Raw genomic sequence first — 72,089 nt, forward strand, 5'->3', positions numbered from 1 at the left:
AGACTTGTTTTCTATCATGCCTCGTTATTTCTGTGTTTCTTTCTCCACTTGTATGACTACTTGAGCTATTAAGCGTGCTAGGGATCATGACTAGGCTATGTGCTTACCTGTTGAGACATGTTAGGACCATTGTTGTCATGTTGAACTGTCGCCTTGATTGTAATCACATTCCTAGTCATAATTTTTCATCTTCATGTTATATCTCAATCTCTGTACATTATTTGTATGTCATATCACATGTTGTTGATGCCTTCTATATGTGAAACTATTTGGGGTGAGTCCTCTGCGACTTGAGCCGCTGAGACTCGAGCACTTGATGACTGATGTGGGCCTTAGAGATGTATTGTGATTTATATTTGGATCGGGTTGCATGCCGTAACAGATTGATATTTGGATTGGGTTGAACGCCGCAACGGATTGATATTTGGATCAGGTTGCATGCTGCAACGGCTTGATATTTGGGTCGTATTGCACGCCGCAATGGGTATATTGATTGTTGGCTTATATTCGATCGGTGCTTGGGCAAGGATCCTCCCCTCCGGAGAATGGTATTCATAGTGAGCGCAAGCACAGGGTCATATATGTACTTTGGTGAGGGGCATTTATGCCAGCCATCCGTACAGTGCTGAGGTGGTTGTGTGTGTGATGGTGAGGGGCACTTGTGCCAAGCACCGTGAGCGTGTTGAGTGTGAGTATACTTGATGGCTTCACTGTGATGTTATTGTCTTGACATGTATGTTTTACATGTAAGCAAGAGATGTATTTCTCTCATGTTAGATGATAAATAAAATTTCTTACCTACTGTTAAAAGTTTGAAAACCACAGTTTCCTTGATAAACTCATGTTTTTGTGATTTTGGTAGTAACATTGGGCTTTGATGATTATACTTGGAAAGCATGTCTAATTTTTCGTATTTGTGAACGAGTTGAACACAATATCTCTTGAGTTGTTTACTTTACAATCATCATATATCATATGTTGTTATTGATTATTGGTGTTGGACACTGACCGTCTTCCGAGATCGTCACTACTTTCAATCTGAGGTTAGGTTTGTTACTTTTGTGGATGACGGGAGCTGGCATTAAACATGTATCTTTTTTCCGAATATAACTACCACTTGTCCTTGGTAGTTTCGGACTCGTACTCTGTTTATGTACATTCAAAGTGATATTTTATTTATTTTGTACCAGCTTTGTTAATTTAAATCTTATTGGCTTGTGATTTATACTACCAATCCATGGAATATTATAGGGAAATTTAGTTATATCACTTATTGATTAATTATTATTTTCATTAGAATTATGTAATTGTTATTTGATTTACCTAGAGGGTTGGGGTTAGGTGTCATCACGACTAGGTGAATTTTGGGTCGTGACATGATCTCAGTCATCAATCCTCTCAGATCTCAATATTCCAACATCTCATAGTACCAAAATCAATATACTGCACAAATTATGCCAACGTGCCACAAATCCACTCAAAGGCATGTCACACAAGTAAGGACGTGAACAACATGTGAGATAACATGTAAGAAGTATGCAGGGATGGTGATATAACACGCGGATATAATATCAAGACTGAAGAGTATGACTACAGCTAAGGCAAACATCTCAACATAGCAAAAATAGCCCTATCATGTCTCAAACAGATAAGAACATAGCCTAGACATGATTTGTAGCATGAGTAATATCTCATGTAGTCATACAAGTGGAGAAAACACGATATTAAATAAGCATGATAGCAAAATAAGGCATGTAATGGCTGAAGAAGTACCCGGATAATTAATAACCACAGTTCATGCATATACACTCGTCACCTGCCATATACGTCACCCCCAACACAAAACAAATATCACAGCCAACGGGGAAACTACCCTCAAACAAAGCTTAGGCAAGATACTTACCTTATTCGGACTAGTCTTCAGTCTCGAATCGCGTCAAAACCTCGATCTTGCTCTCTAGTCGCATAAAAATAAGCCAAACATCATCAAGGGAAGTCAATAATGCCATAGGAAGTGATCCCAATCCAAAAGGCCTCGCTCTTTAAAGAAATCCCCAAAAGGCAACAAAAGTCAACCTAGACCCACGCGATCAAAATCCGAAACCAATACCAAAATCCGATGACACATAGCCTGCCGAGACCAAATATGTAATTAGTTTCTAAAATCGAGTACAAATCGGTACTCAAATCCCCAAAATACACTATCTTAAAGTGTAGATAAAAACCTCAAATTTTCTCCCTTAGATCCACCAATCAAATACGAAAATTGAAGATAGAATCATGAATAATAATCAAATCCGAGATAAAAAATATTTACCCAATCTACGTGGGTGAAAATCGCCTCAAAAATCGCGCCCATTCGAGCTCCCAATCTCAAAATATGGTAAAATGCAACAAAACAACGAATATAATATGTTGTCAGGCATTCTCACTTCTACGGACCACGGCAGCTCGCTTTTTTGACTCCTCTGCTCTCTTCTACGAGTTCCAGTAATATAGGCCTTGATCGCATCTATGGCCACAATCTCGCATATGCACACTGCAGGTGCTACTCCACAAGCGCAGAACCACAACTCCTCAATCCAGCCTAGCTCCGCAGATGCGCACATGCATCCGCAAGTGCGGCTCTGCACCTGCAACCATATTTCTGCAGAAGCGACCAACCCCAAGCCTCACCACTTTGTATCTGCGAACTCCATATGCGTAGGTGCGAATTCGCATCTGCGAGCAATCTTCCACAGATGCGGCGCACCAGAACCAGCAACCCATGCAAACTCTGAAATGATCTGAAATCCATTTGAAACATACTCGGGCTCCACAGGACCCCGTCCAATCATGCCAATAAGTCAAAATACATTATCCAAACTTATCCAAAGGCTCAAAAAGCCACATATAACATCAAAACAAATAATTTGAAGATCAAAAATCGTTCTCTTAACTTCAAGAAATTCTCACTTGCAATCAAGCATCTGATTCACGCCTAACCAATCCGGATTCCAATCAAACTTTGCACACAATTCCCAAATGACAAAATGAACCTATTCTCACTTTTGAAATAATATTTTGAACCTGATACCATCAAAATCAATTCCTGGTCAAACTTGTGAACTCTCATATTCTTCAAATTGCCAACATTTGCCAAATAGAGCCAAAACTTTCTAGGAACATCCAAATTCAAATACGTACATAAGCCCAAGTCCAAAATAACCATACGGACCTATTGAAACCATCAAATCTCGATTCTGATGTCGTTTACTCAAAAGTCAAACCTTAGTCATCTCTTCCAACTTAAAGCCTCCGAATTGAGAATTAGTCCTCCAAATCAACTCCGAACCCTTTGAAAGTCAAAACCAACCATACACGCGAGTCATAATGCATAATAAAAAGTTTCTCATAGTCTCAAACCCCTTAATAGAAGTTCTAAAGCTCAAAATAACATGTCGTATCATTACTTGTTCAAACCCAAGTGCGTAAGTTTTACAATTCAAGAGTTGGCATAAGTTTCAAAATATTTGATAACAAATGATTCCTAAAAAAACTAAAATTTCAGCAATTGGGAATATCATCTTAAGTATGGTCTAGATCGTTACTGTTTTCGTCTTCCTTTTCACCATTTTCTCCACCTACGTAAAAGGGTATAAAAGTCAGTACCCTCAAGCTCTAGTTGACAACTCAAGGAAGAATGAAAGGAAAGAAAGCAATTTAATTAAACTTCGTGTTAAATAAAAAATTTCTAGTGGCCTTTCATTCTCCATGATAATTGAGAGGAGTAGAAACAAATTCACAGTAGAGTATTTTCTCAAAAAAGTGACAGTAAGTTGAGAGGGGGAAGTAGAGAACTAGAGCAAGAAAATAGCAGAACAAGTAAAGAAGCTGGACTGACGATTAAAAAGGAAAATTCCTACATGAGAATGCTTGGAATTATCTCATACTTGTGGGATTCTCAAGAATTTTCAAGGCCTCAAATAGGCTGTGTAGTAATCTGCACATTACTGGTACTATTGTCTTATTTTGTGGATCAATTCACTGCTAATTTCCTTTAGTTTCGTGCTACTCCAAGTTAAGTGGGAAAATAGCATAGAAAAAGAAGTAGAATCTATCAACGTGTAGTTTAAAATCCCCTTACAACTTTACAACTTTGAGATGGATTGATGATGTTTAGTAAGGGCCAGATTTCTGCATTTAGAAGTTTTGTTAGCTACTAACAAAACATAATTATGCAACTAAGGTTGCTTCAAGATACAAATAAGCAGAGGGTATCGATATCTCATTGAACTTTAGGCTCCTTCAAGTGACCGAAGAAACCATTTTTGTGGAGACAAATCTGGAATCATGTACCATATATAATAACATGGAAACTACAACAGAATTAACCTCACTAGATAAAACAGAATGTTGTATAATCCTTTTTTCTCTAATCAAGAATGTCGCATCATCAATTCTTGAAAATCCATGTGATGCCAATGACTGCAGAACAACCTACGCTTTAGCCTTGACACAGTGGTAAAGGTGCTCCAGTGGATAGTTTGCATGACATAAATGTCTTTAAATTATTTTGGTTTTAAAGATAGTAAAACTAGGTGAGGACATAATTTGAAGCTTCGCATGACAAATAGAAAGAGCAGTTAACGTGGATCTCTAAACCAAGAGTTACAAATCAATAGTGCATCATGATTATAACAACCAAATAAAACTGTCTAGTTATCTAACTACCAGTAAGGATGGCCTGAAGCATAAAACAACCTCACTCTTGTGCGCGGGTAAAAGGTTTACATTTGACCATTCCCAAACTACACGGCGCAGAGTCTCATGTTGCCATCATTTAAATCCTGACAATCCCCTACTCTTCCTTTCCAAAATTATAATATCCTAGAAGGACAATGTTGAGGAAGCATAGCCTCGAACCAAATGTGAAAATCATTAGCATGTTAAACACTGCTAGATATAGAAAATTAATCTAACAAAAAAAATGTGTGATCTACTTATACGAATAAACCAACATTCCACATGGGCCAGCTTACCATTTCTATTGACTCTAGCTAGATAAAGACTCTATAGTTTTCAACTGAGAAGATATACATATACCCAAAATCGACAGGGAGAAATAGAGAGAGAGGACGGGAGGGAGAGGATGCACCTTCAAGGATAGGTCCAGTTGGAAAAAGTCCCCCAAAAAGAGTTTAGTTAAATGATTCACCAATTAACCAACAACAAACCAGAACCCAGATCGAAACCAAAACTATGATAAACCCAAAACCTGGACGTTGATAGCAGTGTTTCTTAAATAATATGAAAGAAATTAAAAACTAATAGCAGCAAGAACACGAAAAAATTTATACCACAATAACATAACATGCGGTCTAACCAAAGAACTATCCAGTAACAAAGAGCCGACAAGGCAATAGGAAAAGAATTACTAAACCAGTAAAAAAGAACATGATGAGAAATCCACACAACCAGTAGAAGGTCAAATAATATTTCTAGATTAATCAGACTTTGCCAGCATACTAATTTGCCTCTAAGAAAAATTGTCAAACATGTTGCATGCATGAAGCAAGATCACTCAGTTGCACGAGAGAGAAGAAAAAATTGTGAACAGAGAAAGTGAGTTTGGTAGAAGAAGCAAAATAAGGAGTAGAAGAACAAAGAGAATAAGGGGTGTAACATTTGGAGTAACTACTAACCTTGATTATTACTACCAGTAGATAGATAATTGATTAGTTGAATAGCATTTTGTTGTGCAGATGAAGCGTCTCCAGGTGAACGAGCACTAAAATTTATCATGTTAGGATCAAATCGTAATTCGAATTCAGACGTTGAAGTTGTGCAATGACGTTAAGTGTAATTTCTTGCTCCATAGCATCTTTTTGGGCATTGAATTTTTCCAGCATTCTTTGTTGCATCCTCTCTTCAATTTCCTCCATTTTTTGTTGCATCCTCTCATCAGAAGCATTTAAAGAGGATCCAAAATCTCTTATTTTCCTTTTTAAGATGGTCTTGGTAACCACGCGTCCATAAAATCTTATGCGCCTTGATGCTCAAATCCCATTACTAATGCAAATGTGTCAACAGACTGACTACCATCTTCACTTTCTGTCATGAACCCAATTTTCTTCTGTAGGATATCGTGACGGCACCTAGTCTCTAAGACTAGGTAAGCCTAACAACATGGGAAATATAACTAAAATAACAATTAAAGTCTCAAAATCCAACAACTAGTATAAAGTGTCATGCCCCAACCTCGGGTAGCGTGACCGGCGCTCAACAAAGTTACCTCGGTTGAGCAAGCCTGCACAGTGCCGTCTATCCAACTCACCCACAAATAAAGGGAAGAATACATTTCATTAATAAGTCAATAAGAAGTCATGTGAACAACACCGGTTAATTTTCATTAGTTACGTCATTAACAAGTCTTCAAAATAATATGTTGTACAATCATAGTTAAAGTGGAACAGATGATACCATTAAGACACTTTTAGTTAACTTTCCCAAAAACAGATACAACACACACTATGTCTACGGAGCCTCTAACACGAACAGAAGATTGTTATGAACGTGCCGGCAACAAGGCCCCGGCTATACCTCAAAATGCTATGTACAAAGAATAGAAGATATAGGACCCCGAAATGAAGTGGGGCTCACCAAATCAGTTGAGGAGAGGGTGTGCTGCTATCACTGATCAATACCACCTGCATCCATTAAAGATACAGTGCCCCCGGCAAAAGAGACGTTAGTACATATGGAATAATACTCATATGTAAAACTAAATACCCTCTCAATAGAACAAGCAACAGTAAACATAGAATAAAACATGATATCAATAAGGGACTCAAACAGTATCAAAGTGCCACATTAGGGGAAACGTAAATTTCAAGTAGGTTTCCATAATTTAAGTTGGAAGATCTTTAGCACCGATATACCACTGTGTTTTAGCACGGAGTCCGATCTCAGCCCGACCGGCTAAGCCATCTCACCCCGAGACATACACTCACAATACCACCATGTGCACGGCATGGTGTCCGATCTCAGCCTGATCGACTAAGCCGTCTCACCACAATACCATGTGGGTCGACATTGCATCACATCTAACTAGCAATAATCTCATCCCATTTAAGGGGAAATTATCTCAACACACCAATCTCATCCCATATAAGGGGAAACAATCTCATCACATTAACACAGGAATTTACCCCCCAATCATTCCTACACCGGCATGTGTAGTTTCGGGGTTAAGTTGTTCCGACCTACCCTTCCTCGGTGGCTAATCGATACTCCCAAAGTATTTACCTCTCAATTCATATTCTTTTACATGTCATTCATTTTATCGACATCATTGGCCATAACGCAATATCATTCTTGGCACATTGGTCGTACTTCATAATTCAGCTCACTATTCTATTTTAATTCATTATCAAGAATAATCAACAACAGGGCGTTTCAAATTAAGACTCCAATCACATACATGAGCAAATTAGGGTCTTAGGCTCATATGACTTCTTACACAATTGACATGGTAGCTTTCATAAGAATTCATGCTTTCAAATCATAACATAGTAACACACAACCCATACTTAAACCACATCCTCAAACATTAACTTAATATAGCAAGAATCTTTGGAATGCATATTGAACACATAATTATTTCGACACAAGGCTTATTTGACAACAATTCAATTTATAAAGAGCATCACGAGACTTACAAGGACATTGCGGGGTTCAATTCTAAGAGAAGGGTTTAGCCAACATACCTTGCCTTGAGCCTTTTTAAATTACTACAATGTTCCGGAATTCATAGCTTCTTCGATCTATTTGGAAATATTGCAAAATTGAACACAAATTAGGAGAGATTTTATGGTTCTAGCTCATTTGAGCATTTTATCAAACACTAGGTGGGTATTATGATTTCAAGGTCCTCCCATGGTGGATTCTTTCACCCCACTACCCAAAATCTACCCTATTTAGCTCAACATTCTTCCCCCAACCCTTGATAGTACATGCATGTAAAAATAAACAACTCCCATACCCAAGATTTGCCTTACTAATTACCTATTATTAATTAGAATCACGAAATTGAGGGCTTGGAGTAGAAACTTACCTCTAGGATGAAAACCTAGTGATTTCTTCTTACAATTGTTTTAACTTTGAGCAAGAATTGATGGATGATGGGCTTAGTAACTCCCCCCCCCCCCACTCCTTGGCACTCCCTCTCTCTAGAATGTATGTTTTTGCTTCAGAAGTGGTCTATTACTCTAATATATCGAAATAGGGTCGTGTAAAAAAAATTAGAAAAAAGGAGCCCCGTCACAGATCTGTGGTCGCATATATGACCGCATAATGATTCTGCGGTCCGCGAAATGGCCCCCGGAACTCAGCACTCCTTCCCCACTCTGTGACCATTATGCGGTCCGCAGACCTGTTCTGCGGTCGCATAATATGTCGCAGAACCTCCCTCCAAAACAATCTTCATGTTGGTTCCACGGTTGATGTGCGGCCCGCGAAATGGTTTTGCGATCGCATAATTGACCGCACAATTCCATCCAAACTTGCCCAGTTTCCTGCTTCACTCTGCGGCCATTCTGCAGGCCGCAGAGTGATTCTGCGTCCGCATAGTGGGCCGCAGAAGTGTCTTCTTCTGCCAAAATTCTTCCTTTATTCCCTAGCGCAATTTTCAACCCAAAAAGTCCGTACCGCGGTGAGCAAGCTCGCCGCGAAGAATCTCTACAATCGTCAACACAAAAGCCTACTTTGGCACCACGAAACCCCGGGGTTTTAGGAAAAATTTATGGGGCCTTACATCCTCCGCCACTTAGGATCATTCGTCTTCGAATGAGGGTCAAAATTCACCATTAGCGCACAATGTGACTCAGCTTCTACAACACACACCAGTAGTTCAAATTTTTTACTAACTCCCTAAATTTCCAAAAGTTTTGCTAGAGTCTCCCCTATAATTGGGCCTATCCACATGCCAAAGAATCCCAAAAGTAGTCCTAACAACATATACTGGAACCAACGACACAATATAACATTAAAACAAAGTCAAATGTGGCCTCACGAGCAGTATACCACCAAAAAGGAACACTTTTAACATCAACGCTACAAATGATACATAATTCATAGAAGGTAACTCTTAGTATTTTCATAGAACACAACTTTATAAATACATGGCTATTTAAACAAATAAGGATACTTCTTCTTCATTTCTTCCTCGGCCTCCCAAGTGGCCTCTTCAACCTGCTGGTTTTGCCATAACACTTTCACGGAGGCAATCTCTTTGTTCCTCAATTTTAGGACTTGCCTATCAAGGATGGCAACTCGAATTTCTTCATAAGTCAATTCTTCATTAACCTTAATGGTCTCTACTGGAAAAATAACGGGCGGATCTCCAACTACCTTCTTCAACATAGACACAAGGAATATCGGGTGCACTAATGACATCTCAGGTGGTAGCTCAAGCTTGTATGCCACCTGACCAATCCTCTGAACGATTATGTACGGCCCGACATACCTCGGACTCAATTTCCCTTTCTTACCAAATCGCATTATACCCTTCATGAGGGGAACCTTCAAGAATACCCAATCATCTTTTTTGAACTCCAAATCCTTGCAACGCACATCCGAATAGGACTTTTGACGACTATGAGCAGTTTCCAAGCACTCCTTAATGATCTTAACTTTTTCCATAGCCTGATGCACGAGGTCTAGCCCTATCAACTCCGCTTCCCCAATCTCGAATCACCCAATGGGATATCTACATCTCCTACTATATAGATCCTCGAACGGTACCATCTGAATGGTGGCATGATAATTGTTGTTGTAGGCAAACTCTATTAGCGGCAAATGATCATCCCAGCTACCTTTGAAGTCAAGAACACAAACGCGCAACATATCCTTAAGCGTTTAAATAGTTCGCTCGGACTGCCCGTTGGTCTGTGGATGTAAGGTTGTACTAAGATTCACCTGAGTACCCAAACCTTGCTGAAATTTCTTCCAAAAATTAGTCGTGAGTTGTGCCCCTTGATCTGAGATAATAGAAACTGGGGTGCCATGCAACCTGACTATTTTCTTGATGTACAACTAAACATATTGTTCTGCTTTGTCGGTAGTCTTAACATGTAAGAAGTGTGCTGATTTCGTGAGTCGATCCACAATCATCCAAATCGAGTCAAATTTACGAGGAGTGCGAGGTAGACCTACTACAAAGTCCATGTTAATTATTTCCCACTTCCACATTGGAATTTCTATGTTCTATGCCAACCCACTGGGCCTTTGGTGTTCGACCTTCACTTGCTGACAATTTGGACATCTTGCCACAAAGTCCTCTATGTTCCTCTTCATATCGTTCTATCAATAGACTTCCCTAAAATCATAATACATCTTTGTAGAGCCCGGGTGCACGGAATACCTAGAAGTGTGAGCCTCGGTCATGATTCTTTCCCGGAGATCATCCATATTTGGAACACATAGTCGCCCTTGGTACCTTAGTGTACCATCATTAACGCCAAGAGAAAAGGCCATGGTCTTATGTTTTTCAATCCCCTCCTTCAATTGTACCAACAATGGATCGTTGAATTGCTTCCCCTTGACTTCCACCACAAGCAACAATTCAGCCCTATTTTGCACAATCACCCTTCCTTCACTAGAGTCCGCAAGACAAACTCCCAAACTAGCCAACCGATAAACATCCTTGGCCAACAGCCTTTGATATGCCTCCAAGTGAGCCAAACTGCCCATAGATTTCCGGCTAAGAGCATCCGCTACAACACTAGCCTTCCCCGGATGATACAGGATGTCGATGTCATAATCCTTAAGTAACTCAAGCCATCTTCTCTGCCTCAAATTCAATTCTTTCTATTTGAAAATATATTGAAGGCTCTTATGGTCTGTGAATACATCCACATGGACCCCATACAAATAATGACATCATATATTCAACGCAAAGACCAACACTGTAAGCTCTAAGTCAGTTCTTTTCATAATTCTTGAGTTGCCTAGAAGCATACGCTATCACCTTGCCATGTTGCATTAATACACACCCAAGTCCGATCCTTGAAGTATAGCAATATACCACAAATCCATATGTACCCTCTGGTAGAGTCATCAATGGTGCCGTAGTTAATCTTGATTTCAACTCTTGGAAGCTCCTTTCACAATCATCTGACCATTGGAATTTAACCGCCTTTTGCGTCAATTTAGTCAACGGAGAGGCAAGAGTAGAGAAACCCTCCACATATTTTCTGTAATATCCAGCTAATCCTAAGAAACTACGAATCTCTGTTGGAGTAGTAGGTCTAGGCCAATTCTTCACGGCTGAAATTTTCTGGGGGTCAACCTCAATTCCTTTTCTAGAGACAACATGACCCAAGAACGTAACAGATTTAAGCCAAAATTCACATTTCGAAAACTTTGCATATAACTGGTGCTAATACAAGACCTGCAAAATTACTCTGAGATGATCGGCATGGTCCTCCTGACTCCGCAAATAAACAAGAATATCGTCGATGAACACTATCACGAAGGAGTCGAGGAATGGTTTGAAGACCTGATTCATAAGATCCATGAAAGTTGTGGGGGCATTTGTTAGCCCGAAAGACATTACCAGAAATTCAAAGTGCCCATACGGGGTTCTGAAAGCTGTTTTCGGAATATTCTGCTCCTTGATCTTCAGTTGGTGATACCCGGACCTTAAATCGATCTTGGAGAAGTACTTAACACCCTGCAATTGATCAAACAAGTCATTTATCCTTGGTAGTGGGTACTTATTTTTTATTGTAACCTTGTTGAGCTGTCGATAGTCAATACACATTCTTAGCGACCCATCCTTCTTTCTTACAAATAGAATTGGTGTGCCCCAAGGCGACACACTCGGCCGGATGAAACCCTTCTATAACAAATCTTTCAATTGTTCCTTTAGCTCTTTCAATTTTGCTGGTGCCATTATGTAGGGTGAATTAGATATAGGATGCATGCCTGGCATCACATCAATCCCAAACTCAATCTCCCTGTCTGGCGGGATCCCAGGGAGCTCATCCGGAAAGACCTCTAGAAATTCATTCACAACAGGCACAGACTCAAGTATAGGTGCCTCAGCATCGGTGTCCGTAACCGGGACCAAATGGTAGATACACCCTTTGTTAATCATCTTTGTGGCCTTAAGGTAAGAAATAAACCTTCCCTTTGGCACCACATTATCCCCCTTCCATTCAATCACTGACTCAGTTGGAAATTCAAACCTAACGGTTCTGGTTCGATAGTCAAGATTAATGGAACATGAGTAAAGCCAATCCATCCCCATCATTACATCAAAATCAACCATCCCCAATTCAATGAGATCAACCATGGTGTCTCGACCACGCACCGTGACAACACAATCCTTATAAACCCGTGTGACCACAATAGACTCACGAACCAGAGTAGATACAAAGAACAGCTCATGGAACTGTTCCGGTTCTATCCCAAATTCCATAGCAACATAGGGAGTAACATAGGACAAAGTGGAACCGGGATCAATAAGAACATACACATCATGAGATTGGACAGTCAATATACCTGTGACAACATCTGGAGAACCTCTGAACTCTGGCGACCCATCATAGCATAAAAACGGTTGGGTCCTCCCGAACTCTGTGCGCCACCCCTAGCTACACCATGCCCTGCGGGTGCTGGGGTGCCTCAAGCTGGAGGAGGTGATGCGGATGTAGTAGCTGCAGAACTAGATGGCTGCGCTGTACCTCTGCCCATGATCTGGTGAGATGAACGGCAATCCCTCTGAATGTGACCCCTCATACCACACCCGTAGCATATGGGCTGGTCCATGTAGCATGTCCCAAAGTGCATCTTCCCATAACTAGGGCATGGGGGCCTCCGCTGCTGCTGAAATTTCCCACCAGACCGACCCTGCTAGTAGGATCCCATGTTGCCCTGGCTGGGCCTAAAATAGTTCCCCTATTGCTGACTGGGCCCCGATGGCGGTGCACTGACTGAAGAATGAGAAAAAAACTGGGATGGCCCTGATGATCCTCCCCTGAAAGTTGTCCTACCACCACCACCACCAGAAGTACCACTGAAGTTACCTACTGACTGGGCCCTGTTGCTACTCTCTCGTTCTATTATATTCTTTAGTTTGTGGGTCTCTGTGGCTTGATCAAATTCCACCCTCTTACCATAGTTCATATCATAGTTTAAGGCAGTTGTAGCGGCCTCATTAATAACTAAGGGGCTAAGGCCCTGCAGAAATCGCGCACTCTAGCCTCCATAGTAGGCAACATGTAGATGGCATATTTGGACAGGCATGCAGATCTCATATGATACTCCCACACACTCATGCTCCCCTGTTTCAGGTTCTCAAACTCGGTGGCATGGGTTGCCTTAGTCTCGGCAGGCAAGAAATGATAAATGAAAGCATCTGCAAATTCACTCCACCGTGTCGGAGGGCTTCAATCCTCACGGAAGTCCTCCCATATCTCAAACCAAGAATAGGCCACCCCTTTCAGGTGGTAGGAGGCCAACTCTGCTCCCTCCATCTCAATAACACGTATACCTCAGAGGGTCTTGTGCATCTGGTCAATAAAATCCTGGGGGTCCTCCTCAGGATCAATACTTGTGAACACTGGAGGGTCCAACTAGAGAAATCTGTTCACCCTGGAACTAGTGGAATCCCCTGGCTGACTAGCCGAAGTGGGTGCAATATCTGATCTCTGGGCCTAGGAAGCTACTATTTGGGCCAACATTTGTATGGCTCCCATAAGATCCCCATCAGATACACCGGGACCAGAAGCTGGGGCTGGAGGTGGAACTGGAATATCAGTTGTAGGGATCGTTGCACCCTCAATAGGTGCAGGAACTGGTGCGGTCTGACCAGGTGTATTGGAATCAGGCAGTGTAGTAGTCGGGGGAATATTCTCACCCCTCGAGTGCTCACCCGTATCATCAAGTAAAGGATCAAGTGCCACTCTTGGGGTGGCATTGGCTCCTTGTCCAGTTCTTGCTTTCTTCCTAGGCGCCATATACTGAAAATTAGAGCAGTGCATGAGTTAAAGGAGGAACAATCTTACAATCAGCTTTATCGCACGATCTAGAATATCAAAGAAGGGTATCATTCCTAAATGCGCAAGTAGCCTCTTAATTATAGATGTGGTTGACAACATACCGATAAGATGGATTCTACTAGACACGGCTCTGACATCCTAGGATACTTTAAAACCTTAGGCTTCGATACCAAGTTTGTCATGCCCCGACCTCGGGGAGCACGATCGACGCTCAATAGAGTTACCTCAGTTGAGCAAGCCTGAATAGTGCCGTCAACCCAATTAACCCACAAATAAATAGAAGAATACATTTCATTAATAAGTCAATAAGAATTCATGTGAACAACACCGGTTCATTTCCATTAGTTACATCATTAACAAGTCTTCAAAACAGTACGTTGTACAATCATAGTTAAAGAGGAACAAATGATACCATTACAACATTTTTAGTTAACTTTCCCAAAAACATATACAATCCACACTATGTCTACGGAGCCTCTAACAGGAACAGAAGAGTGTTATGACAGTGTTGGCAACAAGGCCCTGGCTATACCTCAAAATGCTATGTACAAAGGATAGAAGATACAAGACCTCAAAATGAAGTGGGGCTCACCAAATCAGCTGAGGAGAGGGTGTGCTGCTATGACTGATCAATACCACCTGCTATGGAACCACTTGCATCTATTAAAGATGCAGCGCCCCCGGCAAAAGGGACGTTAGTACAAATGGAATAGTACTAGTATGTAAAACTAAACACCCTCTCAATAGAACGAGCAACAGTAAACGGAGAATAAAACATGATATCAATAAGGGACTCAAACGGTATCAAAGTGACACATTAGGGGAAACGTAAATTTCAAGTAGATTTCGGTAATTTAAGTTAGGATAACTTTAGCACCGATATACCACCATGTTTTAGCACAGAGTCTGATATCAGCCCGACCGGCTAAGCCGTCTCACCCTGAGACATACACTCATAATACCACCATATGCGCGGCATGGCGTCCGATCTCAGCCCGATCGGCTAAGCCGTCTCACCACAATGCCGTGTGGGTCGACATTACATCATATCTAGCTAGCAATAATATCATCCCAATTAAGGGTAAAACATCTCAACACACCAATTTCATCCCACATAAGGAAAAACAGTCTCATCATATTAACACGGGGATTTACCCCTCAATCACTCCTACACCGGCACGTGTAGTTTCGGGGTTAGGTTGTTCCGACCTACTCTTCCTCGGTGGCTAATCGATACTCCAAAATCATTTGTTATTAAAAGTATTTACCTCTCAATTCATATTCGTTTACATGTCATTCATTTTATTGACATCATTGTCCATAACGCAATATCATTCTTGGTCGTACTTCATAATTCAGCTCACTATTTCATTTACAATCATTATCATGAATAATCGACAACAAGGCCTTTCAAATTAAGACTTTAATCACATACTTGAGCAAATTAGGGTCTTAGGCACATATGACTTCTTACACAATTGACATGGTAGCTTTTATAAGAATTCACGCTTTCAAATCATAACATAGTAACACACAGCCCATACTTAAACCACTTCCTCAAACATTAACTTATTATAGCAAGAATCTTTGGAATGCATATTGAACACATAATTATTTCGACACAAGGCTTATTTGACAAAAATTTAATTTATGAAGGGCATCACAAGACTTACAAGGACATTGCGGGGTTCAATTCTAAGAGAAGGATTTAGCCAACATACCTTGCCTCGAGCCTTTTTAAATTACTACAATGTTCTGGAATTCTTAGCTTCTTCGATCTATTTGGAAATATAGAACAATTGAACACAAATTTGGAGAGAGTTTATGGTTTCAGCTCATTTGAGCATTTTATCAAACACTAGGTGGGTATTATAATTTCAAGGTCCTCCCATGGTGGATTCTTTCACCCACACTACCCAAAGTCTACCCAATTTAGCTCAATATTCTTCCCCCAACCCTTGATAGTACATGCATGTGAAAATAAACAACTCTCATACCCAAGAATTGTCTTACTAATTGCCTATTATCAATTAGAATCACAAAATTGAGGGCTATGGAGTAGAAACTTACCTCTAGGATCAAGACCTAGTGATTTCGTATTACAATTTCTTCAACTTTGAGCAATAATTGATGGATGATGGGCTTAGGAACTCCCCCCCCCCCACTCCTTGGCACTCCCTCTCTCTAGAATGTATGTTTTTGCTTTAGAAGTGGTCTATTACTCTAATATATCGAAATAGGGTCGGGAAAAAAAATTAGAAAAAGGAGCCCCGTCACATATCTGCTATCGCATATGCGACCGCATAATGCTTCTGCGGTCCGTGAAATGGGCCGCAAAATGGACCCCGGAACTGCACACTCTTGTCCCACTTTGCGGCCATTATGTAGTCTGCAGACCTGTTCTACGGTCGCATAATGCGCCGTAGAACCTCCCTCTGGAAAAATCTTCATGCTGGTTCTGCGGTCGATGTGCGGCCCGCGAAATGTTTTTGCGACCGCATAATTGACCGCACAATGCCATCCAAACTTACCCAGTTTCCTGCTTCACTCTGCGGCCATTCTGCGGCCCGTAGAGTGATTTTGCGGCCGCATAGTGAGCCGCAGAAATGTCTTCTTCTGCCAAAACTCTTCCTTTAATCCCCCAGTGCACTGTTCAACCTAAAGAGTCCGTACCGCGCTCGTCACAAAGAATCTCTACAATCATCAACACAAAAGCCTACTTTGGCACCACGAAACCCCAGGTTTTTAGGCAAAATATATGGGGCCTTACATAAAGGAAATCTCCATAACTCAGTATATACATAGTTGCCCAAAACCTAGCGAAATATAAGTCACAAGTTCTAAGTAATAGTACTGGATAATACTATACATCAATGTCTATAAAAGGGTAATCAAATAAGGAAATCAAGGCAGAAGGGGAAGTCGAGGCCTACGGATGATGGAAGGTATACCTTGAAGTCTCCATGCTCGTACTCAAATCACTAATGCCTGGACTGGTAGGAGGTACCTGGATCTGCACAAAAAAGATGTATAGAAGTATAGCATGAGTAAACCATAATGGTACCCACTAAGTGCCAAGCCTAACCTCGGTAGAGTAGTGATGAGATCAGGTCAAGGACCTACTGGAATAAATAAAAGACTGAACAAGTGTAAGGCAGAGTAATAATGACAATAACGAAATTGAAACAACAATTAGCATATCAAGGTTAGCTACACGGAACCAAAACAATTAGTGAAACATGGAGAAAGACAATTAATAATATGCTAAGGAAACAACAATCAAAGACAAGTGCAAAAATGGAGAAATGCCAACAAGAGTCACTACCGAGGTACTGCATCGTAACCTCAAATCACAATAATAAATTACAATCTTTTCTTATATCACCGCGGGAGCCTTTACATTTAGTTTTGAAAATTATTTTCATGAAATAGCATCCCGCATTTTAGCTCACCTTATCACACCGCATGACTTCTAGTAGTTCCCCTACTAGCCACGCATATCAAGTCCACGTTATCTCACCGTATGTGTTTCAACCCCAAAATCTTATACCACCGCATGCATATCAATATCACAATATATCACAATTCGCACCTCAAGTGTCCAATATCACAACTTGCAAGAGAAACCAAACAAATATAGTAGTTTCGCAGTAAAGAGCCCATGGCTTAACCACAATGTACACAAGAGTCTCAACAATAACAACCGGAATGAACAACTCAATAGAATGGTATTTCACAACTTAACACTTTGCCTCAATGTGAATCATGGCCTTTATATCTCAATACCAATTTCAACAACAAGATATTCCACGATTTAACAACTTCAAGTAAAGAGTTCAACGATCAAATATTGAATACGGAATAAAGGAAACAAGAACTTCAATTAAACATGTAGGGCAATTAGCATATAAGAGAATAAGACAAGTAGACATGTGAAAATAGACTAGAAATGATGACTATAACATGTTAAGGTAACTCAATTACGGTATGAAAGGAATATACATAGCTAAAACTAGTAATTTCCATATTTAGCCCATGTACACACTCGTCACCTTGCGTACACGGCTTTCACATATCACAATTATCACAACCAACACAAATTCTAAAAGGTAATTCCCCCACACAAGGTCAGGCAAGTCACTTACCTCAAATCACGCTAAATCAATCCACTAGTAGGCCTTTCCCTCGATTATCCAACATCGAACAGCTAGAATCTAGCCAAAACAACTTCATACCATAAATATAAAATATAGAAAACTAATTCGAACAATAAAATTACGATCTTTGCTAAGAAATAAAAAGTTAACTCAAAAAGTCAATCTGGGCTCGCATCTCGGAACCCAACAAAAATTATAAAATCCGAACACCCATTGGATAACGAGTTCAACCATACAAGAATTACTCAAATCCGACCTCAAATCGCCTTTCAAATCCCCAAATTTTAGTCGAAGGAGTTTCTACTATTTTTCCCCAAATTTCCAACACAAATCCCTAATTAGATGATAAAAATGACAATAGATTCGTGTAATTTAACCAAAACCGAGTTAGAAATTCTTACCCTATTAATCTCTCTGAAAATCTCCCGAAAATTCGCCTCACAATGAGCTCTCTAAGTCCAAATTATGAAATAAGAGATAGAACCCTCGTTTTGAAATTTAAGCTCTGCTGTCAGTGATTCCTTCTTCGCGAACGCGGAAAATGCCTCGAGTTCGCGAAGCAAAAAAATGTTGCTGCCCCAAATAACACTCCACGAACGTGGAAGACCAAACGCGAATGTGACACACTACTTCATCAAGCTACGTGATCGCGGAACACACCACGCGACCGCGATGAACAAAAATGCGTGGACCTGCAGCCCCCTATTCCTTCTACGCGGACACAACCTCCTTCGCGCGTTCGCGATTCACTGAAAGCCAGTTATCCGTGATCGCGGACCTCTTCTCGCGATCGCATAGAGTAAATTTCCCGCAGTGCCAAACTACTCTTTGCGATCGCGTTAATCCACTCATGATCGCGTATAAGGAAACCAGAAGCACCAGATTCAGCAATCTTCAATGTTTCGAAAAGCGCCGAACATGGTTTGAATTACACCTGAGGCCCCTGGGACCTCAATCAAACATACCTACATGTCCTATTACACCATACGAACATGCTCGAAGTGTCAAATTATATCAAACAACATTAGAATCATGAATCGTACATCGATTCAAGCTTAAGGAACTTATGAACTTCCGAATTCCCAAATTAATGTCGATTCATACCAAAACAACTCTGATTGGCCTCAAATTTTGCACACAAGTCATAATTGACATGAAGGACCTATTCCAACTTCCGGAATCTAAATACGGCCCTGGTATCAATAAAGTCAACTACCGGTCAAATTTTCCAACCTTTCAAACCTTCAACTTTCCAACTTTTGCCAATTCACGCCGAAACGACCTACGGACCTCCAAATCAACATCCGGACATGCTACTAAGTCTAAAATCACCATACGGAGCTATTGGAACCGTCAAAACTCCATTTTGGAGTCGTCTACACAAAAGTCAAATTACGGTCAACTCTTTCAACTTAAAACTCCAACTTAGGGACTATGTGTCTCATTTCACTCCGGAACTCACCCGAAACCAAAACACCCCGGCAAGTCACATAATCACAATATATCATAGAGGAGGCAATAAATAGGGGATCGGGGCTAAAACACTCAAAATAATCTGCCGGGTCGTTACATCCTCCCCCTCTTAAAACAAACGTTCGTCCTCGAACGAGTATAGAGACATACTTGTAGTGGTGAAAAGATGAGGATAACGGCTACGCATATCATGCTCGATCTCCCAACTCGCCTCCTCGACTGGTTGACCCCTTCACTGAAGCAATGTTCTTCGACCTCAACTTTCGAACCTACATGTCCAAAATGGCCGTCGGCTCCTCAACATAAGACAAATCCTTTTCCAACTGGACTAGCTGAACTCCAACACATGAGACGGATCACCGTGATACTTCCGAATCATAAAAACATGGAATGCGGGATGAACTGCAGCTAGACTTGGTGGTAGTGCAAGCTTGCAGGCCACCTCTCCAATCCTCTTAAGAATCTCAAAAGGTCTGATATACCTAGGGCTCGGCTTGCCCTTCTTCCTGAACCTCATAACACCCTTCATGGGAGAATTCCGGAGCAAGACCCGCTTCCCAACCATAAATGCAACGTCACGAACCTTCCGATCCGCATAACTCTTCTGTCTAGATTGGGTTTTACGAAGTCGATCTTGAATCAATTTAGCCTTTTCTGAAGCATCCTAAACCAAGTCTGTACCCAATAGCCTAGCCTCGCCCGGCTCAAACCAACCCACCAGAGACCGACACCACTTACCATACAAAGCCTCATACGGAGCCATCTGAATGCTTGACTGTTATTTATTGTTGTAGACAAACTCCGCAAGCGGCAAGAGCTGATCCCAAGAACCCCCAAACTCCATCACACACGCACGGAGCATATCCTCCAATATCTGAATAGTGCATTCGGACTCTCTGTCCGTCTGAGGGTGAAATGTTGTACTCAAATCCACTCGCGTGCCTAGCTCACGTTGTACGGCCCTCTAGAACCGCGATATAAACTGCATACCCCGGTTAGAGATGATGGATATCGGCACGCCATGAAGTTTGACAATCTATCCACAATCACCACCGGAATGAAATGAGCCGACTTGGTCAACCTATCCACAATCACCCATACTGCATCGAACTTCCTCTGAGTCTGTGGGAGCCCAACAACAAAATCCATAGTAACCCGCTCCCATTTCCACTCTAGAATCTCTAACCTCTGAAGCAATCCACCTGGCCGATGATGCTCACACTTCACCTGTTGACAGTTTAGGTACCGAGCTACATATTCCACTATGTCCTTCTTCATTCTCCTTCACCAATAGTGTTACCTCAAGTCCTGATACATCTTGGCGGCACCCGGATGAATGGAGTACCGCAAACTATAGGCCTCCTGAAGAATCAGCTCATGCAAACCATCTACATTGGGCACACATAGCATGCCCTGCATCCGTAAGACACCGTCATCCCCAATAGTGACCTCCTTGGCATCACAAATGAGGGTCATCATACTGACGCTCTCTGATACGATCGTAAAGAGAAGACCAAGAAACCACACAAGCCAAAACTCGACTCGGCTCCGAAACAACCAATCTAACAAACTAGTTGGCCAAGGCCTGAACATCCAATGCTAATGGCCTCTCCGCTGCCGGTAGATATGCTAAACTGACCAAGCTCTCTGCCTTGTGACTCAAGGCATCAGCCACCACTGGCCTTTCCGGGATAATATAGAATGGTGATATCATAGTCCTTAAGCAACTCTACCCATCCCCGTTGTAGCAAGTTAAGATCCTTTTGTTTGAACATATGCTGCAGACTCCGGTGGTCGGTATAGACCTCACAAGAGACACCGTACAAATAGTGCCGCCAAATCCTTAAGGCATGAACAATAGCTGCAAACTCAAGGTCGTGGACAGGATAGTTCTTCTCATGTACCTTTAGTTATCTAGACATGTAGGCAATCACCCTAGCATCCTATATCAACACCACGCCGAGACCAATACGCGACGCATCACAGTACATAATATAAGACCCCGAACCCGTAGGCAATACCAACACTGGGGCTGTACTCAAATCTGTCTTGAGCTTTTGTAATCTCTCCTCACACTCCTTGGTCCACCTGAACGGAGTAACCTTCTAGGTCAATCTGGTCATAGGTGCAGCAATAGATGAGAAACCCTCTACGAATCGACGGTAATACCCTGCCAAACCAAGAAAACTCTGGATCTCCGTAGCTGAAGACTGTCTGGGCCAACTCTGCATTGCTTTAATCCTCTTCGGATCTACCTTAATCCCCTTACTGGACACTACATGACCCAAAAATGCCACCAAATCAAGCTAGAATTCAGACTTTGAAAATTTTGCATACAACTTCTTTTCTCTCAATGTCTGGAGCACGGTTCTCAGGTGCTGCTCATGATCCTCCCAGTTCCGGGAGTACACCAAGATATCGTCAATAAACACAATGACGAATGAGTCAAGATAGGGCTGGAATACACTGTTCATCAAGTGCATGAATGCTGCTGGGGCGTTGGTCAACCCAAATGACATCACAAGGAACTCGTAATGACCATACCGAGTCCTAAAGGTAGTCTTCGGGATATCTGGCTCCCGAATCTTCAACTGATGATAGCTTGAATGCGAGTCAATCTTTGAGAACGCTCTAACACCCTTTAGCTGATCAAATATGTCATCAATGCATTGCAATGGATACCTTTTCTTCACTGTAACCTTGTTCAACTGGCGATAATCAATACACATATACATAGAACCTTCCTTCTTCTTTACAAACAAGACTGGAGCACCCCAATGTGATACACTGGGCTGAATGAAACCCTTATAAAGCAACTCCTGCAATTGCTCCTTTTACTCCTTCAACTCTGCTGGAGCCATATGATATGGTGGAATAAAAACGGGCTGAGTGCCCGGTAACAAATCAATACCAAAATCGATATTCTTGTCGGGCGGTATGCCCGAAAGATTCGCCTGAAATACATCTGGATAATCCCTCACTACCGGAACTGACTCAATGGTAGGAGTATCAACATTGACATCCCTCACATATGCTAGATATGCATCACATCCCTTTCCAACCATCCGATGTGCCTTAAGGAAATACACCATCTAGCTAGGAACATAATATAAAGTACCTCTCCACTCTAGCATAGCCAACGTCGCCGTCTTGGTGTGACAATCAAGGCTAGCATGATAGGGCGACAACCAGTCCATGCCCAAAATAACTTCAAAATCTATCATATTGAGCAACAATAGATTGGCTCTGGTCTCAAAACCACCAAGAACAACTAAACATGACCGATACACACGGTCAACAATAATGGAATCCCCCACATGCATGGACACATAGACAAGGGAACTCAAAGAATCACGGGACATACCCAAATACGGTGCAAAATAAGATGATACATAGGAATAAGTGGAGCCTGGATCAAATAAGACTGATGCATCTCTATGACAAACCGGAACAATACCTGTGATAACTAAGTCGGATGCAACCGCCTCTGTCCTAGCAGGAAGAGCATAATATCTGGCATGGCCTCCCCCTCTAAGGTGACATCTACCTGCCCGACCTCCACTCCTGGCTGTTTGTTGTATAGCCCCATAAATTTTGGATGTTTATTCGGGCCAATTATAACTTTAGTGATATTTTTTGGTGTACCCTGACTCACACGAGAGTTGTGTCAACATGAAAATATGTAAATATATTTATGGTATTGATTAGACATGATTTGAAATAGTTAAATGGACAAATGAATCAAAACGTGAGAGTTGGAGTAAATACTGCTTCAATTGTGCAGTCTTATTTAGTCATTGTATTATAAAATACATTCCAGCATAAATGTTGCCAACTCACTGTGAAGCCCCTAAAATAGATTGAAGTCTTGAACTTTACACGTGGGAATTTATGGTCAAGCCCACTAAGGTGCCCACATAATTGATATTTAAGAAATTGGCATATTTAATCTGTTTAGTGTGAACACTAAGCCTCACTTAGCTATCAAGATAATAACATGTAACACATAATCTGAAAAGGGAAATCAGATCCAAAAGGATGGTGGAATAGAGCACTGCAAGTGAGCTCTTAAGCTCAAAACTATACCCACTGGACGACGGACGCAGACCATTCAATTTTGTAAAGTGGAGTCAAGATTCTTCTTTGGGCCATTCTTGTTTAGAGAAGAAAGAGCAGCGTATCAGCTCATCTGGTATGCAATAGCGGCACATTTATTGAAGTTCTAGGTGAGTACTAAATGGTTATTTTGAGTAGATTTCATTCATTTAATATAAGTATTAACACCCAACTCATTGAAATTCTAGATTTGTAAAGAAATTATTCAAGAACATGAAAAAGGGGAAAAGCTAGATTTTTCTACTACAAGGTAATTCTACCGCTCCCTCTTCAATTATGAAGTTCAAATGATGTTATTGAGTATATTTGAGTATGAAAAAGGTGATGGAAACTTGATATTAAAATAACCCCAAAATGGGTGTTCTTGACATTAAAGAGCTAAGGAAGGGGAATATGAATAGTAACTAGCGATAAGGATTGAGTTAAATAATGATTCTAATAATCTCTTAAAGTTGATACTCGCTTTAAAATGATATTTTGGAGTTAATTAAATTGTCGGAGTAATCGAAAATAAGGATATTAGATGGCTTGATGCCGATTATGAGCCCGAAAATGTTATAGATTGATATAGATTGATATCGTTGAACGAGTTGAGTTTGTTGGGTAAGTTTAGAGTAATTTGGAAAGCTAAGATGAGGTAAGTTAAGATGTGCCTTCTCCTAAGGATTATTTGATGAATTCCATGAATTCTAATACTTGCTGAAGTTTCTTTAAATGTTAGTTTGGTTTGTTGGAGCGATCGAACCTTACCGTCCATGTTTTTAACATTATGATATACTCTATGCTATCTTATAGTATCGTACATGCATAAATTGTATTGTTGGTCATTTATTGTCTTTTATTGAATGATGACACTTTAAATCATATTTTTCTACTTGACTTGGATCAGGTGATTATCGCAAATATTGAAACTCATTATCTTGTGATTTTATAATTTATCGAGATATTTTGAAAAAGGTTATCATTTTATCGAAGTCAAAGGAACCTTATCAACATATATAATTGAACTATGGGCCTTGGGAGCCAATTATCGAAAATATTTATAGGACCTATGGGTCATACAATTTAAAGAAAATATTATTTGGGAGGACCATAATTATTATCGCTACAGAACACACGTTTCATTGTGTACCATATATTGTCTAATGAGACACCTTACTGTGGTAGCACTATCGTCAAAATCCCATAGTAATGGGTGAGGCGGCCTCGTGACCAGGCGATAGTTACTATCATCAATATCCTTCGGGAGAGACGCCCAGGTTGATCAGGGGATTGTCAACATATAGACATCAATTATCGTTGTTATTATAACTATTGGAACTCCCTATTTAAAGTTTTGTAGACTATTGAAAGATTTATAGCCTATTGAAAGATTTACAGCCTATTGAAAGATTTATAGACTATTGAAATGTTTAGAGTTTACTGAAATGCATTTAATGTTTATTTCTTTTCGTTATTCATTTTATGAATTGTCATACTTATTTTACTTCATGTATTTTACGTATCCCTGAAGTATCGTTCCAACCTTATCGGAAGGAGTCAATGATACTAACGGGGTACGATTTCTATGAAATTGTGCTCAGCCTCCTACGTGGGGCAACTTATTTGATATTTCAGATATCGTGGAATTGGAGTTGACATCACAAGCTAGACGTTTTTTGCATTCTCTACTATACTTGGTAAGCTCGTTATTTTATTGGTGGGCTTATATCTAGTGATTTTATTATGTCCATTTATGTCCATAGAGGTTCTAGTGACATTGTGGGGAGGTCTAGTCATTCAGATGATATTAATATATATTTTCTTAAACTCTTATGTTCATTCCGCACTTATGTATCTTAGCCAAAGGCCTACTTATGTTTTGAGTTAAAATAAAGACTTTTACCAAACGATTCAAGACGATATTTCAAATGTTTAAGTGATACTTCAAACCTTGAAATAATCATGAATGGGTAGATATGGTCAAGTGGTTCGCTTGGTGTAAGTTACAGGCACTGGGTGCCAGTTGTGTCGTGTGCAGGTGGAGTAGCAACTGGTGCGGTAACCACGGCCTGAGAAACCTGAGGGCCCTGTAGAATACGTGGGATCTGAGTAGTCTGTGGAGGTGCACCTCTCCTGAGTCTTGGACAATCCCTCACCATATGTCGAGTGTCACCACACTCAAAATAAGCTCTCGGAGGACATGGCTGCTGGGACTGGTTCGGTCCTGGTCGGCTGGGCTGACCGTTGAAAGCACCCCGTGTAGGAGATGCACTAGACAGTGGTGGTGCATAATGGGTAACCTGGGGCCTGGGAGTGGCTGGAATACCGCAGGAAGCTGGAAGTGCTGAATGAACAGGGCGACTCACATAGCTCCTACCATGAAGGGCTGCAACTGGGGCAAGGGCACCACTGTATGTGCCAGGATCTCGAGGCCTCTTGGCCTCCCTATCCTCTTTCTCTACAGACCACATACCCTCCAATCTCATAGCGATCTCCACTACTTACTGGTATGAGATGTTCATCTCCAACTCTCGGGCCATGCTGAATCTGATACCAGGGCTGAGCCCCTCGATAAATCGACGAACTCACTCTCTGGCAGTAGCAACCAAGGTTGGTGCATGCCTGGACAAATCATTGAACTGGACTGCATACTCTGATACGGTCATAGAACCCTGGCGCAACTGCTCAAGCACTGCACACTCTCTCATAAATATCTCTAAGAACTGATCCCAGGTGAATGAAGTTGCCTCGGCCGGGCTACCCAACTCATACGCCCGCCACCATTGATAAGCCGCTCCATTAAGCTGGAACGTAGTGAAAGCAACCCAACTCGACTCCACAATACCCATAGTACGGAGGATACGGTGGCACTTTTCAAGAAAACCTTGGGCATCCTCTAAAGCCAAACCGCTGAAAGTAGGAGGGTGGTATTTCTTGTACCTCTCGAGCCTGAGCTGCTCCCCCTCGGAAGTTGCTTCCCTAACATCGGGATGAACTGGGGGGACCGGCTGCACTGGTATGACCTTTGGGACCTAGTCAACCTGGACCCGCTTCTCTGGGGTGCGGGCGGCGGGAGTCTATGCTCCTCCCCGGCCTGAGATGTGGTAGGAGCAAGTAGAATCAACCCCGTCTGAGTCAAAGTGCCGAACATACGCAGAAACTGGGCGAGAGTCTCCCGAAGTGCAGGGGTAGTAACAGGCATCTCAGGTGCCTACTTTTCAACTTGAGCTATTGGTGGATCCTCTATAGCAGCTCGGGCAAGTGCTCTGGCTACACCATATGCCCGTCCTCGGCCTCTAACCCAGACTCTCACGGCTCTAGTAGGGGGCGCGTGTGTCTGATCATCAGATCCTATTGTGCGTGTCCTCCTCATCAGTGAGAGAATAGAAAGACAGAGATTTAGAATTTCGAAGTCAACAAATTCGCACGATAAGGAATCAAAGAAGTGAAACTTTTCCTAACATTTCCATAGCCTCCCGAAGATAAGCACTAACGTCTCCGTACCGATGCGCGAGACTCTACTAAACTTGCTTGTGACTCATAATACCTATGAACCTAAAGCTCTGATACCAACTTGTCACGATCTCAATTTTCCTTCGTAGAATGTCGTGACGGCACCTAGTCTCTAAGATTAGGTAAGCCTAACAACATGCAGAATATAACTGAAATAACAATTAAAGTCTCAAAATCCAACAACTAGTATAAATGAAATCTCCACAATTCAGTATATACATAATTGCCGAAAACCCGGCGAAATATAAGTCACAAGCTCTAAGTAATAGTACTGGATAATCCTACATATCAATGTCTATAAAAGGGAAATCAAATAAGGAAATAAAGTCAGAAGGGGACTCCGAAGCCTGCGGACGCTGGCAGGTATACCTTGAAATCTCCACGCTCGGACTCAAATCACTGATGTCTGGACTGGTAGGAGGTACATGGATCTGCACAAAAAGATGTGCAGAAGCGTAGCATGAGTACACCACAACAGTACCCAGTAAGTGTTAAGCCTAACCTCGGTAGAGTAGTTACGAGGTCAGGTCAAGGCCCTACTGGAATAAATAAAAGACTGAACAAGTGTAAGGCAAAGTAATAATGACAGTAATGAAATTTAAACAACAATTAGCATATCAAGGTTAGCTACATGGAACCAAAATAATTAGTGAAACACGGAGAAAGACAATTAATAATATGCTAAGGAAACAACAACCAAAAACAAGTGCAAAAATGGAGAAATGCCAACAAGAGTCACTATCGAGGTACCGCCTCATAGTCTCAAATCACAAGAATAAATCACAATCTTTCCTTATATCACCGCAGGAGCCTTTACATTTAGTTTTGAAAATTATTTTCCCGAAATAGCATCTCGCGTTTTAGCCTACCTTATCACACTGCATGACTTCTAGTAGTTCCCCTACTAGCCACGCGTATCAAGACCACCTTATCTTACCGCATGCGTTTTAACCCCAAAACCTTATACCACCGCATGCGTATCAATATCATAATGTATCACAATTTGCACCTCAAGTGCCCAATATCACAACTTGCCACAAAATTCAAACAAATACAATATTTTCATAGTAAAGAGCCCATGGATCAACCACAATGTACACAAGAGTTTTAACAATAACAACCGGAATTAACAACTCAACTGGATGGTATTTCATAATGTAACACTTTGCCTCAATGTAAATCACGGCCTTTATATCTCAATACCAATTTCAACAACAAGATATTCCACGATTTAACAAATTCATTTAAAGAGTTCAACGATCAAATATTGAATACGGAATAAAGGAAACAAGAACTTTAATTAAACATGTAGGGAAATTAGCTTGTAAGAGAATAAGACAAGTAGACGTGTGAAAATAGACTAGAAATGATGAGTATAACATGTTAAGGTAACTCAATTATGGCATGAAAGGAATCTACATAGCTAAAATCGGTAATTTTCACATTTAGCCCATGTACACACTCGTCACCTTGCATACACGGCTTTCACATATCACAATTATCACAACCAACACAAATCCTAAGAGGTAATTCCTCCCCCCCTACAAAGTTAGGCAAGTCACTTACCTCAAATCACGCTAAATCAATCCACTAGTAGGCCTTCCCCTCGATTATCCAACACTGAACGGCTCGAATCTAGCCAAAACAACTTCATACCATAAATATAAACTATAGGAAACTAATTCGAATGATAAAATCACGATCTTTGCAAAGAAATAAAAAGTCAACCTGGGCCAGCATCTCGGACCCCGATAAAAATTATAAAATCTGTACATCCATATGATAACGATTCCAACCATACAAGAATTACTCAAATCTGACCTCAGCTCGCCTTTCAAATTCCAAAATTTTAGCTTAAGGAGTTTATACCATTTTCCCCAAATTTCCAACTCAAATCCCTAATTAGATGATAAAAACAATAATAGATTCGTGTAATTTAACCAAAACCGAGTTAGGAATTCTTATCCCAATAATCTCTCTAAAAATCTCCCGAAAATGCGCCTCACCCCGAGCTCTCTAAGTCCAAATTATGAAATAAGAGCTAGAACCCTCGTTTTGAAATTTAAGTTATGGTGTCGGTGATTCCTTCTTCGCGAATGCGGAAAATGCCTCGCGTTCGCGAAGCATAAAAATGTTGCTGCCCAAAAAAACTCTCTGCGAACGCGGAGACCAAACGCAAACGCGACACACTGCCTTTATCAAGCTACGTGATCGCGGGACAGTACACGCTACCGTGATGAACAAAAACGCGTGGACCTGCAACCCCCCATTCCTTCTACGTGGACGCAATCTCCTTCACGCATTCGTGATTCACTGAAAGCCAACCTTCCGCGATCGCAGACCTCTTCTCGCGATCGCGTATAGCAAATCTCCCCCAGTGCCAAACTACTATTCGCGATCGTATATAAGGAAACCAGAAGCACCAGATTCAGCAATCTTCAATGTTCCGAAAAGCGCCGAACATGGTCCGAATTACACCTGAGGCCTCCGGGAGCTCAACCAAATATACCATCAAGTCCTAAAACACCGTATTAACACGCTCAAAGTGTCAAATCACATCAAACAATACTAGAATCATAAATCGCGTATCGATTTAAGCCTAAGAAATTTATGAACTTCCGAATTCCAAAACTAATGCTCATTCATACCAAAACAACTCCGATTTGCCTCAAATTTCGTACACAAGTCATAATTGACATAACGGACATATTCCAATTTACGGAATCCAAATCCGACCAAGATATCAATAAAGTCAACTCCCGGTCAATTTTTTCAACCTTCAACTTTCCAACTTTCGCCAATTCACGCTGAAACAACCTATGGACCTCCAAATCAACATCCGGACATGCTCCTAAGTCTAAAATCACCATACGGAGCTATTGGAACCGTCAAAACTTCATTCCGGGGTCGTCTACATAAAAGTCAAACTATGGTCAACTCTTTCAACTTAAAGCTCAAACTTAGGGACTATGTGTCCCGTTTTACTTTGGGACTCACCCGAAATCAAAACCAAACGCTCCAGTAAGTCACATAATCACAATATAGCATAGAGGGGGCATTAAATAGAGGATCAGGGCTAAAACACTCAAAACTACCGGCCAGGTCATTACACTTTCTTGAGTTGATTGTATTTTCTCTATTTCAGCCTACAAACTGAGTCAATAATTAAGAACAAATAAATGATCTCGACAAACTTTAAATTAGAAATTTTGTACAATTTTACTAATTGTATCCTCATATGACGCTTTGTATACTCGACCAGGTTTTCTTTTTCTTGTAGCCACAAAGATGTCCTTACTTGATAGATTATCATAAGTTTCCATCTTTTTGGCTAGTTACATAAAAATGATAGGAAAACTTTCCATGTAAAGCTAACAAGTTTATATTTAAAAAACTTAAGATAAAACATCAAACCTCGCGGATTAGAGCAAAACTTGCCTTTCCAACTGTGTGTGGATACCTCAATTTTTTTCGATTCTCAATATTAGTTTTGGATATTTTCTACAAATAAAATGAGCCAATAGATTTGGCAGCATCAACGAAAATATAAGTACAGATTTGGCAGCATTGATGAAAATATAAATCGATAGATTTGGCAGCATTGGAAATAAAATGAGTCAATATAAAAGGCAATTCTTTTAAGTGGAAAGGAATGCAGTTGTTCTTTCACAAATATTGAATGGTCCTATACTGTTGCTCCAAAATTCACTTCATCCACAGAAGGAAATCCAAATTATAATTAAGGTTCACATCATAACTATCTTGGAAGGTAAGTATCAGGCTTACCCATCAAATTGACTAAAATTAGATAAAAGAACAGTCACTGGCAGAACAGTCACTGGCTTACTCCGATCCTTGAAGCCAGTTGTTCTCCTTCACTGGCAGAACAGTCACTGGCCAAGTATATGGGCAAAAATAGCACTCCCAACTGAGTTTAACCACCTGGTGCTATCCAATTTCAAAAGCAAGGCTAGTTGTATATTCATATCTGAGTGTAGCGACTGTAGAATAATGCGAGAATTAGATTATTACTTTCGACCATTGATGGTATATAAACAATTGCCCCCAAATGATGCGAGAATGTACTGATTATATGTGATTAAATGCTCAAAATAAAGGTAATTTAATTCATCTGCCCAGCTTGTTAACACAGCACATTGAATATACTCAGATTTAGAGTATATTCTACTATAAAGGTCAGCTTCAATGATCCTGAAGCAATATTAAATACTTAGCATAATTAGCTTCAATCATTTATCTTTATGCAACGTGACAATGACTTTTCTACAGCCACCGCAGTAGACAAGTTGCTGAATTGTGCAGTGTTGGAAAAAAAAAGAAGGAAAAATTACCTTATTACTGGTCAATGCACTTATGCTACTTACCCTTGTCTTGTAATAGCAAATTTTATCTTTCTTTTTGTATACGGTCGAGATCGAGTTCTCCTACGACATGAAAGGACGGACTCGGAACATGACAATGTAAGGCTGAAGATCGGCACCGAGTCACACCGGGCTAGATCCCGGGGTTAGGATACCTGCCTTCGAGAATATTGAGTCCGAGACCTCGGAGTCGACCCTAGCCCCGAACGAGCTCTAAGAAATATTGTTAGCATAACCAACATAAGACCGAAATATCTGTAACCGGGCAGATATTGCGGAGGGAATATCGGCGTGTATCAGTAAGGAACCGGGTATCAACAAATCAAGGGATTTTTACCCTTTATAGAATTGTACCTAAAGTAGGACTCCTCTACTATATAAAGGGGGTCTGATAAATATATAGAACACATTGTAACACGCATTCAAAGCCAATACATCATTATATTTCTCTTTACGCTCTTGTTCTTCTGTGTCCTGACACTGATCGAAGTGTACCTGGCTCGAGGGTGATTAACCTTCCAAGGCTAAGACTGTTCAATTCGTGTGGTTTGCATTTACTTTACCATTATTTATTTCAATTGCAATCTAATTTATCTTTTTGTGTGAAGTTAATCCACATATCCTTAAACCCACTTACAAATTCAATTGTTATCCGATTTTGAGGGTAAACTGTTTGGCGCCCACTGTGGGGCTAAGGATAATAGTGGTTATTTGATACAAATCTCCATAGCACACACTACTTTACACTTGTTCTTTGAAGTGCCTCTAATTGCAGGTTAAAATTTAAAATGTCAAACTCTCAATCAGCACCCCTACATGTTGACAATGAGTCTGGTCATCACGGTGAAAATAACAATATAGCGCCCGGTGACGAGGTACCGCCCGTTGATCCCATCGGAATTCCGGCTGCGGACCCGATTGGCGCTAATTCACATGTGGCTATCGACACTAACCTGCCTACCGACCCCGAGAATATCATCCGTGGTAGAGCCCGATCGGCAGCTCAAAATACACAAAACATTGGAGGAGACGGGATCAGTTTACGGGTGATCTTTGAAATGTTACAGGCTCAACAGGCGGTGATAGCTCAGTTACAGAACCAAAGCCATGCATCGAACAGAGTTGAACCCGATCCACCCCGGGAAGTCACCCGCAATGATGAACAGGTCGCAGAAAGGTCAAACGAAAATGAATCGGGGGCTAACCCCGAGATCATAAAGATGCTCGAAGAACTGACAAAACGAGTAGAATCGGGGGAGAAGAAAATCGAAGCTAATGAATAAAAGGTGGAAACCTAGAATTCCAAGGTAGACCAAATCCCAGGAGCACCGCCGATATTGAAAGGCCTGGATTCCAAGAAGTTCGTGCAAAAATCTTTTCCTCCGAGCGCGGCTCCAAAGCCGATCCCTAAGAAATTTCGCATGCCCGAAATTGTTAAGTACAACGGAACGACCGACCCAAATGAGCATGTAACCTCTTACACATGTGCCATCAAAGGGAACGACTTGGAGGATGATGAGATCGAGTCTGTCTTGTTGAAGAAGTTCGGAGAGACCCTATCAAAAGGAGCGATGATATGGTATCACAACTTACCTCCTAATTTTATTGACTCATTTGCTATGCTTGCGGATTCTTTCGTGAAAGCACACACCGGGGACATCAAGGTCGAGACCAGGAAATCGAACCTTTTCAAAGTAAAACACAAGGATAGCGAGATGCTCAGAGAGTTCGTGTCCCGGTTTCAAATGGAACGAATAGACCTGTCACTAGTCGCTGATGATTGGGCCGCTCAGGCTTTCACCCAAGGGCTCAATGTTCGAAGCTCGATGGCTTCACAACAGTTGAAACAAAACCTGATAGAATATCCGGCCATTACTTGGGCCAACGTGCATAACCAGTATCAATCGAAAATCAGAGTCGAAGATGATCAACTCGGGGTCCATTTAACCCGTTAGAATTATCGACAGAGTCAAGAGAGACATCGATCGTAAATCGAGATCAAACAGGGATCGTATCAGCTGTATAATGGAGACCGAAGAAGCAGTGGGTCCGGGCGAAACTCTATGAGAAATGAAAGGATAAGTGATCGAGGTCGGAGCAATCGGGGACTCATGAGCAAAAACAGCTTCGACAAGCCCATCGAGCCTAAAGAAGCACCGAGGTTATCGGAATATAACTTTAACGTCGATGATGCCGCCATTGTATCAGCTATCGGATGCATCAAAGATACCAAATGGCCTCGACCTCTATAATCTGATCCAACCCAAAGGGATCCTAACCAGATGTGTAAATATCATGGCACTCATAGCCACAGAACGGAGGATTGCCGACAGTTGAGAGAGGAAGTTGCCCGACTATTCAACAACGGGGATCTTCAAAAATCCTGAGCGACCGAGCCAAGAATCATTTCAAGAATAGGGATTCTAACAAACAGACCGAACAAGATGAATCTCAACACGTCATTAACATGATCATCGGTGGGGTCGATGTCCCTCAAGGGCCATTGTTGAAGCGCACCATAGTGTCCATCACGAGGGAAAAACGGACTCGAGATTACATATATGAAGGAACCTTGTCTTTCAACGACAAGGACGTGGAAGGGATCGTGTAGCCCCACAATGATGCACTAATAATAGTTGTACTCGTAAATAAATTTCGAGTTAAGCGCGTGTTAATTGATCCAGGTAGCTCGGCCAACATCATCCGATCGAGGGTCGTGGAGCAGCTCAGTCTACAAGATCAAATTGTGCTTGCAGTCCGAGTTCTAAATGAATTCAACATAGCATGTGAAACCACTAAGGGGGAGATAACATTACCGGTGAACACCGCCGGGACCATCCAGGAAGCTAAGTTTTATGTGATCGAAGGAGACATGAGGTACAACGCTTTGTTAGGGAAGCCATGGATCCACAGCATAAGGGCAGTGCCCTCGACTCTGCACCAAGTGTTAAAATTCCCAACACCAGGTGGGATTAAAACAATCTACGGAGAAAAGTCAGCCGCAAAGGAGATGTTTACGGTCGAAGAGGCGATTCTGATATCCGCACTTGCAACGACAAAGGGGTCGGGATCGGTCGCAAAGCAAGAAGCTAAATAGGAATTACCGACACCAGTCCTGACTCAATCGGAGAAACAGGGGACTGATAAAGACGATGATTACGGGGTCCCCAGATCTTTCATTGCCCCCGATGACTCAGATGCTACAAAATTAACAGTCGAGGAACTAGAGCAAGTCGCATTGAGTGAACATTTTCCCAATCAAAAGGTATACTTGGGTACGGGGTTAATCCCCGAGCTCAGGAAAAAATTCATTCAATTTCTTATAGCTAATGAATATTATTTTGCTTGGCCCCACCTTGATATAACAGGGATCCCGCTGGAGATAACCACTCACAAACTGAGCCTGGACCCGAAGTTCCACCTGGTCAAACAGAAGAGGAGACCCTAGTCCGAGGTAAAAAAATGCTTTCATCAAGGACGAGGTATCTAAACTCCTTAAAATAGGGTCCATTCGGGAGGTCAAATAACCGGATTGGTTAGAAAATGTAGTGGTAGTCTCTAAAAAAGGGAATAAATTAAGAATGTGTGTAGACTATAAGGATTTGAATAAGGCATGTCCCAAGGACTCCTTCCCTTTGCCAAAAATCGATTGCATGATCGATGCCACGGCCGGCCACGAGATCTTAAGTTTTCTCGTTGCCTACTCCGGGTACAACTAAATACGGATGAACCCGAATGAATAGGAAAAAACCTCCTTCATCACTAAGTACGGCACATACTGCTATAACGTAATGCCATTCGGATTAAAAAATACTGGTGTCACTTACCAACGCCTAGTAAACCGGATGTTCGAAGAATAAATAGGAAAATCAATGGAGGTTTACATTGACGATATATTGGTTAAGTCCCTGCGAGCAAAGGACCATTTAAAACATTTGCAGGAAACCTTCAGCATATTGAAGAAATACAATATGAAGCTGAACCTAGAGAAATGTGCGTTTGGAGTTGGATCAGGTAAATTCCTCGTGTTCATGGTATCCAACCGAGGAATCGAGATCAACCCCGACAAGATCAAAGCCATCGAATATATCACGGTTGTGGACAATGTGAAGGTCGTGCAAAGATTAACCGGGCGCATAGATGCCCTGGGGCGATTGATTTCGAGGTCCTCCAATAAGATCCACCGGTTCTTCACACTATTGAAGAAAAGGAATAACTTATCATGGACCCCGGAGTGCCAACGGGCCTTGGAGGAGCTCAAGCGGTATCTATCGAGCCCATCGCTGCTTCACATGCCGAAGACAGACGAACAACTATACTTGTACTTGGTAGTATCGGAGATAGCGGTAAGTGGAGTCCTGGTCCAGGAAGAACAAGGTATGTCTCACCTAGAAAAGCTGGCTTTCGCTTTGCTAAGCGCCTCTAGAAAGTTAAAATCATACTTCTAGTGTCACCCCATATGTGTCGTGACTACTTACCCGTTGAGGAATGTTATGCATAAGCCCCGAGCTCTTGGGCCGGTTGGCCAAGTGGGCCGTGGAAATCAGTGGGTTCGATATTGAATATTGACCCCGGATCGCCATTAAATCTCAAATTTTGGCAGACTTTGTGGCCAACTTTATGCCGACCCTAATACCCGAGGTCGAAAGAGAGTTATTAATCAACTCAGGGACCTCTTCGGGGATATGGACCCTCTTTACGGACGGCGCCTCGAACGCAAAAGGGTCCGGACATGGCATTATATTGAAGCCACCAACAAGAAATGTAGTTAGACAATCTATTAGAAGTGTGAACTTGAATAACAACGAGGTCGAATATGAGGCCATGATTGTAGGTTTCGAACTAGCCAAAAGCTTGGGGCAGAGGTGATCGAAGCCAAGTGCGACTCCCTTCTTGTGGTAAACCAAGTTAATGGGACATTCGAGGTCAGAGAAGAACGAATGCAAAGGTACCTGGATAAGTTGCAAGTAACATTACATCGGTTCAAAGAATGGACTTTGCAACACGTACCTCGGGATCAAAACAGTGAGGTCGATGCCTTTGCTAACTTAGGATCATCGGTCGAGGACGACGAGTTTAACTCGGGGGCAGTCATATAACTTATGAGATTAGTAATGTAAGAGGTCCATACCGAGATTAACTCAACGAGCCTAACTTGGGACTGGATAAATAAATATATAGAATATCTGAAGACCAGAAAAATACCCTTGGATACAAAAGAATCGAGGGCCCTGCGTACAAAGGCAGCCCGGTTTAGCCTGTCCGAAGATGGAACCCTGTTCAGAAGAACATTCTATGGCCCACTCGCGATATGTCTAGGACCAGGGGATACCGAGTACGTTTTGAGGGAAATCTACGAAGACACCTTTGGAAATCATTCAGGCGCTGAATCATTGGTTCGAAAAATAATCAGAGCCGGCTACTACTGGACCGATATGGAAAAGAACGCGAAGGAGTTCATACGAAAATGTGATGAATGTCAAAGACACACTCCGATGATTCATCAGTCCGGGGAGCTACTGCATTCGGTTTTGTCACCATGGTCGTTCATGAAGTGGGGAATGGATATCGTTGGCCCCCTTCCGTGGGCACCTGGTAAGGCTCAATTTATATTGTTTATGACTGACTATTTTTCTAAGTGGGTGGAAGCCCAGGACTACGAAAAGATCAGGGAGAAAGAAGTCATTTATTTCATTAGGGACCACATCATATGCCGGTTTGGGATGCCGGCCGAGATCGTATGCAACAACGGGAAACAATTCTTCGGCAGCAAAGTAAGCAAGTTTCTCGAAGATCATAAGATCAAAAGGATCCTATCGACACCCTACCACCCTAGTGGGAACGGACAAGCAGAATCGACCAACAAAACCATACTCCAAAACCTCAAAAGGAGGTTGACCGACGCCAAAGGAAAATGGAAGGAAATCCTTCCCGAAGTCTTATGGGCATACCCTACGACATCGAAGTCCAGTACCGAGGCCACCCCGTTCTCATTGGTTTATGGCGCCGAAGCTCTGATACCGGTAGAAGTCGGAGAACCAAGTCTCAGGTTCTGATACGCAACCAAGGAATCAAACGACAAGGCTATGAATACGAGCCTAGATCTATTAGACGAAAGGCGCAAAGCAACCTTTGTCCGGTTGGCCGCCCAAAAACAGTGGATCGAGAGATATTACAATCGAAGGGCCAACCTTCGATATTTCAATATCGTGGACTTGGCATTAAGGAAGGTCACGCTAAATACCTAAAACCAGAACAAAGGGAAGTTGGGACCAAACTGGGAAGGCCCTTATCAAATTATCGAGATCACCGGTAAAGGATCGTACAAACTCGGAACAATGAACGGTGAGCAACTACCGAACAACTGGAACATATCTCACTTGAAGCGATACTACTGTTAAGGTACGACCTCATTCATTTCCTTTTATTTATTTGCATTCCGAACTAACACCTTCAGCCGATCATCAAAGTATGATACAATCTTTAGGCTTGAAAGCATGTGTTGCACTCTTTTTCCCTTGAACCGATTTTGTCCCAAATGGGTTTTCTGGCAAGGTTTTTAATGAGGCAACAGTAAATCGTGCTAAATTAGAATTGAAGGCCGGTTACGAACCGGTATCGAAGATCACGACAATAGTATTCGAGGCCTATCTACGATCGGCCCCAAACACTAGGGGGCATTAGCCTCGGATAACGATTTTAGAAAGGAAAGAAACTTTATGATTGAATGGTCTCGGCTCAATCAATAGTAATTTACTGTAAAGGCCAAACGGTCAAATGAACCATGCTCGCATAGACTGCTCGAGCCCTGGAAAAAATCTTGTACACATGTGTAACTATTACGCACAAGAATAAAAGAAGTCTCTACCTTGCGGATAAATATCTTGTCCCTTAAAAATTTCTCTTCTTTCTTAAAGAATTTCCTACATACGATCACCTAAAGGTATCAAGCCCAAGGGCCGCCTTATCCGGGTTCAAACAATCACTCCTAACCAGGAACTGCCCTCCAAAAACAAACTCGGACCGCTTGGGCTATCGGAGCCCGGGGGCACAAGACCTATTAGGCAGCGCCCGAACCTTAAAGGCTACGGCTATCCCCATTCAGGGACTGTTATCTTAGGCAATCCCGGATAACTCGAGGTGAAAATCCCACTGGGCAACACCCGAACCAAGAAGGCTATGGCCATATTAAAATAGCTCGGAGATGTCCGTGACCCGCAATAAAAAACAAGGCCTTAAAAATTTTCAAAACCGGTTCTAAAGGCTACCCTCGGCAAACTATAATCTAAAAATTATAAGTACTTTGGGGAAACGTTTCCGGTCATACCAAACCCCCATGATGCCTTAAATAAAATAATATCGAAGGCAAGGCTTGTTTGAATCTCCGAACATGACCTAACTATCTCATGCTAAGGCATTTCGATCTTTGCAAACATAAATAATAAAGCAAAGTACACAACAAAACTCAGAGATTGCCGAAGGGAAAAACAAGATTTATATTATATATACGTAAAGTCTTTACAAAGGCCAAACGGCCTTGACAAAAAGTTCAAAAGTACATAAGTACAAAAATACAAAAAATGTACATGACACTTAAACGGCCTAGTCTTCACCGGAGCCCGCTTCGTCGCCAGGGTCTTCGGAGTCTCCTCCACCCTCGGATCCGCTCGAACCCTCAGATTCTTCCTCGTGATAAGCCAACCTCTTGGCCTCGACTTCGAGCCCCTTAGCACTCTCGATTTCTTTCGACAAGTCAAAACCCAAAGCATGAATCTCCTCGAGGGCGTCCCTTCAAGATTTCCACTTCACATGCTCGACGATATCTTTCGTTCGGACCTGGGCTGCCTCGGCATCGGCCTTATATTGGGCCACCATTTTGTCGGCATCGGCTTTAACAACAATGACCACCGACATGGCCATTTCTAGCTCCTTGGCAAGATTTTCTCGACCGGAGACAGCTACACTTAGCTGAGATTGGATCTCCCAAACCCTTTTGGCCTGAACCTCGGCCTTTTCTTTTGCCGTTCGAAGCTGGACCTCAGCTAAATCCAGTTGCGCCCGAGTAGTCTCCTTTTTCGAGGCCAGGCGGTCTGTCTTGCCCCTCCATTCGTCGGTCTCGGCCTTGACAGCATCCATCTCAGCTCGCAGTTGTTCGATCCGATCAATTTTTTGTTGGACCTGCGGATTTCGATCGTTAGTCACCGAGCCTAGTTCATCGTCATTAACCTCAAATATTTTTATCTGCTCAACCAAATCGGCACGCTCCTTCCGAGCTACCTCCATCTCAGCTCGGAGGCTCTGAGCCTCCCCCTCACGCTGCTCGCTGAGAAGTTTGTAAGAATCTCTCTTCTCAGTGAGCCCTCGGACCTCGGCCTCAAGCTATTTTATCTTATCCCAATATCGGAGAAAGGTCTCATGATGAAGCACCGAGGCTTGCAGATACAAAGAAAAATGTTAAGATTATCTACAAAATAGTCTAAGTATGAATTGAAATCATCAAGAGATATTTAAAGTTACCCAGTTTAGCGCATGTTGTGCTTCATTGAACAGGCAGGGCGCATCTACATCATTCATCTTAGCTTGGTCCTCCTCGGTCACCAAGCATCGAAGATTGCTGGCCACCTCTACGGGGGCGGAAAGGATCCGGGCATCCTCCAGAATGGAGATGACGATCAATCGCTTCCGGTCGGGATCCACACTCGGAGCTGGAAACCGATTGACCAGCTTCGGGCTTGAAGAAGGCCTGCTTGTTCCCGAAGACGGACTTTTCTTCGGAACCTCCAAGTCACCCAACTCGGTGACGTCCTCCGTGGAAGTAGAATCTATGCCATCAAAAAATCCGCGGAAGGGGTTGTCCGCTCCGAGGACCCCCTCGTTGGAACGTTCCTTCACCGTCTGAGCCTCGTTGTACATGGACTCAGTGAACGAAGGAGACTCGGTGATGTTGATCACACCATGTGCTTCCTTTAGGGTGTCACCCACATCCTGAGAAGCTTCGGCCACGGCCTCTTCGTCAGCCTCCCTAACTTGAGGAAGATCGGCCTCATCTCTCTCCGGTTTCGGATTCACCTTCGAGTCGTGACGACACTCGAGCCACCAGATTGAAGTCTTCTTCTTCTTGTTCTTTTTCGGATTCATCCCTCAGCCGATAGAGAGAATCCGAAGATGGTGCTCGAGCGCTGGTGCTTTCTTTGGATTTACACACCAACCTTCTCCTTGGCTTCTTCTTCTCCGAGCTCGGAGAACTCGGAGCCCTTTTTCTTTTCTTCTCTTCACCCTGTCTCGGAGCAGGGGACTCGATGGGCAAATCATCGCTACCGGATGGGGGCCTCATTTTGACATACTTGGATAAACCTGCAAAAGGAAATAAGACAAGTGAGGACTTAATGATGCAAAAGGAAAACCAAATATTACTCATGAAAGAGATCTCACCGTGCGAACGGGCCTCCCATCGTCCCTTTGAAAGCTCGCGCCATGAACACTCGGAATAAGGCCTTTTTAATACGATGCCCTTGACCCACTCCTTGAGTCGAGGAACTGCATTTGGGACCTGAGCAACAGTTGCACCACCACAGAACACCGATAAGAATGAAGGAAAAAAATGATAAATTAAATTTTGGAAGAAAATTTATACTAACGTGACATGTTTCACTTCTTAGGGGACGGCATGTGCTCGGCCGGGATCAAGTCTGAAGTCCTCACTCAGACGAAATTGCCTAGCCAACCTCGATCCCTATCTTTATCGATACTCAAGAATGAGGCCTTACTAGCCCGACGGGCGAGCTTGATCAGTCCCCCCAGTAGAGTCGGGGACCGTACAAATGCATGAGGTGTTCGATAGTGAAAGGGCACACTTCGATCTTGCTTATAAAGAAACGGAGGAGGATTACGATCCTACAGAAAGAAGGGTGAATTTAACCGAGGGTTACCTCGTATCTTTTGCAAAAGTAGATGATAACCGGATCCAAGGGGCCCAGCATGAAGGGATAAGTGTAAACACTTAAAAATCCCTCGACATGGGTGGTGATGGCCTCGTCGGGTTCAGGAACCACCACATGTTTGTCAACTCAGTTACAATCCTTTTTGACTTCGGAGAGAACATCCTCGGTGATCGAGCAGATGTACCGCGAGACTACCTCGCACCGGCCCGGTGTGGAGGAGGGCTTTTCAACCTTAAAATCAGCGTTGACCGGGAACCCTCCCCCCTTCCCCCTCCCCCCGGGGGGGGATGAAAAATTTTAAAGGAGGTTCTGGTACTGGTTCCTCGATAACAGTATGCAAAACGATCTCTTCGGGCCGCGAGGTAGGAGTTTCTTTTTGGGGAACGATTTTTGAAGTCTTCGCCATTTTATTGAAAATGAATGAAAAAAAAGAGGAAGAAGAGGAAGTTAAAAGAGTACACTTGATGAGTTGGAATGAAGACAGAATAGAAGTTCTTATAAAACGATCTCAAATAACCAAAATATAAGTGCCTAAAAATATTAATATTGCTAAGGTACGAGGGCAGAAGGTTTGAATGTAAAGTTTGAATGAGCAAATGAGAGGGTATTTATAGTTTTTCAACAACGGTTCATATCCAGGAGTGGCCGACCAGCAACTGACAAACATTTAATCCCATTAAGACTTTACTGACGGGACGTTTTGACTGTTTTGCTGTTTCTGTCATGTGGTGTCGAATAAAAAATTGAAAGCTCATGTCGTTTCTCGTCATCTTCTCTCCGAAAAATAAGGGTACTATTTGTATACGGGCAAGATCGAGTTTTCCTACGACATGAAAGGACGACTCAAAATATGACAATGCAAGACTAAAAATCGTCCCCGAGTCACACCGGGCTAGAACCCGGGGTCAGGATACCTGCCTTCGAGAACATTGAGTCCGAGACCCCGGAGTTGACTCTAGTCCCGAACGAGCTCCAAGAAACATTGTTAGCATAACCAACAGAAGATCGAAATATCGTAACCGGGCAGATGTTGCGGCGGAAATCTCGGCGCGTATCAGTAAGGAATCGGCGATCCACAAATCAAGGGATTTTTACCTTTTATAGAATTGTACCTAAAGTAGGACTCATCTACTATATAAAGGGGGGTCTGATAATTCATTGAACACATTGTAACATGCATTCCAAAGTAATACATCATTATTACTTCTCTTTAAGCTCTTGTTCTTCTATGTCCTGACACTAATCGAAGCGTACCTGGCTCGAGGGTGATTAACCTTCCAAGGCTAAGACTGTTCAATTCGTGTGGTTTGCATTTACTTTATCATTATTTATTTCAATTGCAATCTAATTTATCTGTTTTGTGTCAAGTTAGTCCACTTATCCTTAAAACCACTTCCAAATTCAATTGTTATCCGATTTTGAGGGTAAACACTTTTCTAAGGAAAGCATATACTGATATTTAAAGAACAATTTTGAAGAGCTCATCGCTATCAAGTTTACCTTGTGGGAATCAGAGTTCCAATAGTTAAGAAGATTCTTAAAGTGAGATTCCTACATATCTATCGACCTACTCTCCATTCAAATCATGTCATTGACATAGGCTTCAAAGTGGTCTTTTCTTAATTGATTTTTATACTTTCTCCAAACAACCTGTGTTGAATCAAAAGCCCGTGTTTTTGCGTCCTCGTGAATGTCATATTTTTCCTACAAATTTTGTGCAATTAGGTTTGTGTAAAAAATATGAAATATCATTCACGCTTATTGAAAATTGTGAACTTCAAACTTTGATATATTTATACATATCATCTTTTGTGTCTAGTTTCCTCCATTTATAATGACCTGGTCAGATTTGTGCATTTGAACTGCGTTTTCCTATTTGCTATTTCCCGTATGCTTGATTGTCATTTTTTGACTTGTAGGGATGGTTCGTTTGGTTCCGAGAAGGCTTTGGAGTAAATTGGAATACTTAGTTCCATTTTTGGAAGCTTAAGTTGTAAGAGTTAACCAAGGTTAGATATTTGTATAAATGACCTTGGATCGTGATTTGATTTTTCCAATACGTTCATATGGTGATTTTAGACCTAGGCGTATGTTCGGATTTGGATTTGGAGGTACCTAGGGTGTTTGGGCTCTATTTACCGAAAGTTGGCAATTTGAAGGTTTGGAAAGTTTAATAGTTTGACCGGGAGTTGACTTTGATGCTATCAGGTTCACATTGTTGTTTCGGGACTTAGAATAGGTGTGTTTTGTCATTTCAAACTTTTTTGCAAAGTTTGGTTGCATTCCGAGTTAGTTAGGCATGAATCGGATGCTCGGTTGTGAATGTTTGAATTTCTTGAACTTGAAAATATGCTACATGTGTTTTAGTGCTTGAGTCATGGTTGTAGATATTATTTTGGTATTTTTAGCTTACGAGCGAGTTCATATGAGGTTTATATACTTGTATGGATATTCGGAGTGGGGCCTGAGGTGTTCGGGTGAGTTTTGGATTGGTTTCAGATTGATTTTGGAAAGTGCAAATTTTGTTGGTGCGGCAGACATCGCATTTGCGATGTTCTGCTTGCATTTGCAAGTTCCGCATTTGTGATATGTAGCTAAGAAGGAAGGCTTTGCCTTTTTGAAGATGGTGTCGCAATTACGATGTCCGCTTTTGCGAAAGGGGCTTCATATTTGCAACGATTGATTTTGACCATGTGGGCTCGGAGTTATATTTTTTGACTTTTTGGGTATTGAATAAAAATTGAAGCTTTATTGTTTGAAATTGATTCCTATAGCATTGTTTGACGTTATTGAGTTATTTTTTGGCTTGATTCGAGCGGTTGGAGGTGATTTCTAAGGGAAAGTCAATTTTTTGCTAATTAAACATTTTGTATTAACTACCAATGTAAATATTTACAAAGAAGAGCAGATCACCACGACCTTCTTCAAAGAAAAAACTGGAAAAACATTACATAAACCTGCACTTCCTATGCTTTTAGCCTTCTTTACACAATTGATCTCAAAGTGCTAATGACTTATTATTTACATTTACTTAGTAGAACATGTGTATGTCCTTCAGCTCTAATGTTGCATATACAAGCCATCCCTAGCTAGGACCTCCCATGCAGTAGCTTGTTCAAAGATCCTTGAATTCGCTCGATCCACATTGTGTAGATGTATTCTGTATAGACTAGCTTGAGCATCCTAGCCATCTGTGATCTTCCCTTGGACTTCATTACAATCCATTGCTATCTAACATGCCAAGATCCTGTAAAAGGATGCTAAATTTGAAGCCAATGCATGAGCCTGTTCCATAGATTTCTGCCATACCCACATTCAGCAAAAATGTGATCCCTTATTTCAGGCATTTGTTGGCAAAAGCAGCATGTATCATCTATTTGGATACCAAAAGTTCTTTAGTCTATTTGCAGCTAGAATTCTTTCTTGGACCTGAAGCCACATACTGAAGATTGCTTTTGGTCTTGCTTGATTCTAGCACATCAAACTTTTCCATGGCACTTTTTGCAGGGTCCCTAGCAGTTGCAGATACATTTGTTTGATAACAGTGTTATGTTGATCCTGCCTACTATTAATAAGTCTCAGATTACTTCTTGCCTCAAATATTTTTCTAACCATCCAACATGCTTGTTTTGGTACTCCCATGCTAGTAAAAACCTATTTTTTGATGTACTAGCTATGGATTCATTAGATCCAATGCTTGTCTTTTTTGTTTTCCATCTCCCAGAAGGTTTTGGTTATAGCAGCTTTGTTCTACAAATCCAGGTTGATCAGATTTAGCCCCCTGCAGCTCTTGGAGAACACATCCTATCCCAAGCAACCAAGGATTTTTTGGTTATTGTATTCACCCCTAATCAAACATAGTTTCTACAATAGGCTTCAATTGCTTTAATGACTTAAGCATGAATGATAAGAATTTGAGCCTAGTAATCTTGTATGCCAAAGATCACAGTTTGAACCAATTGAATTCTACCAGCATAAGAGAGTTTCTTTGTTGTCCATGAAGAGATTCTGGCCATTATTTTGTCAATAAGTGGTTGCCATTGCATCACTAAAAGCTTCTTAGTGGCAAGTGGTATGCCTAAATATTTGAAAGGAAGAGACCCTTGACTCTATCCCAAAGTCTGTTGTATCTCTTGCTTCAATTCAGTACTAACCCCTCCATAGTATATTGAGCTTTTGGCCAGGTTTGCTTTAAGTCCAGATGCTTCTGAAAAAGTATTAAATTTTCTATGTAGAAGAGCAATAGAAGTAGCATCCCTTCTTGTGAATAATTGGAGATCATCAGCAAAGCTCAAATGCGTCAGATCAAGCTTTAAGCACATGAGGTGATAGTGAAAAGCCTTCTCCTACTTGAGTGTCTTTAAATTATTGCTCAGATATTCCATTGTTATGGCGAAGAGAAAGGGAGACATGGGGTCTCCTTGCCTGAGTCCTCTAGCCGCATCAAATAGTTTGGTAGTCTCCCTATTAATGAGAATAGTATAATTAACAATTGACACACTCTAAGATTCATTTAATGAATTGGTCTAGAAAGCCTAGGCCTTCTAGAACTTGATGCAAGTACCTTAATCAACTGTATCATAAGACTTCTTAATGTCTACCTTGATGAGGCACCTTGGAGATATATTTTTCCTAGAATAGGCTTTAACTAACTCATGAACCAGTAGGACATTATCTGCTACCTTCTGCCTGGTATAAAACTTGCCTGAGTATCATAATCAATTTAAGCAATAACTTTTTGTAACGTATTAGCTAGCACTTTAGCTATTAGTTTATACAAAACTCTGCAGCAATCAATAGGTATGTATTCTTTAACACTAGAGTATTTTTTCTTGTTGAGGTAAGTATCTTGCCTAATCTTGTGTGAGAGAATAACCCTTAGGTTTGGACCTTATTTTTTTAATTGTTATGTCTGTAAAGTAACATATATGCAAGGTGGCGAGCGTATATACGGGTGCTATATATGAAGTATGATCGGATTAGATTCTAGGCTTCTATTATACCTTAATTTGATTGTGTGCTCTCTATGATACATTTATAATCCATTGTATGACCACGTGTGTGATGACCCCAAATCTCACCAAAGTCGTAACGATGCCTACCACTGCTTGCTAAGCAAGCTAATATTCAATATACAAAAAACAACTTCAATAACAATAAGGAATAGTCTCAAAAGCAGAATATGGTAAATAATTGTAGTAATATAGCGACACAGCTGAAATACTATCCCAGAACCTAGTGGCAACAAATACATGAGCTCTATATAATAAATAAGTACAAAAGTCTGAATAACGATACAATGCTATTAGAAGTACATAAGAGGTAGCAACAAAAGTAAAGGAAGGGACTCCAAGGCCTGCAGACGGAAATAGCAGTGCTACCTTGAAATCACCAATGGGTACCGGTGCAACTCTCTAACAATCAGCTCTATCAGCAACATCTGAATCTGTGCATAAAGTGCGTAGTGTAGTATGAGTACAACTGACCTCATGTACTCGATAAGTAGCAAGCCTAACCTCGGATTGAAGAAAGTGACAAGATTGGCAAAGTCCGCTACTCACTTTCAACAGTCAACAGTAATAATAATAGCATAATAGTAAGAAAATAAAAAAGGGAAAGCAACTCAAGAATAGCAAGTTCAACTTATCCACATTAATAGGAAATAGGCTCACTTTCCAATCAAATAAATGAATTCATCAATCTCAAGATATAAAACATCAATTAGCATGAGGAAGATGCGTCTCTATGCCTGCATGAGGAGTAACAATGCAAAAATCAACGAATTCACAGTTAGATTATCAAATAAGAACAATCTCAGCATTGTACGGGTGCCTGACATAAATCCTCTCACTTAGCACATACTAAGAGCCTACACTCACATGGACAAAGTAGTATGGGTTATCGCCTGACTTCTGAGGGGTGGATCCTAGCCCTAGCGCATGATCGGATCAAAAGTCAACGATCATAACTCAATCCAATGGCTTGGCACATGCGTCACCTCAATATCAATACCACTCAGCCCAAAAAGGGTCATTTGGCATATGCGTCACCTCAATATAAATATTTATACAACTCTATGGCCCTAGTTCAGACATTAATTCGCTCAAATCATAATATTCCAACGTCTCACAATATCAGAAATCAATTTAATGCACAAATTGTACCAACGTGCCACAAATCCACTCAAACCCGTAGTACTCAAGTAAGGAAACCAACAACACGTGAGATAATAGGTAAGAAGTATACATAACTAATGATATAACATGCGGATATAATATCATGACTAAAGAAAGTATGACTATAATCAAGGCAAACAGCTCAACATAGTAAAATAGCCATATCATGCCTCAAACAAATAAGCACATAGCCTAGACATGATTTCTAACATGAATAATAGATCAGTAGTCATAAAAATAGGGAAAACACGATAACACGAAGGCGTGATAGCAAAACAAGGCACATAGTAGCCTAAAGCCTACCCGGATAATGAATAACCACAGTGCATACATATACGCTCGTCACCATGGACGTGTGTCAACCCCAACACATAACAAGCATTGTAATCTACGAGAAGAATATCCTCAAGCCAAGCCTAGGTAAGATACTTACTTCAAAGAGTGAGAATCAATACTCCAAAAATCCCTTGCCACTCGAATCGGCCTCCGAACGGGTCAAATCTAGCCAAAAATAACTCAATAACGTCAAAAATGGCTATTGAAATCGATTCAAAGTAATACAGCTCCAATATTTATCAAACTGCAAAAATTTAACCCGTGCTCGCCTCCCGGAACTCGACCAAAGTCACAAATCCTGACTACCCATTCGAATATAAGTCCAAATATACAAGTTTCAACCAATTCCGACTCCGATTCGAGGTTCAAATTTCCATTTTTCACTATCCAAAACCATAGTCAAAATCCTCAAATTTCTCATTCAAACCACATAATCTATGTGTAATAATCCATGGGTAATCAAGATAAAATATTAAAATCAAGTAGAAATCACTTACCTCTTGCCTTGTGTGATACTCCTCTTCTAAAATTGCTCTTCCCCAAGTCCAGGCTCAAAATATGAAATAATGGGTCTAAGTCCTGAAATAAGACAACTTATAATTCTGCCCAGTGATACCCTTCGCGAACGCGGCCCAAGCCTCGTGTTCACGAAGCACAAACAGCCCTTGGTCCAAAAATACTCTTCGCGACGGCTGTCTGCCACCCGCGAATGTGATGCAGTCGTATCCCCAACCTATGTAAACATGCCCATGCCTTCGCGGACGTGAAGGCTAAACCCAACCGACTCCTAACCAGCTACTCATCATACGTGAACGCGAGCCTTCGCTCGCGAACATGAAGACCACCAGACCCAACACTTACGCGAATGCAAAGAACAAAAATACTATTGCCTAAAATAAGCCTTTGCAATCACGTGACCTGCTCTGCGATCGCAAAGCACACCAGACACCAGCAGTAATTCAGCAATCCAACCAAGCTCAAATGATCCGAAATCTATATGAAACACTCCTAAGCCCCTTGGTACCCTGTCCAAATATACCAAACAGTCCCAAAACATAATACAGACTTATTCGAGGTCTCAAATAAGTGACATAGGCTCCGAAATTTATGACACAGGCTCTCAGCATATCCTCCAAAATATGAATGGTCCGCTCGGACTGCCCGTCCGTCTGAGGGTGAAATGTGATGTTCAACTTAATCTGCATGCCCAAATCATGATGAACGGCTTCTCCAGAAGTGCAAAGTAAACTGAGGGCCTTAATCCGAGATAATAGACACAAGCACAACATGCAAATGGACAATCTCCCTGATGTAGATCTTAGCCAACTGCTCTGAAGTGTAAGAAGTCATGACTGGAATAAAATGTGCAGACTTGGTCAGTCTATCCACAATGACTCAAATATCGTCAAATCTCTTCAATTCCATGTCAAACCTACCACAAAGTCCATAGTGATGCGCTCCCACTTTCACGCTGGTATCACAATCTTCTGAAGTAACCCATCAGGTCTCTGATGCTCATTCTTGATCTGCTGACAATTCAAACACCGAGGAATATATCCAACAATGTCTTTCTTCATCCTCTGCCACAAATAATGCTGCTTCAAATCATCGTAAATCTTTGCAGAAGCTGGATGAATAGAATATCACGAACTATGAGCCTTCTCAAGAATCAACTCTCTCATGCCATCCACATTAGGAACACAAATCCATCCCTAAAGATGCAATACAACATCATAACCAATAGACACTTCGTTAGCACCACCTCGTTGCACCGTGTCCTTAAGGACAAGTAAATGGGTATCATCATACTGACGATCCTTAATGCGCTCAGACAAGAATGACTGAGATACAATACAAGCAAGAACCCTCTCAGGCTCCGATATATCCAATCTCACGAACATGTTGGCCAAAGCCTGAACATCCATAGCCAAAAGCCTCTCACCAGTGGGAATAAATGCTAAACTCCCCATATTCTTTGCCTTTCTACTCATGGCATCTGCTACCACATTGGCCTTCCCCGAATGATAAAGAATGGTGATATCATAGTCTTTCAATAACTCTAACCACCTTTGTTGTTTCAAGTTCAAATCCTTTTACTTGAATAGATGTTGAAGACTCTCATGATATGTATACACCTCACAAGACACACCATATAAGTAATGCCTCTAAATCTTGAGCACGTGAACATAGTTGCTAACTCTAAATCATGCACTAGATAGTTCTTCTAATGGGGCTTCAACTAGCGCGACATGTAGGCAATCACTCTACCATCCTGCATCAATACACACCCTATGCCAACCCAAAAGCATCACAATAAACTGTATATGATCTCGATCCTGAAGGAAAACCAACACAGGAGCCGTAGTCATAAATGTCTTGAGCTTCTAAACGCTCTTGTCACACTCATCTGACCACTTGAATGGAGCGCCCTTCTGAGTCAACTTAGTCAATGAGGCGGCAATAGATTAAATCCCTCTACGAAGTGACGGTAGCAACCAGCCAAAACACAAGAAGCTTCTGATCTCTATAGTGATAGAAGGTCTGGGCCAACTCTAATCTACTTCAATCTTATTCCTTGATCCCATCACTAGATACCTCATGACCCAAGAATTCTACTGAGTCTAACCAAAACTCACACTTGGAGAACTTAGCATATATCTTCTTCTCCCTCAAAGTCTGGAGCACGATCCTCAAATACTGCTCATGCTCCTCCCTACGTCGGGAATACACCAACATAACATCAATGAACACAATGACAAATGAATCCAAATAAGGCTGGAACACAATGTTCATCAAGTGCATGAAAGCTGCTGGGCAATTAGTCAACCCAAACGACATCATCAAAAACTCATAATGCCCATAGCGAGTCCAGAAAGCAGTCTTAAGGATGTCCGAAGCCCTAATTTTCAATTGGTGATATACTGATCTCAAGTCAATCTTCAAGAACACTCTAGAACCCTAAATCTAATCAATTAAGTCAGCAATGCACGAAAATGGATACTTGTTCTTGATGCTGAACTTGTTCTACTGCCGATAGTCAATACATATTCCCCTATCCTTCTTGTTAACAAACAACATCGGTGCACCCCAAGGTGAAACACTAGGCCTGATGAACCCCTTATCCAATAACTCTTGCAAATGTTCCTTCAATTACTTAAACTCCGTTGGAGCCATGTGATATGGAGGAATAGAGATAGATGCATGCCAAGTTCCAAATCAATGCTGGAAAAAAATCACTATCGGGTGGAATTCCCCGTAGGTCTACTCGAAACACATACAAAAACTCCCTCCATACTAGAACTGACTCAACAATAGGAGTTCCAGTGCTAACATCTCTCACAAAGGCTAAATATGCTAAACATCGCTTCTCAATCATCTGTTGAGCCTTCAAAAACGAGATCACTCTACTAGGAGTGGAACCAAGAGAACCTGTCTACTCCAACCTCGGCAATCCCAGCATCGCCAACATCAGTCTTAGCATGACAATCTAGAATAATATGATACGGAGATAACCAATCCATACACAAGATCACATCAAAATCCACCATATCTAACAATAGAAATTCCACCCTCGTCGCAAAACCACAAATAGTGACCACATAGGACCGATATACTCGATCCACCATAATGAATCACCAACACGTGTAGACACATGCACAGGAGCATCAATAGAATCACGAGGAATATCCAGACAAGAAGAGAAGTATGATGAAACACATGAATAAGTGCAACCAGGATCAAACAATACTTAAGAATCCTTGTTGCAGGCAAAAACAATACATGTAATCATAGCATCATAGGTAACAACCTCGGTCCTCCATGGAAATGCATAGCACCTGGCCTGACCTCCACTAGACTAAGTTTTCCGTCTAGGGCAACCACATCCTAGATGGCCTCCACCCCAAGCTAGTTGAGTGGGTGGTGTAAACACCAGTGCAGGAACCATAGCCGGACCTCCTTGTTGCACTAGACCTCTACGAAGATTAGGGAAAAACTTCCTGGCATGCCCCAACTCTCTACACTCGTAGCTACCTCTAACTGGAAATAATTATTGGGCCTGAGTCAAACCCCGTGAAACAAAATAGCCACTAGAAGAATCGGGTACTTATGAATCCTGAAGAGATGGAGAGCGATGAGGACTCTATATTGAAAGTGTACTTAATTAAATAGCATGGAAGCTTCCCGATTGGGTGGCGGTGAATGATAAGTTGGCCTGATAGAATGGCCTCCTCGGAATCAACCTTGGCATCCAAATGGGGCACCAATGAAACTCCCTAAACGTCGAGACCTCTTGTCTATACCCCATATCATCTCCCTGGTCCCAATGCAAATGCGCTCAATATGATGCGCTATCTCAACAACCTGGTGAAATGTTATCCCGCTCTCTACCTCTCTAGCCAAAGCAATGTGAATACCATGGTGAAGACCATCAATAAATATCCTCACTCTCTCCTCCTTAGTGGGTATCAAAACTGCAGCATGATAAGATAGCTCCGTGAACCTTATATCATACTCAGTCATTGACATTGGACCCTACTGGTGGTACTCAAACTACCTCTACAGCTCCTCTCTCCTAGTGCAGGGTATGAAATGCTCCAAAATGACCCTGGAGAATTGAGCCCAGGTAAGAGGAGGTGATCCTACTAGTCTTCCCATTTCATAGACCTACCACTACCTCCTGGCCGGACCTTGCATCTGAAAGGTGGTAAAGTCAACTCCATTGGACTAAACTAAAATTGCGCAGAATCTCATGACAACGATCCAAGAATTCCTAGGCATCCTCTGAAGGTGTACTATTGAAGTGAGGAGGATGCAACTTGGTAAACTTATCCAGTCTTTTCAACTCATCAGCTGACATGGCGGGCCAATCCTCAGGCTGCACGGCAATAATAGGCCATCACGCCCTTCTCACCAACGTGGATGATGACAGTGACCATGGATGGATAGAGCAGTTTGTCATCATCGCTACCAGGGATATCATCCCTGCCACAACTCCATCTTTTCCTGAATTATGTAATCGTTCTTGTAAGTTTGTAATTTATTCACTCTTTCCTTCATAAAAATGTCATTTCCCGCCATTGTTGTCCTCTTTGTTTTCATTGTTTTAGCTAGCCGGTGGACACCACCATGGTTTCAAGGCCTGGACCAGTAGGTTTAGAAGATTCTGGATATTACAATGCTAGAAACCTGTCGGTGGAAGGAAATGGATCCCAAGTATGGATAGAAGGCCAAAAACCATGGTAAACTGAGCCCTTCTTCCTTTCATATTTGAATGAACACAAGTAACCTTCGCTAACTGCAATTTTTGCTTGATTCATGACTCCCGCAGGGCTCTGTCACCTGCCTCGAAGTAAATATTTTGGTTGACCTCGCAGAAGCTGCGCGGGTGCTACAAAATGCCCTTGCTCGAAGCAGTACCCTCGGATCTGCTCCCGGTGATAGTGCTTCCTCTCGGAGTCCCCAGCCAGAGAACAAGCAACCAAAAAGGTGGCATTCTTCCTTGACTGGGACTCAAAATAAGAAAATAAAGAAGGCCACGAATGAGCCTGTCATGGTCACAGTGGTCATTGAAGATGAAGGGGAAGCTAGTGATGAAGAGGCTTCCCTTCAAAGGAGAAAATGATCTTCATCAGCTCAACCGGATGCTCAAACGGGAGAGCTTCAAACCCCAACCGAAGGTGAGGTCCAAGCACTTTGGTGTGAAATGGAGATAGTAGAGGATGTCGATTCTTGCTTTCCGACCCCTGTTGCTATTTATGGTCCCATGAGCTCGAACCACAGGCCTCTTCTACCTTCGGTTACCGAGCAACCAATAATCAGTGTTGCTCCCGTTGCAGCTGCTTCTCAACCTTCAACGCCAACGACTTCACTCCCCTCTGCACCAGTTGCACCTTCACCACCAGCACCCACTGCATCTCCTCCACCGGTAACAGATACTCAAGAGGAGGGTGCTTCTCATCCCCGGTCTCCAGACCATGGGAATTTGGGGCACAATTACTCAACCCCTTCCCCAGATCCCCGAGGGAGAAGAAGTACCACTTTTTCGATTTCAAAGGGATGCCATCTACTGTCCAGGTCGGTGGAGCTTGCGAACTATCTGAAGCCGTTGTCTTTAGAGAAAGATAAGAAGAAGATACGCTCCCTTTCGGGGGAGGATTTGTGGAAAAGTTCCATGCATGACGCGGCAGCGGTACTGTATTTGCTTTCTGATTCCTTGCTCTCTACTTATTTGTTATAACGGGATTTCTAACCTTGATATTCTTCTTTACAGGCCAACTTTATTACTTTCGAGGGACTTCAGAGATTGATTCTTGACAAACAAGTACTTGCCTTTGAATGGGATCAACTTTTGGTTGAGATGGATCAACTTTTGGTTGAGATGGATGAACTTACTGCGCGTCTCCTGGTGCTGGGGCGGGCGATCTTGAGTCCTAGTTGCAGCAAAGTTAGGAACAAGTGATGTCCTATATCCAAGAAGCCACTCAATTTCCTGCACAGCTCCAAGATGCTAAGGCTAAGTAGGTTGAGCTTCAAGATGCTGTGCTTGTTGCTGCCGAGCGCGCGTCTGCCTCTGTTGAACAAGTGAATAACTTGGAGGCAGCCTTGAGCTCCAAAACCGAGAAAGCTAATGCTGCCGAGGAGAATAGGACTAGATTGGATGAGAGATTCAAGAAGATAATAGAGCAAAACTAGCTTCACTTATCTATAATCCGCGATCTTGATTCTAGCCTCGACGCCACAAGATCCAAGAGGGATGGCCTTCAGGCCGAGGTTGACAGGCTTAAGGCAAAGCTCCAACACCAAGGGGATTCCCTCATATTTGAAAAGATGTATTCTATGTATCATATTAGGAGAAAAACCTTGGATAAGGCCAAAGCGGGCATCGTTGAAATTGATGATTGTATCGCCAAGGCCCGAGCACTGGAGTTAACAGCTCGAGAATGCCTCCCTACTCAGCCTGCCACAACTGACTCTTCAAGCACCGGTTTTGAGTATTCGGGAACCGAGGATGAAATTGAAAAGAATGATGATGAAAGCCCAGGACCCGAACAGGTAGCTGATCTGCCATCTTCCACCAGGGGGACGCAGATGCTTCTCTCCCCCCGGCCTCCGGCGGCGATAGTGCTTAGATTATTTCCTTTTGTTATTTTTCTTGTACTTTTGTAATTATTCCAAACCTTTCATCGAGTTTGGAACTTTTGATAAATAAATAAGAATTTTGTTTAAGTGTTGTGCAAGATACATTTTCTTTGCATTGAGTTAGTAGAGCTTCGGGCACATTTTCATCCGATAGATTCTGATTTCGGGCATAAATTCTTTTGGAATCAACCCTTTACTTTGAGGGTTTAATAAGAGAAGGCCCTCTTATGTTTACGGAATTCATTCCGGCACAAGCATTTGAAGTTTTTTATTAACTTTCAAATGATCAAATCAACTCATCGTTTGGACAAGAAACAAGATAAAAATAAAAGCACTTTATTTTATTCCTTCAATCTTTAAAAGTAAATAAGCATTCGTTTGCTGGAAAAAAAAAAAGAAACTACTAATAAATGTGGCGAACTTGTACAACTTATTTCTATGGGGCAGGCCATGCAGTCCCCCGTCCCGATGAGATATTATTGTTCTCCGTTCTCGTAGTCCCCGGTTTTTGATAGCATTCTGTTGCCGTATCTAATACTATCCCCTCCCCCTATTGTTCGAATGCGAAGTATGCAAATTGGAACACTGGAAGTCTTCCTTCGTTGGTGGAAACAACTCGTGAACAGTTGAAGAGTCTTTGGTTCGATGGCAAGTTTTGTTTCCCATTAGGAACTTGCCATCGAGCCAAATACTATTTAACCATCCCATAGTGGTTTATGATCTCAATGCCTTGTCGTTTAAAAGTCTTAACTTTGTAGATGATGCTCCCTTCATAGTATGCTTTCTGTTGTTGCCTCGTTAAAACCATTGCCAGAAAAACTTGATTGGGACAAAATTTGGTCAAAGAGAAAAAGAATGCAGCACATACTTTCAGTATTGATAGGATCCATCAGCTGTAATACCTTTTGAGGTGAGCCACATTCCAATTGTTGGGTAATGTGACTCCGTCTTGATTTTCCAGCTCATACGATCCTTTACCGGTGATAGCTGAAATCTGATAGGGACCTTCCCATGTCGGACCCTGCTTCCCAGCGTTGATTTCCCAAGTGCTCTGAGTCACTTTCCTCAAAACCAAGTCTCCTACTTTGAAGTAACAGAGATTGGCCCTCCAATTATAGTATCTTTCGATCCTTTGCTTCTAAGCCACCATCCTCACATGTGCCAAATCCCTACGTTCATCAAGTAGATCCAGCTTCACCAGCAATGCCCCATTATTTGCTTCTTCATTTTCTTAGGAAACCCGTAAGGTTGGTTCCCCTACTTCCAACGGGATTAGAGCTTCTGCGTCGTATACGAGATAGAAAGGTGTCTCTCCCGTGTTTGATTTTGTCGTCGTCCAGTACGCCCATAGCACGTTTAGTAACTCTTTGGGACACTTGCCTGTAGCATCTTCTAACCTCTTTTTGAGGTTTTGGATAATCACCTTATTGGTTGACTCTGACTGTCCATTAGCGCTCGGATGGTACGGTAAGGATGTAATCCTTTTGATTTTCAAGTCTTCGAGAAATTTTGTGACTTTGGAGCCTATGAACTGTGGTCCGTTATCACATGCAATTTCCTTCAGTAATCTGAATTGGCAGATTATGTGTTCCCATAGGAAATTGACCACTTCATGCTCACCGATCTTTGTGTAAGGACCTGCTTCAACCCATTTAGTGAAGTAATCGGTTAAAATTAAAAGGAATCTTACCTTTCCGAGACTCGGTGGCAGCGGACCAACTATATCCATCCCCCATTTCATGAAGGATTGTTGGTAGGCTATAATCTCGTTGTTTGGTTGCTTATTACACTCCAATTTACTATACTTTAATTGAGTTTGAGCTTTAATCGCTAGTGTTTTGTACTAATTATGTGTTTTATGCTTTGTAGGAGTGATTCTGAGCTGTGTAGATGTTATGGAATGAATTTGAGTGATTTGGAGCTTTGAAGTCTGTGTAAAAGCCCAAGGGAATAATCCGGGATCGCGTTCGGGGGTCGAGACTCTAAAAAAAAGTGTACACCCGCGGCGCGTGGGGCGGCACGTGGTGCGCCATGCCTGTACATTATCCGGCTGCCTGACAAATTTTAACTCTCTGAACTTTCCCACAACCGCTTCGCGTGGCGCGTTGCCCCATGCGGCGCGCCTGTCCAATTTTTATAGAGTTATTATCCCAGTTCGCGTAGGAAAAGGTATTTTCATCTGGGCCCGATCCTACTTAGTATAAATATATGTAAAAACGTTATTTTATGGTCTTTTGACACATCTAAGACCTAAGGAGGCTAGAGAGAAGGTGGAGAAGCGAAAGTACAAGGAATTCATCATTCAATCTTGACTCAAGACGAGAGTTTGGATCGTTTTATGTTTTTCTTTATATTTGTGATAAATTACTCCATATCTATGGACTAGTTCTCCTTTAGGGTTTGATGGATTTGGTGTTTTAATATTTGTTTGTGGATTATAACTCTAGTTTTTATGTATTGAATTATTTTGGATGTTTTATAGTTGCATTTATATTCACATGTTCATGTAATCGAGAGAGGCATAATTTGTGATATATTTCCATTATCTTGTTGGTGGAATTCATTAATTCTTCTTAGTAATCGAAAGAGGACAGTTGAATTGTTGATTAAACCTAGTTAGGAGGATAATCGAGAGAGGTTCTCCTAAAGACGATTCCACTACGAAGTCGTGCATATCTTCATCGAGCATAAATTGGTTCATATTGTGAGGTTGAGACTTAATCGAGAGAGGGGTTTCTACTAACGGTGAACTAATAATTGAGTGAATTCGAGAGACTCACTTGAACATTAGAAGTGAATTAACTAGAGTTAAATCCCAGACATTTATCTTGCACCTATCCAATCAATCCCTATTTTCTCCCATTGATATCTTTTTTGCTTACTTTTGTTTCGATTGTCATTCGTCAATTAGCTTTAGATTCTTAGTTAATTTTAGTTTTTAATCACATAATTCTAAATTGTTGATTATCTTTGATAGCAATCTAGCTACAAACTACAATAATATTGTTAAACTCCAATCCTTGTGGATACGATATTATATTATACTATATTCAACTAGCGAGCATATTTTAGTGTGTGTTTTGCGCTAGTCAAATTTTGGCGTCGTTGCCGGAGATTGGCAATTAACAGTTTTTGAAATAGTTTGTAGTTCTAATTCAGGAATTTTTCTTTTTTACTTTAGTTTTTTGTCTCTTTTTACGTTTGGTGTTCCTTGATTGTACGCAGGCTACATGTTAGATTGGTGCATGACTCGATCGTCTAAAAGGAAGTGCTACCTTACGAACCAGAAATTGAGAAACAACTGCGACAGTTGAGGAAGGAAAGAAATCTCCCCGAGAATACAGAGAAAGTTAGGCAATCCAACCAAGGAAGTTATGGCGGGAGATGATGATAATGTTGATTTGGCTGCATGAGAGGCAACCCAGCAAAGAGAAAATGATGCACGAGATGCTGAGGAGACAGATCTTTGAAATGCACAACTTGTCTATGAAGAGGAGAGGGCTCAGAGAATTGCTCAGAATCTACCGTTGGGTGCAGACCAGTTCGGAAATATACCTCCAGGGGCTGGGAGACCACTGGGTGATGATGCTAGACTGGTCTACAACCAAGGCTTATCAAGTGTGAGACCACCTCCAGTTGCAGCTAACAATTTTGAGTTAAACCAAGGGTTGCTCCAAACGCTTCAAAATATTTGTATCTTCAGAGGGAAGCCAAACGAAGATCCAAATACACATCTAATGGAATTCAAGGAGATTATGAACACCTTCCAATACAATGGTGTTTCACAAGATGCAGTGTATAAAAGGTCATTCCCCTTCACACTCAAAGATGATGCGAAGCAGTGGCTTCGATGCTTGCCCTAGGGGTCGATTAAAACATGGGATGAGATGACTAGAAAATTTCTTGACAAATATTTCTCATCAGCTAAGACGGGCAAGTTTAGAAGAGAAATTCATAACTTCTGCCAAAAAGAGACTCAAACTGTGTTTGAAGCGTGGGAGAGGTTCAAGGAATTAGTTCGAAAGTGTCAACATAGCAGAATTGAACTCTGGATGCAACTCCAGTACTTTTGGGATGGTTTGACACCAGCCTCACGTAGAACATTGAGTAATACAGCTTTGATGAAAAAGACACCAGAGGAGATGGTCACAATTCTAGATGAGTTATCTGAGGATGCAAATCAGTGGCCCTCTGAAATTACTGAAAGAAGAAGATCAACTAGTGTTCACCAAGTTGACGCTAACACATCTGTGCAGGTACAACTTGATGCCATGGCGAAAGAGATAAGGAAGTTGACCTTAGCTTCAATACAAAGAAAGAATAACGCAGCTTGTGATATATGTGGAAAAGGACACCCTACTAATGAGTGTCAGGCCTCAACTGAGAAAGTAAATGATGTGGGAAATTATAACTTCAATGCAATGGGTCAGAAGCACTCCGGTTTTTTGTGGAGTTCACCTGGGGGTACTGCAAATGCATGTCAACAAAACAACTCTAGATTCTAGGGACAATGATCTCCAGGCTTCCAAAATCAGCAAAGGCAGCAGTTTCAACCTCAATAATCCAATCAACCTGGGCTAGAAGATCTGATGAAGTCCTTTATTGTCAAGACAGATGAGAGGTTAGATGCTCATGGTGCAGCTATCAAAGAACTTGGCTCAGGGCTAAGAAACTTGGAGAAACAAGTGGGACAAATTGCCACCGTATTGTTTGAAAGGATCCTAGGTATTTTGCCAGCTGATACTGAAAGAAACCCCAAGGAAATGGTAAATGTTGTAACTCTGAGAAGTGGACAAGTAGTGAAAGAGCCCACTCCTATCCAAAAAGAGGCGGTACCTGAAAAAGAAAGTGGGGAGCAGCTGAAAAACGAAGTTGATAAGAAGAAGAAAGGCAAGAAGGGAACTGAGAAAAAGAAGAAAGAAGAGAATTCAAGAAGGGATGAATCTAATGAGAGCGATCATATGCCTGCTTTACCGTTTCCCCAAAATCTTTATAGAGAGAAGCTGTACAAGCAATTTGAGAGATTTCTAGATATGCTGAAATAAGTTAATGTAAATTTTCCATTCACAGAAGTGCTCTCTCAAATGCCAGCTTATGCCAAGTTCTTAAAGGTAATCCTTACAAAGAAGAGAAAGATAGAGGAAACATCAGTAGTCAAGCTCACAGAGCATTGCAGTGCAATCTTGCAAAACAAACTCCCACAAGAGTGTGGAGATTCAGGGAGTTTTGCTATACCTTGCTCGTTAGACACTCTTAATTTTGATAAGTCTTTATGTGATTCGGGCGCATCAATTAATCTAATGCATTTGTCTATTAACAGGAAGCTTGAGAAGGAGATTGGAGAGATAAGGTCTGCACCAATATCTTTGCAGCTGGCAGACCAAACAACTATCATACCCGAGGGGATAGTGGAAGATGTCTTAGTTCGGGTAGATAAGTTTATATTTCCTATAGATTTTATAGTAGTAAATATGGAGGAGAATAAGGAGGTCCCTCTCATCTTAGGAAGACCATTCTTAGCAACGGACAAAGTAATCTTAGACATACACAAGAGAAGACTCATGCTTAGAGTGGGTGAAGAGACTGTAACTTTTGAGATGAATGTAGAAACTGGGGTGAAGAAGGAGAAGCCAGCTGCAAGTGTTGAGTGAAAACTGAAGAGCTCGAAAGAAAAGGCTGCAACGAGTGAAAACGATAAGTGTGGGGTGTACCCCAAGAAGGCTGAGAAGAAGTTATCTGCATGGATGTGTGCATTGGTTCGGGCGCGTGGAATGGAGCCCGACTTCGACTCAGACCCCAACTAAAAATTCAGAGAAGTTTCCTTTACCTTATGCTTTTTAATTGTGTGTCATGGGGACATGCCACAACTTAAAGTGTGGGGTGGGGAAAAATTGTATGTTGTATGTATCTATGTTAGTAATTTAGTTTTGTTGTTTTAGTAGTTAGAGATAGAAAAATGAGAAAAAACATAAAATTTTAAAAATTTTGACTTTTTCCGACGATGGATATCATTTGACGGGTTTTTTGAGGGATTAAAGTCGAAAGAAAAAAGACAAAAAAAAATTCTTTGGTAGTTAGTGTAATAATTCCCCCTTTATTTTTCTTTGTGTCGTGGTTCATTTCCAAGGGTTTTGTTTGAATCGGGTGTAGTTAGTTTTTGATTTTGTAGAATAGTAGGAAACCTTGTGTTATGATTTGAATTGGAGGCAATGTCTCTTGACTTTATTATGACTTGAGAATAGTGAGTACTTAAGTTGTGACGCTTAGGCTCAATTTTTTACTCTTGCATAAGCATCTTAAATTGTATGATTTTAAATTTGCTTAACTGCTTTGACTAGAGTATCTTGATAGTCCAATCTTGAGTGAGTTATGTGCCAATGTGTGAGTGAGTTATTCTGTGCATTGCATTTGATGTCTAGAACTTGCCCCGTGTGTTTGCAAAGTGAAATAGTAAGTTTTATTCAGTCTTGGAACTAATATAGACATTTCTTTGTTGAACCAGTTATATGCTTTTACCCACTTAATTGTTATGTATCGTAGTTAACTCCTTTGAGCATGTAATCCTGATTCTTTGGCAAGCACATTACAAGACCTACCCATTTATTTGAATTGACAATCTATTTGAACTGTGTACCTCTCGTGAGCACTTGAATTTGTTATGAATCTTTGTAAAAGTTGAAGTGTGGGGTGGTTGGTTTGGCTTTTGAGTAGAACTAATGAAATAAGGAGAAAGGTGCAATGTTTTGAAAAAGTAAGAGCCACTTGAATTGAAAAGGAAAACAAATATTGTATGATTGTGCAAAATATTCCATGATAAATGGTAACGCTTGCTGTAATTGTGCTCAAAAAAGTGGGAGTTAATGTATAATGATGTTAAGGTGGAGTATGATTTGAGTTAAGGTGGGGTTTTGAATGTTAAATTGTATGTATTAAAGTGCTTAGGGAGATGTAGTCTCTCTTATATCTAAATATATCCTACATGTCCCGCAACCTACATTACAACCAGTTAAAGTCCTACTTGATCCTTGACTGAATGAGCTCGATTAGTTGAGTATTACACTACGGGCAAGCCTATGGTTCATCTTTTGTGGCATATGAATGTTGTTTCTGAGAGTGAGTGAATTCTTTCTATCTTAAGTTCCTAATTGTTCATAAATTTGATTGTGTGCGGAACTACTCTCTATTGTTGTGTGAGGGCACTTAATTCATTAAGGAAAGGTAATATCATTAACCTCAGTGTTAGAGTAGTTGAGCGGGTTATAAATAATGCTTTGTGCTTTTGAGTCGAATCTTGAGGCGATGATGTTACATTATTGTGCTTAGTCTATTTTAAATATTCTTGGTATGATGAGTTATGAGAGTTGTTTAAATAAGGTTGTGTCTATGTGAAGTGTGATTTGATTGTTCGAGGACAAGCAATGGTTTAAGTGTGGGGTTTTGATGGTAGGCTATAATCTCGGGTTTTAGTCACTTATTACACTCCAATTTACTGCACTTTAGAGTTTGAGCTTTAATCGCTAGTGTTTTGTACTAATTATGTGTTTTATGCTTTGTAGGAGTGATTCCGAACTATGTAGATGTTATGGAATGAATTCGAGTGATTTGGAGCTTTGAAGTATGAGTAAAAGCCCAAGGGAATAAGCCGGGATCGTGTTCGGGGGTCGAGAACCACGTCTAGCGAGCATATTAGTGTTTTGCGCTCGTCAATGGCCATGGGGACAATATCGAATGCAAGAGTTCCGCCGGTTAGTGCACCAACTGTGCATAGAGCTGGCGCTTGCCGTATTTCTGAACGAACATCTTTGTGTCTTGTTCCATCCGGGGCCAGTAGTATCCCGCCCTAACCATATTTAGTACTAAGGAATCTGCACCGGAATGGTTCCCGCAAATTCCTTCAAGGACGTCTCTTATCACGTAGTCCGCCTCCGATTCTCCTAAACATCGGGCTAACGGGCCTTGGTATGATCTCCTATATAATTTCCTACTCATGAGGAAGTAAGGAGCTACTTTGGTGCGTAATGCTCGAGACTCCTCCGGGTCTTCGGGCAATTTTCCATGCCTAAGATATTCGACGAACTCATTTCTCCAGTCCCAGACTAGGTTGGTTGTGTTCACTTCACAATAGCCATCCACATCCAATACCGAATGTAGAAGTTGAACAACAGTACCGGAGTCATATGCTTTCATCTCTGTAGACGACCCCAAATTAACCAATGTATTTGCCTTCACGTTCTCTTCTCTCAGAATGTGTGTGATCAACCATTCCTTGAATCGTGCAAGCAATGCCTGAACTTTATTCACATACTGTTGCATGCATTCCTCTTTTGTGTCGAAAATACCGTACACTCGGTTTACTACCAGCTAAGAATCACATTTGATCTCCATAACCTCATAGCCAAGTCCCGAGGCAATTTCGAGCCCTACAACAAAAGCCTGACACTCGGCTTCATTGTTAGTTAACGGAACAGTCCTAATGGCGTGAAATTCCTTCTCGTTTTGATCCATCTGTTTGCACATCTCCCTCATAAATCTCTTGAGCTCGGTTTTGAAGGGATTATTACCATTATTATTACCAGATCCGCTATCGGTCCCCCGTCACCGTCGAAACCGACCTCACCCCTTGGGGTGTTGTTATCAACTATTTGAGTCGTTTGGTTCTTAGGAACATTGTGAAGAAGAGAGGCCCTCCCGTTTGTGTTGGTGGAAGCACCTGACAACGCTTGCTTCAACTCTGTCATCACCTGATCCTGCCTTAAAAGGTAGACCATGATGGCTTTCTGTTGTTGTCTTAGGATTCTTACTGTTTCCTCCATGTGTCCCTCTTCCGCGTCATCAGGAGTTGGCTCCCGTACATGCTGGGAGTACTGCCCTTCATGAACCAGGGTTGCCTTGTCCCCTTCGTTTTGGGTGTCATTGATTGAATCCTCATGTTAAGGCAGATTTTTGTGTCCCTGGATGTTGTGTGCGATGTTGACATCATTGGCTGTAATTTTTGATTCCTTGCTACGGATAAAATCAAACAAGTTAGTAATAAACGCAAGGATCAACTCAATCACGCAACTGTCTAAGCCCCATGGTGGGCACCAAACTATTTACTCGTAAAATGGTGCGGTTGAATTTGTTACGTGGTTTATAAATAAGCGAACTGATTTGATCCAAAAATGATAAATAAACAAGATTAAAAGTAAGACTTAGCGATTAATATTGAAGAAAATGATAAGCCTAGCTCCGAGAACAGCGTCTCCGGGGATAGAAATGAGAACAATATAAAAGAGCAAATAAAGTTGTTTAACTAAGACTGAAAGTAGAGTACAATATAAGTTTTGCCAAGAATTTCGCGTCTTACAATGGCTACTGAGCCTGCTATTTATAGTTATACCTTGAAAAACAAGATTCTAGGATCAAGCCCCTCTTAAATGGCAATAAAGGAGCCATTGATGAATATGTAATGGCAGGCCATGAAAAATATTCTTTGCAATGCAACGGCTGCCCATTTAATGTTAGAGAATATTCTTCATTGTATGCTATACGATGGCAAACATCCGAACTGCTCCCGTTGACTAGGCTCCATTCGGGGTTTATCTGATACCAACTGCAGTCGTTGTTCCCGGTGTTGGTTGTCACGTTATTCGCCGTTTACCTCTCTTCGATTCCACATGGCATGCTATCATTTGATCATTTATTACAGAACAATTTTACCCTATACAGTAATAAGATCATCAAAATTAATTTAGGAAATGCTTTTGATAGATTGGAGTGGTCTTTCAACTATCATGCACTCATGTTCTATAAATTTCCCCCAAAATTTACCAAGTTGATTATGTCTTGAATATCCACGAGTAGCATATTTGTGCTTGTAAATGGTTCAAGAACAAGCTAGTTTTCTCCAAGTAGGGGAATTAGGCAAGGAGACTCGATGTCCCCCTATATCTTTATATTATGCATGGATATGCTATCTAGGTATATTACTCATAAAGTTGACATCAGAAAATGGGATCTTATAAATATGTCATGACCCCAATTTCCCACCTCAGGATGTCGTGATGGAACCTAGTTTCTAAGACTAGGTAACCCTAACATTCACTGATAGCTTAACAGAAAAGAAAAAAAACTAAGATGATAATATAAACCGATAAAACTCATAATAACTCCAAAAAGGAACATCAGTAACAAAATCCCCAAAACTAATGGAACTGGGTCATAAGCTCTACATAATGTTTTAAAATCTCTAATACAACACTGTCTGATAATAGGATAAATAATAGCGAGAAAATAACAGAAGGTGACTCTGAGGTCTACGGGCGTCGAGCAGGTATACCTTGAAGTCTCCGAAAATAACTGATCAATCACTGGCGTCCGACATGAGCAGGTGTACCTGGATCTGCACAAAAATATACAGAAGCATAACATGAGTACGCCACAATGGTACCCAGTAAGTATCAAGCCTAACCTCGGTAGAGTAGTGATGAGGCCAGATCAAGACACCTACTAGAACAGAGTATAGTATAATCTAATAATAGAAAGTGAGGAATTGAATGACAATAGGGTGTACAATAATGTAAGCTAACAATTTGAGGCAATAAAGACAACAAGAAGTGAACACATGAATAGAACAACAAGTAATCAAATATGGATAATTACTAGTAAGACAAATGAAGAATCAACAAGAACTGTTCAACCAACAAGCCTTTCACAATCTCAATCATAATCTTTCCTTATATCGTCGTGTGAGCCTTACATTTAGATATTTTTGAAAATATTTTTCCCGAAATAGCTACGCGTGCTTTAGCCCCCTTATCTCACCGTGTGTCTTCAAGTAATTCCCTTACTAGCAACACGCGCATAAATTCCACCTTATGTCACCGTATGCACATCAACCCATATCCTTATATTGTCGTATGCGCATCAATATCACAACACAATAACAACTCGCACCACATGTGCCCATATGCCGCTACTTGCCAAAAATCAACAATACCAATATTACCACAACATATAGCCCACGACTCAACCACGATATGAACGAGAATCTCAATAATAACAAAATAAATTGAGGAATACTCAATAAGGAAAGATATCTCAACAATCAACAATCTCAACCCCAATGCGATAATAGCTTTCAAAACTTCAACATCAACAACCCAACAAGAATATATTCCTACGAAATAACAACTTCACGTAAGAGTAATTCAATAATAAGAGAGGTAACAACTTCAACTAAAATATGTAAGAGCAAACATAATAATAAAAGATAGAACAAGTGCTAGCAACATCAAATAGATCATGTGAGAGTAAATTTAACAATGAAAAACTGGTCAAAATGCCACATATAGACCGTGTACACACTCGTCACCTTGTGTACACGTCTTCAACATAATACAAATAACACAATCAACCAAAATCCTAAGGGGTAGTTCCTCCATACAAAGTTAGACAAGATACTTACCTCAACCAGGCCAAATCAACCCTCAAAAATAGCTTTCCCCTAACATTCAACTCCACACGGCTCAAATCTATAAAAAAAAAATGACTTAATATCATCAAATAATACAAGGGAAACCAATTAAGATATATAAAGATATGATCTTTATGCAATTCCCCAAATGTGAACAAAAGACAACCGCGAGCCCGCCCGGTCAAAACTCGGGTCCAAGGGTAGATTCTGACTACCCATAACTCCACGAGTCTATATATGTGTTTTGTTTTCAAATTCGAGTCGAAATCGATTCTCAAAACCCAAATATTTATTTTTCAAAACTGTAACAAAAGTCCCCAAAACTTCTTATTGATTCTCAAAATTTGATGTTAAATCTCATATATAATCATGAAATATTGTTGGAAATTGATTAGAATCACTTACCAAATGATTGTAGATAAAACTTCCCTCTCCAAATCGCCTCCTACCGAGTCTAGGGTTTTAAAATAAGAGAAATGAGATGAAATCCCGACATTCCAACCTTTTGTTCAGTTGCAGACGTCGCAATTGTGACACTGATGCCTCGCAATTGCGGCTACTGACAAACCCAGGAGATGTCGTAATTGCGACACAGACTTCGCAATTGCGAAATCTGCCCTCTTCGCAAATGCGACCCAACTATCGTAAATGCAAATTAACCCACCTAGGCCTAGACATCGCAAACTGTGATACCTGAGTCCCCCTTGTCATGTTTGCAATTTCAATGTTGGTGCTCGCAATAGCAATAACTGCCGCACCAGCACACCAACAACCTGTATTTGAGTCCAAACCTTTCCGAAACACGCCTGAAACTCACCTGAGCCCTCGAGGCTCCAAACTAAACATCCACACAAGTCTAAAAATATCATACAAACTCGCTCGCGCAATCAAAACACAAAAATAACATCTACAACTACGAATCGGACATTAAAACGCATGAATTTCAAAGAAAAGTTCAAGAACCTCTAGAATTTCAACCAAGCGTCCGAATACTATCAAATCAACTCCAAATGACACCAAATTTTGCAGACACGTTTCAAAGAGCAAAACGGACTATTCCAAATCCCAAAACCAAATTCTGAACCCGATAGCCATAAAGTCAACCTACAATCAAACTTGAGAAACTTCTAAACCTCAAATTGCCAACTTTCGGCAACACAAGTCAAATCAACCTCCGAATTCGATTCCGGGCATACGCCCAAGTCCCAAAATATGATACGAACCTATCGGAGCCATCAAAACATCGTTCCGAGTTCATTTTTACAAAATTCAAACTTGGTCAACATAATCAACTTACGCTTCTAAGCCAAGAACCAAAGGGTCCAAATCAACCCAAAATCTTCCCGGAATGAAACTAATCAAACTTGCAAGTCATAAAACCACGAATACACATGTGTGAAGCATCAAAAGGGGAAACGGGGCGCAAATACACAAAACAACCGATCAGATCATTACATTCTCCTCCTCTTAAAACAAACGTTCATCCTCGAATGTGCATAAAGACATATCTGAAGTGACGAAAAGGTGAGGATAACAAATCCGCATGTCGTGCTTGGTCTCCCAGGTCGCCTCTTCGACCGGATGATCCCTCCATTGAACCTTCACTGAAGCAATATTCTTTGATCTCAACTTCTGGGCCTATTTGTCAAAGATAGCCACCGGCTCCTCAACATAAGTCAAATCCTTGTCCAATTAGACTGAGCTGAAGCCGAATACATGGGACGGATTACCATAATACTTTCGGAGCATGAAAACATGGAACACCGGGTGGACTGCCGATAAGCTAGGGAGGCAATGCAAGTTTGTAGGCCATCTCACCAACTCTCTTAAAGATCTCAAAAGGACCAATATACCTAGAGCTCAACTTGCCCTTCTTCCCGAATCTCATCACACCCTTCATGGGTGAAACTCGAACAAAACCCTCTCTCCCACCATAAATGCTACATACGAGCCCTCTAATCAACGTAACTCTTCTGTCTAGACTGTGTTGTACGAAGCCGATCTTGAATAAACTTGACTTTCTCCAAAGCATCCCGAACCAAATCAGTGCCCAACAACCTAGCTTCTCCCGGCTCAAACCAACCAATTGGAGAACGACAACACCTCCCATATAAGGCCTCATAAGGAGCCATCTGTATACTCGATTGGTAGCTATTGTTGTAGGCGCAACTCTGCAAGTGGTAGGAACTAATCCCATGAACCCCCAAAATCCACAACATAGATGCGTAGCATATCCTCCAAGATCTGAATGGTATGGTCGGACTGTCCATTCATCTAGGGATGAAATGATATACTCAACTCAACCCGTGTGCCTAGCTCACGTTGCACGGCTCTCCAGAAATGCGATATGAATTGCGTGCCTCTATCGGAGATAATGAAAACTGGGACACCATGGAGACGAACAATCTCATGGATATAGATCTGAGCAAGCTGCTCTAAAGAATAGGTAGTTACCACCAGAATGAAATGTGCCGACTTGGTCAGCCTATCCATAATAACCTATACTTTGTCAAATTTCATTAAAGTCCATGGGAGTCCAACAACGAAGTCCATGGTGATAGGCTCCCACTTCCAGTCGGGAATCTCAAGTCTCTAAAGCAAACCGCCCGACCTCTCGTGTTCGTACTTCACCTGTTGACAGTTCAAGCATCGAGCCACAAACTCTACTATATATTTCTTTATTCTTCTCCACCAATAGTGCTGCCTCAAATCCTGATACATCTTGGTGGCAATGAATGGAATACCGCAAACTATGAGTGTCCTCAAGGATCAACTCACACAGCCCATCCACATTGGGCATACATATCTGGCCCTGCATCCGCAACACCCCGTCATCTCCAATAGAAACCTCCTTGGCATTGACTTGTTGCACCATGTCCTTAAGGAAAAGCAAATGGGGGTCATCAAATTGGCGCTCTTTGATGTGCTCATACAAAGAAGACTAAGAAACTAGGCAAGCAAGAACCCGACTGGGCTCCGAAACATCCAGTCTCACAATCTGATTGGCCAAAGCCTGAACATCCATGGCTAGTGGCCTCTCTATTGCCGGTAAGTATGCCAAACTGCCAATACTCTCTACCTTTCTACTCAAGGCATCAACCACCACATTGGCCTTCTCAGGATGATACATAATAGTGATATCATAGTCTTTTATCAACTCTAACCATCTCCAATGCCGCAAATTAAGGTCCTTCTACTTGAACAGATGTTGGAGACTCTGGTGATCAGTATAGGCCTCACATGGAACACCGTACAGATAGTGCCTCCAAATCTTCAATGCATGGACAATAGCTGCCAATTCCAAGTCGTGAACCGGGTAATTCTTCTCATGAACTTTCAACTGCCAAGACACGTAGGCAATCACCCTACCATCTCGCATTAACACCGCATCGAGCCCAATATGCGATGCATCACAATACACAATGTAAGACCCCGAACCCGTAAGCAACACCAATACTGGGGTTGTAGTCAATGCAGTCTTAAGCTTTTGAAAGCTCACCTCACACTCGTCGGACCATCTAAAAGATGCACCCTTATGAGTCAATCTAGTCAAAGATGCAGTAATAGATGAGAAACCCTCTACGAAACGGTGATAATATTCGGCCAACCCAAGGAAGATCTGAATCTCAGTAGTTGACCAAATCAAGCCAGAACTCATACTTTGAGAATTTTGCATATAACTTCTTCTCTCCCAAGGTCTAGAGCATGATCCTCAAATATTTCTCATGATCCTCCCGGCTGGGAGAACACACCAAGATGTCGTCAATAAACATGATGATAAAAGAATCGAGATATGATTAGAATACATTGTTCATGAAGTGCATAAATGTTATTGCGGCGTTGGTCAGCCCAAATGACATCACTAGAAACTCGTAGTGACCATACCTAGTCCTGAAAGCAGTTTTCGGAATATCCGGATCTTGAGTCTTTAGCTGATGATACCCTGATCTCAAATCAATCTTCGAAAATACTCTAGCACCCTGAAGCTGATCAAACAAGTCATCAATGCGGGGTAATGGGTACATGTTCTTCACTGTAACCTTGTTCAACTGCCTGTAGTCAATGCAAATCCACATAGTACCATCATTCTTCTTCACAAACAGAACCAGAGCACCCCCAAGGTGAAACACTCGGCCAGATGAAACCCTTATCAAGAAATTCCTGAATCTGTTCCTTTAACTCTTTCAACTCCACTGGGGCCATACGATATGGTGGAATAGAAATGGGCTGAGTGCCCGGCACCAGGTCAATACCAAAATTGATATACCTATCGGGAGGCATGCCCGGTAGGTCTTTTGGGAACATATCTGGGAAATCTCTCATTACTGGAACTGACTCAACGGTAGGAGTGTTAGCACTGACATCCCTCACAAAGGCTAGATATGTTTCACACCCCCCTTCTCAATCATTCGATGTACCTTAAGGAAGGACACAACCCTGCTAGGAATATAATCTAATGTACCCCTCAATTCCAACTGCGGCAATCCTGGCATAACCAGTGTCATAGTCTTGGTGTGACAATCCAGAATAGCATGATAGGTCGACAACCAATACATGCCTAAGATCACGTCAAAGTCCACCATACTTAACAACAATAGGTCAACTTTGGTCTCATAACCATTAATAACAACTAAACACAACCGATAAACACGGTCCACAATAATAGAATCTTCCACCGGCGTGGACACATATACAGGAGCACTCAAAGAATCATGAGATATATCCAAATATGGAGCAAAGTAAGATGACACATATGAATAAGTGTATTCCGGATCAAATAAGACTGATGCATCCCTATGACATACCGGAACCATACATGTGATAACAGCATCCAATGCAACCACCTCCGTTTTACTAGGAAAAGCAAAACGAACCTGGCCTTCCCCTCTAGGGCGACCTCTACCCGCCTGACCTCCATCCCTAGCTGGCGGTGCAGGTAGAGCAACAACTGGAGCAGCAACCATGGCATGCGAACCCTGTGGACCCTGTGGAATCCGTGGACCCTGTGGAATCCGTGGATCCTGTGTAGTGTGTGGAGGTGCACCACCCTTCCTGAGTCTGGGACAGTCCCTCACCATATGTTTGGTATCACCACACTCAAAGCAAGCTCTCAATGGGCGTGTCTGCTGACACTGACTCTGGCTTGGTCGGCTAGAATGAACGCTGAAGGTACCCCGTGTAGGAGGTGCACTAGACAGTGGCTGAGCAAAATGGGCAACCTGCTAACTCGGAGTAGCCGGAGCACCACTAGAATCTCGAAGTGATGAATAAACTGGCCGACTCACATATCACCTACCATGTCGGGCTGAAACTACAGCGTGGCCACCATTAAATCCTTCAGTACCTTGAGGCCTCTTGGCCTCCCTATCCTCT

At 41.6% G+C, this 72,089-nt stretch overlaps 1 long non-coding RNA gene across 2 annotated transcripts; it reads left to right on the forward strand.

Moving 5' to 3' along the window:
- The first annotated feature begins 23,618 nt into the window (after positions 1 to 23,618).
- On the forward strand, positions 23,619 to 57,696 carry LOC107801858 (uncharacterized). 2 transcript variants are annotated; one of them, XR_012704486.1, is made up of 5 exons: positions 23,619 to 23,901; positions 23,980 to 24,041; positions 25,409 to 25,470; positions 43,529 to 43,618; positions 57,131 to 57,696. It is a non-coding gene; the product is annotated as an uncharacterized LOC107801858 (long non-coding RNA). The 2 variants fall into 2 exon arrangements; XR_012704485.1 differs by lacking the exon at positions 57,131 to 57,696 and having other exon boundaries at positions 23,622 to 23,901; positions 43,529 to 43,983.
- The last annotated feature ends 14,393 nt before the right edge of the window (positions 57,697 to 72,089 follow it).

This window comes from Nicotiana tabacum, chromosome 21, assembly GCF_000715075.1.
Source record: "Nicotiana tabacum cultivar K326 chromosome 21, ASM71507v2, whole genome shotgun sequence".
NCBI classification, from domain to species: Eukaryota; Viridiplantae; Streptophyta; class Magnoliopsida; order Solanales; family Solanaceae; genus Nicotiana; species Nicotiana tabacum.